Source organism: Lissotriton vulgaris, chromosome 6, assembly GCF_964263255.1.
Source record: "Lissotriton vulgaris chromosome 6, aLisVul1.2, whole genome shotgun sequence".
NCBI lineage: Eukaryota > Metazoa > Chordata > Amphibia > Caudata > Salamandridae > Lissotriton > Lissotriton vulgaris.
The window spans coordinates 165648838-165720926 of NC_141694.1; positions in this window are offsets into that span (position 1 = coordinate 165648838).

The following is a 72089-nucleotide window of genomic DNA, read 5'->3' on the forward strand; positions in this document are numbered from 1 at the left end:
AAAGAGTGGATTGCCTCCTACCCAGTGCCATATCGCAAAAGATTCAGTTTATTCACCACTCTGCTATGTGCTGGCCATGTCACGTCATAGAATTAAACTAAGAACTCTTAAAAAAATTGATGTTTGAGAAGAGAGTGCTTGCTTTTCCAGATTATGAACCCTACTCTCTACTAAAGACTCTACACAATATATGCAACTTCTAGTCTTTTTTAGATTGCCAGTTGTAACAGTGACTACTTCCTGTAGCCACGGGTCACCATATGATCTAACACATGAGTGGAAAAGATGACTCTGAAAAAAGATATGCAATGAAGGAAAAATCCTTTCGAGCCGAAAACCTCCTTGGAGACAAATGTTCCAGAATGGAAATAGATAGAGCGTAGACTGTCACTAGACAGTGAACTGCACGAAAAAGGGCACAAAAGCATCCAGAACCAGATTCAAAGAGTAGTTCCAGAAAGGCAAAAATCCTAAAGGAAAACTGTAGACAAGCATAGAAAGCAAGGGGCGATCAACGTGACAAAAATACTATTCCAGATGAGTTGTGACACATCCTTCCATGGTTCAGGATCCATTACATATGATTTGCCAAGGAAGTCACATCAACAGTAAGAGGAGCAGCCATTGTGGATTAGAAATATACTACGGAAAATCATAGTTTGTCCAATCTTGAGTTGGTTAAATACAAAGGGAGAAGACTCTGTCCTATATTCAACTTCCTGCGGAAGAAGAATTAAAACTTCCCAGATTTCAGGTAAGAACATTACTATGATCACCTAGAAAAGATTTCTAATATCATAAAAGACACGAAGATGGCGTGTGGCTCTATGATGCAAGAGTATGGCAGGGCCAACTTTTGCAGAGCAAGACTGCAACTCGCAAGGAAGCCGACTCTGGTTTTCTGGTGTAGACATGGAGTACAGGTCTGCAAGAAACATGTTCTCAACCGCACTGAGAAACAGCAGCACAAGCACCCATCTGAGTTAAAAACACTCTTGGAGCCCAGGGCGTTCTACTCACAATGTTGGCTTGCGAGGGAGATGGTACAACAGTATAGCCAATTTCTCAGGAAATCTTTTGAAAAGACAGGGAATCAGACTGGGAGCAAGAACAGACGCGTCATCCTTCCAAGAACACTCAGCAGGAGAATAGCCTTTCTAGTTAATGAGAAATTGGAATATAGTTTATATAAGCAGGAATTACATTTTTCTGTTATCTCATATTCTGGATGCCTTTTAACTATGATCGATGCCTGCCCTGGCAGAAATCAAACAAAAGTGTTCTTTATATATGGTGTCAGCTAAGAAATGTGGAAGATTGGATATATCATCCAAGTTGCAGATACTTGTAATGTTATGGCTACTGGTTTAAAGTATCAGCGAATCTGGAAAGGAGCATATAATTTGATAAACATGGACCATAATGGAAGAAAACATGATGATAACCAGATCTTAGCTACATGCTCATATAATGCAGTAGGTACATCATGATAATCTGTTATCCTTTCCATCTGTTCTTTGGATTGCTGCACACTCTCTGTGATCCCTTGTATTTGTTCTTGACGAAGATCTACGATCTCATTAGCTACTGGAACCAGTCAAGTGAGGAAAGGAGTAGAAGGAAAACTTCTAGGAGGAAATCTCTGCATGCAATAAAAGGATGAAACTCTGTGACAGCCATTGTCATAGTATAATTTGGCAATGACCATGTGAGCAACTCAATCACTCTGAGTGGCATTGACACATTCTGTCTTTCCATTAGTCTGGGCATGATGGCTAGAAAATAGAGCTTCATTTAAATTCAGCATTTTGCAAAGTGCTCTCCAAAAACTTGACATATAATGGGTATCACTATCATCAATAGCGCATTAAAATCTGTTATGTTTGACAAATGCCTCATTCTCTTCCATCCCACTTGTGATATGTATCACAGCAAATTAAATACACTTGCGATATTCAGCACTTTATTTATAAAATAATAAGTTGGGTTCTCAAAGTTATTCTGAAGGTTGGAGCAGCCGAATACCAAGCCTGCATAGTTTGGAAGCTACACAATGCTTCTTTCTCCCACCACCAGACAGTCCCTGCCCCTTTATTTGACTCTTGCAGGTTCTTTGTCAACCCTACTTTCCCATTTTATCACTGTTTGTCCACCTTTCCCTTCTTCTTTCTTTCTCCCTTTTGTCTTTTTCTCTCTCTTGCTCTGGGCCAAATCAGCATGAGGTACCCTAATAATGAGTGCCGGTGGGACCCACCTGCAACCACTGGTTCAAATTAAGCAGAGGTGATGTAGCAGACTATGAGTTACTTTAAAAACTCATTACTAACCTTAAAGGATGGTTATAGGGCATAATTAAAACAACATTCGAAGCAATACAATTTGAAGATCCTGTTCGAACAACTTAAAAATAGGATGCTCAGCTCAAGCCATTCTGACCAATTATGATTCAAATCAGAGTTTTCATCACCCATGAACCGTAGCACCACCATTGATTTAAACCACGCATGGGTTATCCGGATTCCAGCTGTCTCGCGCACCCCTTTAATTCGATTTTAATAGCAATATGTCCTCCCCTAAAGCACATTCCAGTAAAATAGAGCTATCCGCGAGGAAAGCCGAACCTATATTGTAGGGCATGTTAACGGGCATGCACAGCAGAGAAATCCTGATATCAAATAAATCCACCTCATATTTCCTTACATAGTGCGTGTCACGATGCACATTTAAAGCCGTAACGTTCATGCAAGAGCCTTGGAAGCTCAAATCCAATGTTTCATTGGCGTACCAGACATAAAGCCACCATCTGCCTTTTATGCACCGCGCACGGTGCTGGATTTTTTTTGTATTCATTCCAAGTACCTACAGTAGACATCATTACGTCAAAAGTGGTTTAGAACAGGTACTCCCCAGGAAGAATTCTGAAAATGCGGCACGTTGCACCTGTATAATTTAAGCTTACTGCCTAATTTTTGGTTTATTGCGGAGCCGTAGAGTTATTTGATTATTGCGCTGATAGCGGCCTCCTCTTCAGCTGCGCGTTGTTTATACCCCGGAGGAATTTGCTGTGTATAAATACTCGCCGTCTTCTGTATAAACACATTTGTTATTCAACAGACAGCTGTGGTTCTGCCGCTGATAAGTAGTGGGGGAGGGGGGCGGAGGAAGGAGGCGGGAGTCTGACTGGCATTATCAACAATAATTCGCAAATTTTCAAAAGCTTTCAAAATGTAACAGGCGGTTTCTTTCAGTGAAGCTCCCCGACGAGTTGTCTGCAAGGCGCTAAGGCTGACATGCTGCCCTCGCGGACATGCGAGCTGCAGCTAAGTTTCAAAATGTAAAGGGTGGCTTTGTACTCAATTCGATATTTGCTGTTTATAGAATGCTGAGGAATTCTTTGTTGATCTGTATTTATGTGAGTTGTGTTCTTACGTGTGTATGTATCCCACAAAATGGACGGGGCAGCCATATTAGGTGCATTGTGTTCTTGCAGGCAGGGTTTGGCGCAGAAAACAGTCCTATGCACCAAATAAAAGTGCCCCCCACAGATAGATAAAACAAAGTGCCACCCATTTGCAATTAGGGCAGTTTTGGAACCTGTAAAGACGCGCTGTGTCGGTGATTTGCAAGGCATACATGCTTGGCCGTCTTTAGCTTTGTGGCGCCCTGTGCGACAATCTTTTTTTGCGCCCCCATTGACTTCCTCTTTGGATTTTCTCGCTACCACGGGGATAAAGTGCCCCTCATCTCTCCAATCATAAGTTATTACTAAACACAGCAGACTCCCTGAAATCAGGCCCCCCCTCCGCAGGTTAGTGCCCAGTGCAGCCGCACCAGTCGCACTCCCCTAAAGCCGACCCTGCATACATGCTTTTGTGCTTACTACAGGCAATGTTTTTGATAATATCAGAGAAATCTGATGTAAAAAACAGCCCACTTGACCATAAAAAAGGCCCACAAAGCACAGGAAAAACTGGCCTACACACTGACTTTTACACGAGCCCCTTGGGCACTGCCTGGTTGCCCTATCTGACCCTACTTGTAGGGCACAGAACAGGCACTGTAAGGTCCACAGGCCTTTTACTTTCTCTTTGGGGGCACCTCTGTTGGACAACAAAATGGTAGGGTTTGATTATTTTTGTTTTGGCACACATGAGTCACATTTATGTGCTCGAAATTACCATCAACGAAAGCAAACTCACAGATACTAATTCGCAGGATCAAGATCTATCTGCCAGTTTTTTCATTCGCAAATGGTACGTACTGGTGCGAGAAAATAGTTAGGCAGCTTTATTTGTGGCGGGGTTTAGTATTTGAGAAAATAGGTTCTCCTATTAGAGTGCCATGGGACGTTCTATTGTGAGCACAGTAAACACACATGTAGGCGTAAATGAGTGGGTTTTCTCAAATATTTGAAATTACTTTTCTAATCCTCACTGGACTTTTAACCCTTTGCCTGCTTGGCTAATTCCACTGCCCGGTGCTCATGATGAGCTCAGCTCGTCATGAGCCACGGTGGCCGTGTGCTCATGACGAACTGAGCTCGTCACGGCCACACCTGTTTTTGTAGACAGCTCAGCACAGCGGAGGAATTAGCCCCACGTTCGAGCGTTGCGGCCGTTATGACGAACTCAGCTAGTCATGAGCACACGGCCACCGTGGCTCATGACAAGCTGGGCTCGTCATGAGCATGGGAAGGGTTAAACTTAAACCTACTTTAAGTAGGGCCAGTGACAGGTGGTGTAATTCAAGCAGGAATGGGCATCATGTACCCCAGTCCTTAATTTGTAAAATAATGTATGCAGGTGCTGTTAAATGTGTGTGCACCGAATACCAAGGCTGCTTAGTTTTGATTCCACCCCCTCCTGCCTCTTTAATTCACAACCAGACACTCTGTGCCACTTTACCAGTGGCATAAGGAAACTTGAAGGCCCCCTGCAAGGTACATGGAGGGGCCCCACTCCAGACTCAACCAGGAGCTCTCAGGCTAGGGTACTGTGCTGAGTGGCCCCTGCGCCGAGGGTCTGCGGGGAGGAGGGGAGAGGGGTCTATGTAATGCCACTGCCCTTTGCCCTACTCTTTCAGGATCCTGCTTTCTCCATTTGTTTTTTCCATCTTTCTTTAAGTCCTCTTTCCACTTAGTGTGATTTTCGCTGCTACGCGTGGTAATCTCTGATGACTGAAAAATGTGTGCTGGTCCCCAAAAATGAGAGCCAGTGGGCCCCACCAGCAGTGACTGGCTCCAATTAAGCACTGAAGGAGAAATATTTGTTCTCAGAAAGTGAAGGGGAAATCTTGTTTTAACTGTTAACAACATTTTCTGTGTGAATATAAAACAATGAAAAAGTAAAAATGAAATTACACATTTATACGAAAGCGGTGTCTGCATACTTTCCAATGTGGCCCTCATTACGAGAGAATAGAAAATTGCAAATACTGGTAGTACTGATAATGAGGTGGGAAAAATCCACCGAGACCACTAGAATGTTCCCTTTTCCCCTGTACTTTCACATGAAGAGCTCAGCTGTTTTAAGCATCTGATATCTGCATGAGAGTAAAAATCCTATCATTTTGATGACGCTGGGAATTAGGAGGCCACTCGTAATAAGGGCTTAAGTTTCCAATTTGCAGTTGTAGAGTTAGGGCAGATATGCACAAGGTAGGGAGCCACAAAAAGGGGTGTTTCGCATACACTACGTCTATACCTACATGAATAAACCTACACCAGCCTCACATGTATGCCCCTAGGATTGGAATTTGCATTTCTCTGACTTGGTTGCAGTTGCTATTCCAAATCCACCGTATATTGGGACGGCTTCAAACAATTGGTCCAGCTCTCGTAGTGATGCTCGCGAGGGTGGCTGCTGCCCAAAGGCAGATGCATTGATGTCCTCAACTCATTTCCCAAAGGCCACCAGCAGATGGTAATGACATTCCGCCACTTGCAGCTTCCGCTGAATTTCAGCGGGTAGCGTAGAGATGAAAGCGCCTTCGACCTTGTACCAGACGTTCAAACCATTGGTTGTTTCTAGCTTAAAATATATGTGATTTCATTGCAACGCAGCTTAGAATGTGGAAGGGTGTCATTTTTTCAAAATTACAGGAATAGTTCACGAGAACTGAAACAAAAGTACACCAACCTGATGGTGATTTTTGAAAACACCTTTAGAGGATGACCACTGTTAGTTGAAGGTAGCTGGATCCATGGGATCACTGACAGAACATTGGAATACCAGCATATTGTGTCAAAAATATAGAGGACCATAATACAGAGAAGGTAAGTGCAAATAGATAAGTATAGATTTACTATTCATAACTCCATGCCTAAGGTCCTTGCAGATATATCAATGATATATAGTCACATTTTACTAACCTATAGAAACGTATCTTCACAATTTTGTTGTCCTTGATATCATTTTGTCAACATTTTTTGTCCCACAATTTTTGTGTTTTCGATATTTTGTCTAAATACCAGACCAGTGTAAATTTAAGTACAACAAGGCATTTCATATGGGAATCATTTACATAGTGGCTGTGATGAAAAAGCGACATTGAACCAACCCTGATCGACCCGCATGGGGCATGCTTGTTTCAGACCATGAGTTGCAGCAATGTCAATGATACTCAAGGTCCACAGAGATACTTTTTACCCAGGTAGGATGTATCATTCCAGTAGCATGCCTATGATGAACTAATTCTGTGTGATCCTTCAGTTTATTCACCATACTGTCAGTCTACTGCTCAAGAGCTATTAAAATATATGGCTACTGTCAGCATTTATTATTGACTGTCTTGACATTTATCTTTACCATCATTACCGGGGGAGCGTCTGTACTGTTAAATCTACATTTTACTCACTGTGCGCAGCTATCTGTTTTTGGACTTGTAAACAGGAGATCTGTTATCATTCAATTGATATCAGAGTTAATGTTGACACCCAACTCTGAATCAAACCTATATCATATGTGCACACATATGCAGTTGCACGCAGTGACCAGGCCATTGTGTGTTGATAAAGTTAATCTCAATAGTTATCAGGTCTCAGTTTAGACAGCTTCTGCTATCTGTTGCATGCACTCTTCATCAATTCACCAAAAAGAAGAAAAATATGCGTAGACAGACCACGGCCTAGGGTCAGCCCTTTTCAGCCATTTGCTTTCATGTACTTTCATGGCTTTCCATTGCTAGGATAGGCTGTCAATAAAGGCCATTGCATTTATGAGGATGGGTACATCAAAAAGTCCTTTTCTTTAAACTGCAGATGCAATACACTCTGTAGGTTGAAAGAAAGCCCCATTGTGTGTTATCTGACGTATTTACTTTGCTGACACATTAACATTTTAATGACTGATTTGCAACTTTTTTGTAGTTTGCTGGATAGACGCCTAAATCTATCACAAAGTAAGGATACATTACTCTCCACTAATCATTCTTGGGTATTAATTACTTTGTTTTAATAATAACATGTTGAAGGATTTACTGATATTTGTTCACAAAATAAGATTGTGCATGCATGTAGCTTTTCTTAAAGATGCAACAAACATATTATCCCTTTGCCAAAAGCACAGCACTACATATCTGTCGTTCTGAGAAACAATGCTGTCATTTGTAAGCAAGATGCTTAGCTCAAATATTCAATTAACAGCCTAAAATGTTATTATCATCAGCCATACCTTATCTAACTTACCATACCTAGCTTGTCATGCCTACCTACTTACCATACCTACAATACATTCCTACCACACGTACCATAATTAACTTAACCATAATTAACCTACTATATGTTCCATACACACTTTTCATATCTAAGCTATCATACCTAACTTACCTACCGTATCGAAGCTAACATACCTCCCAAATGTACGTACTGTGCCAACTTAATAACTACAGCTACTTACCTGTCATACCTACTTACCATACACAGCATACCAACAGAGCTTTCAAGGCCATACCTACCACAGCTAACCTATCTTATTTACCTTAATGCTACACATGTCTATCTACCATAGCTAGGTACTTACCTGCCATACCTACATATCACTACTACTTCTTTACCTAATTATAACTAATCTACCATACTTTCCAGATCTACCCAACATACCTAAGCTATCATACCAGCCATACCTAACAAACCAACGTATCGTGGCTACATACCATACTTACCCATCACATTTATCATACAATACCGAATATGACTACCATACAAAGCTGCATATCCAACATATATACCTATCAGTCTACCACATCAACCTGCCATACTTAACTCCCTTAGCTACTATAACTTCATACCATTTCTAACATACTTTATATATCATACCTACCTACTATACCTAATATAAACTACCTAAATTATCTCCATACCTAACCAAACATATCTACAAATCACACCTACATACCATACCTCCTTCTACTTATCTTTTATATCTACTTACCTACAATATGCCTACATCCCATACCTAAAATACCTTACGTACTTACCCTATGTACCATACATATCTATCATCTTTACCATACTTTATATACCATAACTTACCACCTACACATAACATACCATACCTAAATTACCATATCTGCCTCCATATTTAACCTAACCATAACTCGTAGTAGTATTCTTTATTTGGTTTGTACAAAAACCATAAAAGCACAGATAAATACAATACCATATATAATAAAATCTATTCAAAGTTAATACCGTACGCAGCAACATTCTAGTTAAAAATATTTAAGAATATTCAGACCTAGGTGCAACAGTTCACATGCAATAAAATAGGAACTATCAAGTGCTCATATATCAAAATACACATGGATTACTCACCCTTTATTAATTAACAGCACCTAATTGCATCTTGCCAGCAGAAATAATTTGTATTGTTAATTATTTCCCATTCCATCATTTATAGATCAATATTACAATGTATTGAACTGAACTAAAATACATAATGTGATGGATTTCTAAAGTGCAAGTGCAAAAATTGAGTACAGATCATTGGCCAAATCAATAAAACAATCAAATACTGAAATACATATATACAGTAGATTCCTGTAGAGTTCTATAATGCAAGTGCAAGACTTAATTACAAAACAATGGCAATAAGAGTCCATTGGACATCCTCACACTTAACTACAACTTCTTACATTTTAAGCACCAGGCATTTAGTGTAAAAATTAGCCATTCTTAGGATTCGGACAGTAGTCTTACAGTGTCTCATGGAAAGAATACGGCAAATCGGGATAAGCCAAGTTCTCCTAATAAGTGTATCTAGGGCATAAAAAGAAAAAAAATGATCTTCTCTTTCACAGGTAGTCTCACATGATGGACATTTTGGTGAAATATTGTGACTATTCCATGTACAGCAAACACCATTTACTGGCAATCTAGCATACCTGAATTCCAGATACAAGGACTTTGCTTGAGGTTGTTCAATTTGCTTCAGAAATTCCTCACAGTGCATTTGGTCTTTGAAATCCAAGAACCTTCCTGTTAGCTCCCCATCAGTATTGTTATTCTACCAAAGACCATTAATATAAATTCAGTATCTAATATTGAGGTATTTCAATGTATTTCTTTGTGTACGACAAGGATTAGACCAAAAGTCACTCAATCCCAATCTGAATAACTATTGTTTAACATATTTGATCCAAGGTATACTCCCCTTAGTAGCAAGTGCAAGCACCTCAAAAAAGAATTGCGTTAGGGGGGAGCTGAGTTATTAAACCAAAGTAGGATCAAGTAGGCTAGTTGTCTAAATGCTACCACATGCACTATATTTTTAAGAGCAAGGTACAATCAGATGGAGATTAGTGGCGCAATCCTAGGTAGCCCAAGGACGAATCTCATAAAGATTTTCTCTGTTTTTTCGATAGTCCCTATATTGTTCAATTTCCAAATGTCGGTGCCATACAATGCAGCTCCAATATCTTTAGCCCAATAGATCTCATTAGCTGGAGTGGCTGGCCTGAATTTAGCTGACTTACATTTTTTCGCTAGGGCTGAGTTACCGTGTTGGAGTGACATAGACTCTTTAAGATTTGTGGACCTCAGGTTAGTGTGTTTGTACACCTAACCCCCATATAATCAAATTTCTTTGCTTGTTCTAAAAGGGTGTCACCTAATTTGACCTTGCCTTTAAATGACTTATGCAGATTGAATGCCATACATTTGGTCTTGGCGACATTCACTATTAATCCAAAATTCCCATATGATGCCAAAAATTGATCCAAAAGATTATGTAATCCCATTGGATCTTGGAAAAAAGTAAAGTATTGTCAGCAAATAGAAATGATGCACCTGGATAGCCAGCAGTCTTGTGGGGCAGGGGGAGAGGTGTCACCATTACAGTCAACTAGAGTCTCAATCAGGCTATTTACATAAAGGGTGAACAGAACAGAGTTGGAGCCAAAACACATCCTTGCCTCACCCCTATGCTTAACTTTACACAGTTAGTTCACCCTTACTTTCCTATCTTATCTGGGCATAGTTATCTGTGTGGAGCCTAGTTATGGTATCTAGTAAGTACTTCAGAACCTTTAACTGCTCAAAAGATGCCCACATTTTGTCTATGGGTATAAGAACAAATGCAGCACATAGGTCCAAAAACATTACATACATGTGTTCTCTTTGGGTGACCACATATTTCCACAGTATGATTAAAAACCTAAATATGTAGTCTATGGTGCTTGTGTTCGCCCTAAACCCAGCCTGGAGGGTGTGGGGACAACACAATGCCCAATAGGTGCCCAATCCTGTAGTCTCAACAACAGATGCCTATAGAATTATTTCTGTGAAGTATCAATCAAGCTAATTGGCCTATAATTATCTGGGTCATTTTTGTCACCCATCTTATATACTGGTACTACCTCAGCTCTCTGCCAGGAATCGGGTACCGCAGCACCCTTTAAGATGGCATTAAAACATTGATCAAAAATGACACTCCTTTTTTCAGGCTCGGAAAGAAAGCGGTCCCCTAGAACTGTATCTAGTCCCGGCGCTTTATCCCTTTGTAGAGAGGCAAGGGCTAGCTTAGTTTCCTCCAGACTAAAAGGAACCAGATCTGTATCCTGTGTCTTTCTATGTGTGTCTTGTAGGCTGCTCCACTTATCCGAGACTCATTACCCGACTGACTCATGTAGAATAAATTAAAATGATTTACCCAAATCTGGGTCTGAATATAGAAGTCACCCTCAGTGATTTAGCTTTACGACCCCTTTGCTAGTATGTGCCAAAACTGCTTACTATATTTAGTTTTGGCTACTTCCGCAAGATCACTCCAAAACCCCCCTTCCCATTCCCTTTTGGCCTCCATTTGAATAGCTTTGTATTGTTTTCCAAGTCACAGTAGACCTACATCAATTTTTCATAGCACCCATCAACTCTATTCTCAACCATATAAAATATTTTTTAACATTGCACATAAGTTCACAGAACATTTTTAGTATAGACTACCCCTCATTTGTATAGTTTTTAAGTTCTTCAAGTGATTGTGCAATTATAGAGTATATTTGTACAATAATAGCATGGTTTCTCTCAATCGCGAGCCACTTAACCCTCCTTCTGTTATTGCTAGGGATAGTTGGATGCATTATCTTACCCTCCACTTAGGGCTCTGAGGAGATGAGTGAGTGGTCCAACTATAATATCAAGAAGTTGTGATCACTATTTAGTCTGTAAGTTTCCTCATATCAATCAGGTAGCTCCAGATAGATAGATCGAATAAATGTAATCTATTCTGGTTATACATTTAGCTCTTTTAAAGGAGTGTCTTAGTTCCTTGTCTGATGCTGAGCACCCATTACCGGCTCACAAGCCATATCTAGGAGTAACTGAGGCTAATTGAAATGCTACTTTTATTTTCCTGGCAAATCCCCGTGACATAAACTAGGAACTCCCCATACCTCACCATCCTCCTCTGTGACATATGAGATTACTTCGAGGTGTTCATAAGTAGTGTTCAAATCTGCTGCACGTAATAGGAATTGACACCTTCGAGTACGAAGGTAATCGGGCGACACTGTGACGAGGAGCAGGGAGGCCGGACCTACTCCAAAAGAGAACACGGTGGCAAGAGAAAATCTGAACAGGAGAAAACTTTCAGAAAACTTCCTGGGCATATCCCGAAATAGGTGCAGCCTACTGCAGCGGTTTGCAACCATAACTATTGGAAACTCCACACCAAAGTACAGATCGGGGGCTCCCTCACACAGTGTATAAGGCCTGTCATCTTAAAGAAAAAAGATAAATCTTTCTGATATTCCATTGACTCGTGGCCAAACAGATCGTATAAGACTGTGGCAATACTTCCCACTTACATTTATAAGAGTGGATGATAAGAATGAATTTTAAGAATCGGTCCTGAAGAAGGTGTTACATAAAGAAAACTGAAACGCCGCGTCGACCCAAATCTTCGATTCTTGATGTTATGTACCCAATTTGTTTTCATTTATATGTATAATATTGTGTGTATTGATATTCATGTTTTTTATCATTGTTTTTAATACCACAACATGTTTTTTTTGCATTGAAAGAATACATTTGTAATTTTTCTACCAGAACGCAAATTGTTTTCACATTAATTTTTATTAGAGTCACCCTGTAGTACAAGCATTCTATGTCTTTTTAATTTGTCTTTTGAATATGTTTCCAAAGGGTTTAAGATTGTCTATTTACAAACAAGCATATGAAACAGCAACCGTATATTATTGCTAAATCCAAACTAAGACCACCCCAGACCCTCTCACACGCAGACCTGTCCTATTGGACAAATAGGACCTGTAGATCCACAAGCGTGGGACATCCTATATTTTCTGTACCTATTCCCCCTAGTCCTAGACAACTACCCAAGGGGGCCTCCTCATTAATAATTTCAAGACGTAGACAGCCTGAATTGGATCTATTGGCATGGACATGTATGCATACAGCAGTGCATTATTTAGTGGTACAAGTCTCCTGCTCTCAGCCATAGCAGCACCTCTACATTTTCATTCCAGAGCCTTAGAGTGGTGACCCTTCCTTACAGCAACCGGTTGAATGATTGTGAATCATAAGCATTTTTACCTATTCACAGTTTAAGAAGGTCTAAAATATTATACAATTATGAAGCATTTTATAATAAAGACATGCCCCAAGGAGCAACGAATATTGTGAAAATTCTAATAAGATAGTGCACAAAGTGATGAGTCCAGTGTACAGAGCAAATTCAAGGTCTATATTAGGAGTTCATCATGGAAGTGCAACAGATGGCAACAAGGTATCTGCACAGGAGGCATATTGTTTCAGCGAGATCATGGAACAATGCTATGCCAATTACCATAAACCCCTGTTAGACATAATCTTTAGTCACAGACAGCAGAACAACATTTTACCACCAAGGGGTGAGCAGTGTAGTTAAGGCATATTTCAGAGAGGCCTTGCGTGGCACCTGACATGACCCCCTCTCCTGTTAGGATGCCCACTGCCCCGTCCCTTGCCAACAACAGACTGCAAGGCTACACAGAATAAGAGCTTGATATGTCTAAATATGAAAGCTTGACAACACACATAATTCACCCAAGGGCTTGTGGAAAGTGAGCAATCAGACAGCAGCACCAAAATCCTACTGCTGATCCTGGCTGCATCTATTTTTACCTGCCTGCCAAGTAACGGTAACCTATACACATGAGCCTTCCAACGCTTTATTGCTTTTATTGTATTACCTGTATTTTCATTGTTGTCTGCTCCCGCTGGCTGTACGTGGTCCGTGCCCCTTTTTCTTCACTCTGTTGCCCTCGCTGTCCCTGTGCTCTCTCTGCCCGGTCTTTCCTTCTGTACCCCTCGCTGCCCCGTGTCTCTGCCCGGTTTTCCCTTCTGTTCCCCTCGCTGCCCCGTGCCTCTCTGCCCTTTCTGCCTTCTGTTCTTAGCTGCCCCTATATTTCTGTATTCTGTATTTTGCCTCTGTGCCACTCATTTTTTGTGCCCGTCTGCCCTCTGTGCCACTGGTTTTTCCCTCATTTTTGTGCCCCTTTTACCTTCTGTTCCACTCGTTTTCCCTTGTTTTTGTGCTTTTCTGGCCTCTGTTCCCCTCGTTTTTTGTGCCTTTCTGCCCTCTGTTCCACTCGTTTTTTGTGCCTTTCGGCCCTCTGTTCCACTCGTTCTTCCCTCTTTTTTTGTGCCTTTCTGCCCTATGTTCCACTTGTTTTTCCCTTATTTTTTGTGCCTTTCTACCCTCTGTTCCACTTGTTTTTCCCTTGTTTTTTGTGCCTTTCTGCCTTCTCTTCCACTCGTTTTCCTCTCGTTTTTTGTGCCCTTCTGCCCTCTGTTCCACTCGTTTTTGCCTTTCTGCCCTCTGTGTCACTCGTTTTTCCCTCATTTTTGTGCCCTTCTGCCCTCTGTTCCACTCGTTTTTTTGTGTCTTTCTGCCCTCTGGTCCACACGTTTTTCCCTCATTTTTTGTGCCTTTCTGCCCTCTGTGCCACTCGGTTTTCCCTCGTTTTTTGTGCCTTTCTGCCCTCTGTTCCTCTGGTTTTTCCCTCATTTTTTGTGCCTTTCTGCCCTCTGATCTACTCGTTTTTCCCTCGTTTTTGTGCCTTTCTGCCCTCTGTGCCACTCGTTTTTTGTGCCTATCTGCCCTCTGTTCCACTCATTTTCCCCTCATTTTTGTGCCCTTCTGCCCTCTGTTCCACTAATTTTTTGTGCTTTTCTACCCTCTGTTCCACTCGTTTTCCCATCGTTTTTTGTGCCCTTCTCCCTCTGTTCCACTCGTTTTTTTGTGCCCTTCTGTGCCACTCGTTTTTTCCTTGTTTTTGTGCTCCTTTTGCCTTCTGTTCCACTCATTTCCCCAGCCGCTGTGCCCCTTGCGGCCTCGCCCCCCTGACTTCCCACTGCCCATTCGCTGCCCTCGCCTCCCGATTGTATTGTTGTGGTCTCGCCACCCCTGCTCCAACATTCACAGCTCTTGTGTGCTGTGAGGACGCATGGGCGTTTAATTTTTCACTACGACAACAGGCACTCGAGTCCTGCGGACCCCCTGGGAATGTCTCATGGACCCCTGGGGGTCAGCGGACCACAGTTTGAGAAACACTGCTCTACAGGATCAGCCATCCAATGGTGTCTGTAAAAGTAACCCAATGGAATAATCATAATGGACTTAGGAAAAATGTGGGTACTAGAGCAGATATAAAAGCTCTTTTCAACAAGGGTGGGCTGGCAGAAGTTGATCACAATAGAATCTCTGTCCCATGACATGTCTCCTTTACCTACCTACTTGACCTGTCTGACAATGATCGTGTTTTGATACAAATCATTGGTCATGCCAACCCTGCACCACAAACCTTGTACAGATTTTTTTTTAAGCTAACTCCATGATTCAGATCAATTTCCTTGTCGGGCTGGGGGGCCCTACCATGACTACTACGTACTGGGCTGAGTCAGGAGGTAAGTCCAGGGTAACCATAGGTAATTTAGGGCCAGATGTAGGTAGCTAAATACCGGTCGGTTACGGACAAAAATCGGGGAATTTCCCGTTACCGATCGGTATTTAGCCCTTCCTAATGTAGGAGGATGGAAATAAGGATTCGGTAATTTACTGATTCCTTATTTTAAGGAATCGGTAAATTACCGATTCCTTAAAACCTATGTAAAAAGAACTAAAGTGAGTGCATTTTTGCTTTAAGGATTCGTTATTTACCACCAACTACAAGTTGGTGGTAAATACCGAATACCAATATGCTCCCACTATTACCGATTCGGTAAATACCGAATCGTTAATAGTGAATGGCTTCCCATTCATTCTTATGGGCATGAATGGGAAGGTATTCCTTATTACCGAATCGTTATTACCGAATCGGTAATAAGGAATATTAACAAATCGGTAAATTTTACCGAGTTTTTACCTACATCACATTTACAGATTCCTAAATACTGAATCGGTAAATTCGGTATTTAACACCTTGGCTACTAAGGGGTTTTCTCCTCCTGTGCTGGAAATTGCAGTAGCCCATGGATCATGACAAGGTCAACTCGTCATAAGCACAGCTCCACTGTGTCTCATGACGAGCTGACCTTGTCATGAGCATGGAAGAGGTTAAGAAGCAGTAAATTGAGATTAGCTACATCGGGCCCTTAATGTGATCATCTAACTGGAATCGTGAAGGTATTGACCCCTTGCTCAGAGATGTCTGTGATGCCTGAACCAAGCCCAACTCGGAATTGTTATCCAAACCTCTGTGAAGGGTATTATGGTCATGGCTAGTGTCCCCCTTAAACCCTAAACCGCTGACCCTTCCCTCTATTTGGGTTGTAGATGAAACTGATTTCTTGCAATATTTGCAAAATTTGCAAGACTGTGGTTGTGACTGGGACCTTGGCTGAACTAAAAGTTAAGAAGGGCCTGAGAGAATGTCTACTAAACCCCAAACCTCAGGCCCCAGTGATAACTAACAAGCGTATGGGATAGGGGGTAAGTCTGCCTGCTCTGAAGGAGGGTCTAGGGAAGGGGTACATGGTATTACTGTCTTTATCGCCCTCTGGACCTCAACATGGGAAAGGGACTTCATGGCACCCTTTAATATCAGCAACTTCAAAAATTTCCCTTCCTGGTTTATTACAACTTGTTTCAGGTTCCTAACCTCACCTCTCAGCCTCTCAATTGCCCCCATAAGTTTACCCATATTATTTAATTTGCCGGCCTGTGTAAAGTGGTCAGTAGAACCTGTTCTTGAATAGCATATCAAGGTTGATCATTCCCAGGACAATAGGGCTGTCACATTTAGCATTTGTACTGATATTGGTAGAAAAACCCTCCTAGCTTATGTGGGGTGGAGCGGGCACGTTTTTCTTCATTATAAACATGTCCGACACCCTCTTCTTTGATCTTTTTTTACTTATATGACTGGCGCTCAAATTTGGTGGGGCAATAACTTTGGGGGAACAGGGAGGCTTAAAATCTTCTCCACTTCCACCAGAAGGTCATCGATTTTTCCCATAACACAGTTCCCTCAACTGGTTTTGTGCCTTGCTTTGCTGCGGGGGGGGGGGGGTTGTGAGGGGACCAGGAGGGAATAAACAGGGGTGGAACACCTCCTAATGGTAAGACAGATGGCAAGATGCTAACAGTCCTTTGGGCTAGATGTAGATGGTGAAATGTCACAGTTGTCAGAATGGACCAAGCCCACCTTGCTGAGACCAGTTCAGCCCAGTTGAGTCATCTCTAAGGAAGGGGACCACTGGCACTTTTAACCCCCAACAAGTTGAGGCTAATAGCCACTCCCACCAGAAAACAAGACACAAGTTACAAGTCAGCCAGATAGGAAAGCTCAGAAGTACTGAATGGACTTTGAAAGTCTTTTAAAAGCACATTAAACAGTGCCTCAAAGATTAACTTCCTGCTCTTCACGAATTTGACAATACCACAGACAGTCAGAAGTGGCAGGTAATGGTACTATTAATGTTCATTTATAAATTAACCTTTGGACTCTGAGGAGCAGAGTGAGAGAGAAGCCTACTATCCTTGCTTAGAAGCAGTTTGAAATTCTGTGGTCCCCCTCAGGTAGACACAGCCCACCGGCGCACACCAGCCGCCATCCTGCAGGGCAACTCCAACTCATTCGGCTTCCCTGATGATTTGAGGTTAGTGATGGAGGTAATGGAAGCAAGGTGATGGGCTGAGGCTGATAAGGGGAGATAATGACCAAAACTACTGAGGTCAATGGCCCATATGCCACAGTCCGCAAGCACATAAAAAAGGCCACCTCAAAGTGCAAGAGCAAAGGGCAAAGTGTTGTAAACATATCTAGGGCTCTAGTGTAAGTTTCCTGATTCATTCCCTTATATAGGTATAACTTATCATATCCTTATATAGGCATAAGAATCATAACCATATTTAGACACAGCCAATGCAGTCCAAATATGGCATGGCTACTTCCACTAAGCTCCTAGAGTACAACAAGTTCTTGAAGACAACCAGCCTTCAGCAGTACGGGACTTTCCCCTGCTTCAGTATTGATTTGTCCCAGAACTCCTGGAGCGTGTAAAGTACTTTGAGTTCTTAGTGATGTTATTATGTCCACCCTTACGTCATACCGGGCACCTTCCAGGTATAAATATACCCACATCTGCTCTAGCAAACACACAGTGGTTTGGAGCAGATCGACTAACTACTTGCCCGACGCCCTGCTGTAGCGAGTGCCCAAGGAAGCCGACCCTTCAGCTGATGCACTGAGAAAGATGCTGTCTTTTCTCCTGCCGAGAAATCCAGGTCCAGTGTTTCCCTGCTACCCTTGCAGGTTACTGGGAGATCGAGTCCTGAGAGAGAGATACAAGACCTCCTTCATTTTATAACCAAGGTACGGAGCTGATTAGACCCTTAGAGAATTCTTGGATAGATTCTTGGCAGAAGCTATCTAACTCAAGCTACACCTCACTTAATTCTTCCCTTGTACTAGACTTAGGTTAGGTACACCAGGGTAGGCGTATTTTAGATGCACCAGTTGAGTACTTTTAGTAATTATTTATCGTTGTATGCATTTTATCTATTTTAAGTATTTTATGGCTAAGAAACCATATCATGCTTTTACAGTATTATTCATCATACTCTTTTTAATGTACGCACTTTACTTCATAGCAAGTATTACAATTGTTGCAATTGACTTCTCTTGCATGAGAAAGAAGACTGCTCAATAAATAACCTTTTTATTGAAAACGTCCGTCTCTCTATTTTCTCTGCAAAAATCCTGGTGAAACGAAGCATGCACGATTGACTGAATGAAATAGCCATCTATTGTTTCCGCGACTCTGAAGATATATTTCTTATTCTTGGGGAACAAAGTTGTCATGTTATATGGTTGTCAGAAACTAATCCCTTCTTGTTTATTCGAGAAAGTTTCTAGTGACCTCTGAGCTAGCTGGCATTTACAATTAAGTCTAACATATTCAATAGAGACCTAGTCAACCTAAGTCCTACGTCTAAACTATTGTTTATTTTATTCCAATGCCCAGAGCCTATTGGGAATATAGGAACTACACTACAATATAGGAATTACACTCCCATGCCTCACAACAGCCCCCCTGTGACTCAATGGGTTCGGCTTCAGCATCAGGCTTCGATGTCGATCCCCGCTGGTCCTGCAGGAGCTCCTTCATAGTGGTATGCGTCAGCGCATCGATGAGTCGACAATTGCCTGATTGACCTGGCCTGTGGGTTGGCACGAGCATGGCAGCCTAGGGCGAGGAGGACCATAACTAACCTACCATACCTTCCATACCTACCTGCCATACCTAACTGACCTGCTGAGCCTACCCTAACATTAAGCATGGGCGAATTTTGCAAATTCGCGATCCGCGAATTTGTGGATTTGCGAATTCGCAATCCGCAAAATTCGCGAATTTGCGCAAATTTGCGGATTTTATATTTTTGCGTGTTCGCGGGTGTTCGTGGGTGTTCGCGGGTGTTCGCGGGTGTTCGCGGGGAACTTTGCGTATTCGCGGGGCGCTTTGCGTGTTCACTTTTTTTTTTTTGCCTGGTTCATCACTGCCACCCTCTCGTTTTTTTTGCCCTTCTGCCCTCTGTACCACTTGTTTTTGTGCCTTTCTGCCCTCTGCCCCACTCTTGTTTGTGCCCTTTTGCCCTCCTCCCCACTGGTTTCTGTGCCCTTCTGCCCTCTGCCTAACTCATGCCCTCTGTCCCACTTTGTGCCCTTCTGCCCTCAGCCATAAGTCAGCTTCAACAGGAAGCACTAATAGATAAAGTATAGCAGGTGCTTGAGTTGAAGGTCAAACTAAGTTACACAGTCATTAATCACCCCAAGTTTGGGGTGATTAATGATTGTGTAACTGAATTTGAGATTCAACTCTAGCACCTGCTTTACTTTATCTATTAGTGCTTCCTGTTGAAGCTGACTTTTGTAACTATTTAGAGGCTCTGGCAGCTTGCCGGCACCATTCTAAAATAGTTACAAAAAGTCAGCTTGAACTTTTGACCCAATCCGTTCCACTCGCGGATTTTGCGGGATATTCGCGAATCTCGCGGATTGCGAATTTACCGAAAATCCACAAAATCCGCGAGCGGAACGGATTTTCCGCCCATGCTTGCCTAACATATCTAACCTAACATACCTATATACATAACAAGCCCACATTGCTTATCTTATCTAAGTATCTGATTACCTACCATGCATACCTTCCTTCTACAGCTATCTACCATACTTAATCTACTTTACCTACCATAACTAACCTACCATACCTTGTATACGTTATCTAATGTATCTCCCATAATTAACCTACCTACCATACTTACCAAAACCTATACACCATGCCTACCATATCCATGTACCTACAATACACCTACCTACTAGACCTAGCACACAATACCTATCTACCATAACTGCCATTCATACAGACCTCACATACCTGCAAAACCACAGCTAAAATTAGTTACCTACTGTTAGAAATGGAGGTCTCTAGTTGGCAGAGGTAGGTACCTTTGTCCAAATAGGGACACTTGCTTCTAGTCAGGGTATGGGGGGGATACACACTTTAGATAACCCCTGCTCACCCCCTTGGTAGCTTGGCACCAGCAGATAGGCTTATCCCAAAGGCAATGTGTAAACTATTTGTACCAACACTCACAGTAACGCAGCAAAAACACCACAAACGGACACCATACCAGTTTAGAAAAATAAGGTATCTTTATCTAAACTATGCAAGACCAAAACAACAAAAAATCGAACATACAGAGATTCAGTAAAATGTCTTTTTAGAAGGTTATTACAAAGAATGAACTTGTAGATTCTAAACTTCTTCAGGTAAATGCACTAGGGTAAAACAGTCCCTGATTGGAGGTAGGTTATTTGCATAGATCGTATTGACTTTAGTAATCGTATTGTTACCAACAACTGTCACTTGGCATCGGTGTGCAGTGCCCTGCTGTTCTGAAATCCACGTAGCCAACAACAATACTGATTCCGTGGTCAGCTGCTACAAAAGTATGCCCCCAGATTCCCTCCGAACAAGAAAGAGTGAATGACGCAGGCCTCTTGTACAGCAGATCCCTTCCGTGCAGGGACAGGCCGTTGGTGTCACAAGGAGAGGAAGCCCCACTATCGAGTCACCAGCGAGAGCAGGTCCCCGCAGGCCCACAACCCACCCAGGCAGCACCACATGCAGTGCTTCAGAACTTCAATCCGAACGTTACCTGGGGGGGTTGCTCTCTATCCCTTGCTGCTGACGTCCTCCTGGGTGGCTCCGTCAGCAGTGGCGGAGCAGTGCAGGGGAATCCCCGTTGCCAGGCAATGCCTCGCAGCCGATTTGGTCATAGCGCTGCTTTCTCTCCTGAGTTAGCGAACTTGGGCGGTCGACTTGGGCCGGCGGCGGTGTTGGATACGCCGTACTTTGAATAATCACAGCTTCTGGATCACTGCAGGCTTCACGAAAGTCACAGTGCAGGCAGAGCTGCGTGCAGACACACACACAGCGTAATGTCCATGGACTCGATAATTCTCGCTTCGGTGCCTGACCTAGTCATGGGTTCACACTCTGCAACTCTGGGCATTAAGCTTGCTTAATCTCCACAACGGCCCCCCCGCGACGGGTTGCCTGGCTTTCACCTTGGGGATGCCCTATAGGGGCTATCTCACAGGGAAAAGCCAGGACGGGTTCCCAAGGTAAGCGCGGAGATACCCCTTCGGGGGTCGATTCTGGCGCTATATAAGAAACATAATAATAATAATAATAATTGATGAGACAGTTTTGGAAACTTTGATGTTCCTGAGTTTCCACAACAGGAAGCCAGCTCACACAGGCCCTTGGAGACTCCTTTTCAAGCAGGGGGTGAACACAGGACACAGAAAAGTCCCTTGTCCCCTCCTCAGCAGCAACAGCAAACTGCAGGCCATCCCCAGACACACAGCAAGGGGAGTACTTGTCCTCAGTCTCTTCAGCTGTCCTCTTTGACAATTGTTCCTCTGGATCACTTAGTAAAAATCAGGGGTTTCAGGGCTAATATTAATACCCCAAAATGTCTTTGTTCTCTTTGTGCAAGGGGCTCTGAGCCTAGTTCAAACCAGTTCTGGGGGCACTCTGCAGATGCACAACAACTTTCTTTGTTAGTGTGGGCCTTGACTTCAGACACAGCAGGGGGGCAGAGCCAGCATTGTGGAAGGCAGGCACAGCCCTATTCAGGTACAGGTGCTACTCCTTCCACCACCCCAAATGCAGATCAGGCCTATTCAGCTTAGTGCTGACTTACCCAGACTCCTGGAGCCACCCCAGCTCCTGTCACTCCAAAGCCAGACAGCCAATCCACAACCAGGCAGAGGCGCACAGGACGGTTGAACAAGAAAATAGCCACTTTCTCAAACACACAATTTAAAAACCGTCTTTACTAAAAGAGGTGTTATTAAATTCTGAGTTCAGGGATACAAGACTCCATTTTATTATTTTACTCCTATTGGAAGATATGCTTGTAAAACTGTTACAAAGCATTCCCTATTCTGTCCTACGGGCAAGATAGCCTTTCAATAGTGAAAAACGAAATTGGCAATATTTCACTATTAGGACATGTTACACCCACCAGTACATGTCCTACCTTTAACATACACTGATGCACCCTGCCCAGGGGGGTACTTTGAGCCTACCACAGGGGCATCCTATGTTTAAGAAAAGGGAAGGGTAAGGCCTGGCAAGTGGGTACACTGGCCAGGTCAAAATGGCAGTTAACAAACTGCATGCAGGCACTACGGTGGCAGGCCTGAGACAACTTTTCAGGGCTAGTCATGTGGGTGGCACAATCAGTGCTGCAAGCCCACTAGGAGCATTTAATTTACCCGCCCTGGCACACTTAGTGCACTTTACTAGGGACCTACTGGTGAAACAAATATGCCAATCAGGGAGAACCAATCACAATATCAATTTACAGAGGGAGCATTTTCACTTTGACACTGATCAGCAGTAGCAAAGTGCCCAAAGCATCTAAGCCAGCAAAAACGAAATCCAGCACAGCATAAAAACACAGCAGGTAGAGGCTAAAAAGTCAGGGAAAACCATGCCAAGATGTCAGGTCTAACACCTACCATATGTAAACTACCTACCATACCTAGCCTAAAATAAGGAAACCTTTCACCTCCACTGCTGACTGTAGGTGGTGGTTTTGTGAAAATAGCAAGTTATGCCTTCGGGATTACTAGTAACATCATGAGATATTGCAATCTACTACAGACAACTGAGTTTGCCATGAGGGACATCTAATAAATGCCTATGGCAGTGGTTCTTATCCTATGGTCCGTGGACCCCTGGGTGGTCCTCAATTGCATTACAAAATTAAATAATACAAAAATTAATAAAGTATATACAATTATAGAAGCAAAATTGAAAAATTAGAACACTTTTTCTAAATTTGATTGTGAATTAAACAACATATTTTAATATTTGAGCATTTGACTGGTGTATTCTTGTTTCTGTTTGTCTGTGTATTGATTAGCCCCTTTGCCACGGTGCGAATTTTGCCTCGGTGCGGGGGGCTAAGGGGTGGACATGGCGCTGCGGTGCTCATGGCGGCTCCCGGTCATCATAAATCACCGTGGGCATGTGCTCATGACGGCCGGGAGCTGTCCGAACTCCGCCCTCTAATTAATTCTCCCGCACTGGCGGGGTATTAACACCGCCTGGGTGGGAAGCTGCAACGTTCGGATGGCTCCCGGCCATCATGAGCACACGCCTACCATGACTCATGGCGTCCGGGAGCCGTCATGAGCACCGTAGAGGTTAGAGGTTCAAATCATAGAAATTTCATGGGCTGGGGGTCCCAGGTTTCCAATAATGACTCATTGGATTACAGTAATGCTTCAGTGGGGGTTTACAGCCGGCAAAAGGTTAGGAGCCACTGGCCTATAGTACTGCATTGAGAGAGTGCTGATTCCAGCTTTTAAAGGGCATAAAATGTGAATTCCATTGTTTTTTTTATAGCACGTCTTTTTGGCTTTGCCAGTGATTGTTTTTCTACTACAATTCTTTTGAACTAAGGTAACAACATCCTCTTGATAGAAGGAGTTTAAAAAAGGTATCTTCCTTATGAACAAAGTCTGGTGCCAATGGCAGGTGTCCTTAAACAAGACACAACTCCTAGACCCATTAAAGGTAAACGTTAATAGGAGGTTGTCAGGTACAGCCCCACTTCACACTTAATTCAGCACTGCACAAAATGAAAGTTACAACTATTTGTCATGAGTCAAAACCAGAAGCTTGCAGGGAACCCAGCAGCAAACCTTTCTATCCTGAAAATACTAGTCGAGAAATATATTTGGATACCTAAATATATTGATCAAGGCAGGGTAACAGTAGTGATGTATTTTAATTGAAGTTATTCATGTTGCTTCTTATAAAACGATCATTTGCATAGATTTTGGATTATTGGTATTGGGATACATAGTTTTAGCTAAGGTTTTTCAGAGCTCCTCTTCACTTTCATTCTTTTCCTTCCTGGAAGGGACAGAATTGAAGGCAGGTTGAATAAACAGGATGAGTGAGCTAGAACAAAAGCCATGGGTCTATATTGTGGCCCATTATTTTGTTTTAATTTTTGTGTATAGAGATGCCCACAAAGTCCCTGTCTCATCTCCAGTTAAGACAGTGGGCAAACCACCAAACTTCTCACCATATTACTAATGCTGTTTACTAGGAATATAGCTGAAATCTAGCTTCTGCTTTTAAAAAAGCAGCAAAACAGATCATGCTTATTGACTTACCCCTGTAAGTGTCATTGTAAAAATCAATAAAGTCTGGTAGATAGCTCTTGTAGTTGTAGTTTATTCTTCAAGATACATCTTGGTAAATTCCAATGTAAGTCTTAATATAAACCCCACCAGGAGCAGCCTCCTGGCTGCTCAGCCCATCTACTCCAACAGCTCCACCTTCAAGTACAAACATCCATAACATTCCAAATGACATCATATAGCTAGAGCATCAGGCAGAGAACCAGGGCCATGGAGATGCATTACATGAGAAGCAGATTACTACACACATCATGGGCAGCACTGCACTGCAATGCAGTTCAACACCCGCTCAAACCTTAGTAAATGAAGGCCTAAAAAGCATAACTCCAGGATCTTATTTGTGAGAGAACACACCTTAACCGCATCACTGCTGCGGCGATTTTTGCGCTGTGCGGCTATTTTCTAATTACCGCGTTATATGACGAGCTCAGCTCGTCATCAGCACACGCCACCCGTGGGTGATGACGAGCTGAGCTCATCATCAGCATCGAAGGGGTTAAATTAAATCAGTAAGTCAAAGGGTTGTTCCTAAATAGATAGCTATTTGCAGCAAAAGACTTGAAGTCACCAAACTAACATTTATTTCTTGTTTATAGCACGTCTCTATCTTTCAACTATGCAATGCTCTGATTATTTATATCAAATATGATCGCCTTATGTTTGTTTAACTTCTTTTATGGTTAATATTTTACACCTTCACCAGCCAATCTTGTCTTATTATATGTACAGCTCTCTGATACCCTGTCGGGTCATTTTCACGCTTTATAAAACTTTTCAAACAAATAAATAAGGGGCAGATTAAAGCTCCTTGGGAATAGGAAAATATGGTCATATGGTCATATGTCCTCACTCATTAAGAAAACTCTAATATTTAGGTGTAGAAGGACACACTAGGGAATGGACTTCATCACACATTTGCCATCTATATGACCAAAACTGATGGTTTTCAGTAATCCAATAGGAAACCAAAAGATTCCACAGAGCTCAACTGCAAAGGAGCAATTTTATGTTTTCCAGGCATTGAAAGCTATGATTGAATATCTGGGCTGGCCTCACCACGAAAAATAAATATCTTCATTTTTGGGGGGGTTGTATTTGAGACAAAACCCCTTTAATCAAGGCATGGACCTCCATTTCAAGGGATGAATGGCAGCCTGGTCTCATTACATACATATGAACTGAGACACCATAGCTGACCGCCTAATATCCCAGTTACATCGGATTACAGCGATGGCCCCAGTAACAGTCCACTAGCCATAGGTATAGAAAGGGGCTGGAGCAGCTATCGGGAAGCATTGGGATTTCTCAGTGGAAAACAAATTAAACAAATTGTGAACTTTTCTATTCCTGTCATAAATACGTCTGCAAGAATGGTGCACATGCATGTCTGTCTTAGTAAATGATGCTGAATACCCAGATCTGACCACTATCGTCTTCAGAATAAAGCCATCCATCACCTGAGGAGTTGGTTGCCCCAGCAATAAATTATGCCACGACTTACTAAATTATTGTTCCTGTAAAAGGCAGACAAGTATTAGAGCTAAAACAGTCTAGATTTACCCTTTTGAAGGGATGATAAACTTATGGTAGGAAGGAAAGATTCCCTGATAGAGCAGAAGGCAGACATTCCTCCGGTCAAGCTTAAATGATGTCATCAGTACTTGAAGGTAGCTTCCATTCCTTGACTACAGCATTAATAGCAAGCTGTTAGATTGAGGGTCAAGCTGGACCAATGTGGAGCTAGATGCAGTGAAACAAAATGGTGCTGTGGTTTCAGGGATATAGGGCCTGATTCACAAAAGAAAACTTACACTGTGGTATTCACAAAGGTATTTTACTAGTAGCATCTTTGTGAGTGCGGAGACTCCACACATTCAAAGTAAGGACTGTCCTATCTTTTATGGCTGGGTACTCCACGATTGTAAAGATACTACTTGCATAATACCTTCAAACAATCGTTAACATACACAAAAGTGCAAGCTTACCTTTGTGGATCCTGCCCACAATTGTGATTTTTCTTCTGAATAAGAACTATTTTTTTAACCGGGGCAGCTGAGCAGGTGCTGCTGGGTATCTTTAACAGGCACACCTCTCTCATAACAGCAGTGCCACTTCCCTTTGATTTCTGGTGTTTTACAGCAGTTTTAAAATCTTCTAAGGGGTTCTGGTTGCTCAAATGGGTGTAATTTGTGATATTTAAATGTTTACCTACTGTTCATTGCTTGATTGAACTTGTGAGAAAGTGTCACTCATTAATTGTTGAATGTCATTCCTAAGAACACTGAAAATTAGAAAATGTCCCACTTAGCAATCTGAAACCTTGGCAGCTATGGCTAAAACCTGTCTACAAATGTTTTTAGATAGAGTTTTGCATCAAAACGCATCGGTGGTTGCATGGGAACACCTAAGTCCCATCCATGTAACGCCCCCTTGGCGCTAAGTAATGCAAAGCAATTCTTCATGCTGTTTAGCGTTACTTGTAGGGTACTTTCCAATGCAAAACAAGTTTTGTGCTGGAAAGAAAGTTGGTAAAAAAACATTTTGTGCTGGTTAGCGTCACTTTTGTGATGCTAACCCAGCGCAAAATGTTTGGCAATCTACCCTTAAAAAGTCCCAAATTAGCGGGGTGCTTTGTTCTGTGTAGTCAGCGCACCATGTAAAATAAACTGCAAACCGAAGAAGAGAAAGACAAGGCCGAATGACAGGCATTTTAAGCCATGTATAGCTAACCACAAAATACAACAGGTTTTGAATTACCAATCGGGTCAGGTTCGCGGGTATAAACTGAAAAGAGATGCCACAGTGGAATGCAGCATGCACTCTGAACAATTTCAAGGCAGGAGTTTATCACTGCTGAGAAGTAATATTTAAACAGCACTGCCAGTGTCACCTCTTTCATTAGACACATGGATTGCACGCCTCTAAAAGGGCTCTATCACTTACCTTATCAAAGAACATTTGCACGAGGAAAAACAATAGGGATATTCGGGGTACAGAAAATGAATACAAAAATCTCCCAATCTCAAAATGAAAAATATGAAAAGAAACGGCAGTTTCAGATTTTTGACTAACAGACGGGAAGAAGTGAAGGGGGTATAGGGAATGACGATTTATCTGAGACAGAAGGAAAATGTGATTGGATGAGCCTGCATTCAATCCATGCACCTTGGCCTTGAGGGGTAAAGGATACAAGTCAGATGGCCTTTTAAAGGAATTTGAGTTTATGAATTTGACCTGTAGCAGGTAATTTTTGTGATGAGTGTTATTCTTTGAAATACCCCTTTAAGCAACGGTTGTTACATTATACCATTCCTTTAGTGATAATTTCAAGCACTGTGCAGTTCGCTGCTGGTAAAGTCAAATATGGAGTTAACTCTGCAGGCACAATATTGTCTACATGATGGATCCCAGAATGCCACACGGACAAGGAAAACAAGACCAATCTAGAGAACTGAGGGCAGATTTACAAGCCACTTGCGACATGTTTACAACAACGTTGCGTCACTGCTGTGACGCAGCGTCGTCGTAAACTATGCGCCACCATACGACAGATTTACAACATGACGCATCTAGGGAGATGCGTCACATTGTAAAGCCCTGCCCTATATTATACCTGTGTCAGGTAAAATGTTTGCAGGTTGGGCGTTCCGTCGCAAGGAAGCCCCGTTAAAGTGACACAGTGAAATCAACAAGTTTTCACAGAGTCACTTTTACGTCCATGTGTGCAAAACCTTACGCCTGCTTGAAGCAGCCGTAAGGAGTGACTCAGCGTGTAGGATATAGGACGCCCCTGAGTATTGCTGGAGTTGCGTCGCACTTGCTACACAACTCCAGCAATGGGCTGCCCTAAAACCAGAAGATGCAACACACATCTGGCTATCCTTGCGCCACGGTGCATCGCATTGTAAATGCAACACATCAGTGGTGGTGCAAGGGTATTCCTGCCTGTCGCATCTTTACTGGCGCATCCCTGCTAATATGCAGGGTTGCGCCAGTCCTTGTAAATCTGGCCCTGAGTTTTGGCTTTATCTTTCCAGAGGCATGGTCTCCTACTTAGCCAATTCTAATGTTACCCCTCCTTTTTGTCACATGCTATTTTTTTTAAATATATTTACTTCCCTTAGATTTTACAGAAAGCCATGTTACTTTTATCTCCCTCTTGCATTTCTTTTGGAAGTCGTTTTACGCTTAGATTTACTGCTCCTAACATGAATAAATATTTTTATTATGTCTATACTCATCAGCACTCTTAACTTTATCATACGGTGAGCTCTACTTTTATGAATAATCTTTCAATTAAATATGTTTTAGAGATGATACATTTTAATGCTTCAGTCAAGCTGGCGTGGACATATTTTTTTTGGGCTCAGATAATTATAGAGTTGTCAATGACACATGCTCAGATCTGCAGATTCAGAGTTTGAATCTTGGCAATTCAAATTTAGCCTTCCATGTTTCTGAGAGGGACACATTGAGAACCAATATCCTGACTTTTACAGTATCCAGACACCACAGGATTGTATTCCAAGACAATTAGGTGGTACAATATGCAAATCTATGTTTTCTGTGTCCAGGCAGCATCAACGAGAGGTGACATAACAAATACAAAATAATGTAACTGGAGGTATTATATAAGCGGAGCATGAGTCACACACCCTCCCTTATTGATGCTACTGGTGACTAACCAGTCCTTCTCTTACCATCACTCTTACGCCTATTCGTCCACTGCCTTCATTTCCTCTCTTCTCTTTTCAGATACCCCATGAAATGCACATATCAATTCTTGTCTATATAAGAGCATTTCCCCCTTTTCTTCTAAAGCACTCTATTTTCCCAGAAAACCAGTCTTCCTGTAGTAGCATCATCATCTTCATTGCCCCACACTCAACACAACTTAATTGCTCTCGAGCCTCCAGCTCGCTCACCTTGGCACACTCCCCAGTAGCAGCGAAGACTTGGAGGCAAACCCCGCACCCCTCAGGACATCTCTGTTTTTCTTGCTCCTTCTTAGATTCACACTTTAACACCTGTCTGACACCACAGCTCCTTGGTCCTCCTCCTCCTCCAAGGCCTGGAACACCCTACTGCACACACTAGGATTGGACCCTGCCCAGTCACCATACTACTCAACATGTGACCCATGCTCTGGACTCAACTCGGCAACCATAGCAACCGATTTACAGATGGTTACTTTATTGACAGCACTTTCACTCAGAACAATATTTTCAACTTCAGGGACAGGCAAAGACACTTGGACTTTACTTTTCCTCCTTAATCTATCTACAAAATAAATAGGGAATTTGACATTACTTTGGCACTACCATAAGAAGAAAAAAGTGTGGTGCGGGGCCTCAGACTTTCTGTTCCTTTCCCCTTCTACCAACAGTAAGTGTCTCTTTTATTAACCTTTACTGAAAAAAAAGGAAAGGTAACTTTCAATCTTTCAATCTTGAAGCAAGATATAAAAAAAGAGACAGTATTAGCTTATATCTCAACAACTCCTTCCCTGATGTTATTGGTTCAGCAAGTAAGTCACACCTTGTGACATCAGCCTACTGTTTACTTACTTATGCTGACCTCTGAGGAAACTAATGATTACTCTTCTCCCTCCCCAACTTCAGGATTGGAGAGTGAACAGCAAAGACAAAATCATGACAGTAGATGAGGATATTCTGGAAAAAGAGCCATCCGATCAATCACTCTCAAGCAATGATGATCATGTGCCCGCTGATGGTGCTTTGCGTTTAGATATTTTAGATCCTATCTCTTCCCCCAAATCCTTCTCCAAATCCTCCATATCTGGATTTGTTGGCTATGTTTGACCAGATGGGGTTAAGTCACCCTAACTCAAGGTATTGGCCACCTTCCCCTCATATAGTGTAATCTGTACACTGCTGGTTCCCCGCTCCGTTAGATAAGCAGGTTTAAGTTATCTTGAGAGCCGAATGTCAGCACTTGCTCATTCCAGGCAAAGCCTTCTCTACCTCAAAGCTCGGTGTTTATCTTCTATCCTTTCTCCAACTCCCTAATATTTTTAGGGATGCTCATTGTTCCATCACAGATTAAATCTTTTTATGACTGTATCCTAAACTTATAGACTTATCTTTTGAGCCCATATTCAACCCGACAAAAGGGCACCTCTTTATAGATACATTTATCAAATCCTTGTCAAAATTTATGTCCAGTTTAACTTCCTTAAAAAAGCTTGTTTTCCACAATCCTCTCCTATTTGAGTAGGGCGATGACCACCAGGTGCAGCCTACCAGCTATTTCAGAGGTCACCAATCAAGGCTTTAAAGAACCATTTCCCCTCCCTATGGGCCTCATTTATGAGGCCTTGCATCAGTTTTGCGCTTCCAATGCTTCACTTTTTGTGTTGCATCGGTGGCGTAAAACATGCCTCCTGTTGCGCACTATTTACAAAGTGACGCATCTAAGCAGATGCGTCACTTTGTAAACCCCTGCGCTACATTATACCTATATTATACCTGTATGCAGAGGGGGCGTTCCCCTGCAAAAAGCCTCGTAGAAGTGATGCAGTGAAATCTATGAGATTTCACTGCGTCACTTCTGGGACGCCATTGTGTCAATATCTTGCGCCTGCCTCACAGCAGGCGTAAGACTGACGCAGGCCCGTTCACATGGGGCTTGCACCATGTGAAAGGACACATTGCTGGAGTTGCATCTCTTTTGTGACACACTCCAGCAATGCGTCACTTTTGCGCTTACAGATACGTCAGAAATACTGATGTAACTGTAACTCCTTGCGACATGATGCATCATACATTAAATATGACGCATCCAGTATGTCGCAAGGAGTGCATACTGAGAAGTGACGCATCGCTGCTTTTACACAGCGATGCGTCATTTCTCATAAATGAGGCCCTATGTTTTTAATAAAATCTTATATTTCCTCTTCATTGAAGTTTAGAAAATCCCCATTTGATTATGATGTTAATACTATTTACTGTAATAAAATGATAATTTTTTTACTGTAGCCTGACCTCTTTCTGCAATTTAATCTTAACCATTTAGAGCTGTTGTGTCCAGACCTGAATTTAGCCTCACTAGTGGTATGTACAACAACATTCAATGTATGATGTATAATTCAATTTATGTTGCTTATTCCAACCTTCATGTAACTCCCCATCCCGCTTTCTCTCCCAATAGCCTTGTTGAAATGTTCTGCCATATCGACTTTATAAAATTAAATATTATTAATTATTTTGATACAGCCTTTTGTTATATGTAAGACTTCACCCCATCCCGCAGTCTCCTGTCTTTTGAGCAAATGTACCTTTCCCCTTTACCTTTTAGACTAAACTGTAAAAATAGTACTTAATTTTCTCAATACTACGTATTGAACATACAACAGATCATCATCCTTTAAAAATGTGCACACCTTGTGCACCATCTCCTCTGCAATATTTCATTAAATTTTTTTGTTTGGGTACCCCCTCCTCACCTTCTATGCTCCACATTTAACCCCATTTATTAACTCTCACACAGCTCTTAGACCAATCTTCAAAACAAGCTCACAAATCACAGCCTTTAGAGTAGCTTGCAATTCATCTGCAATGCTTACTAGAAATGTCTCGGGCCTGAATTAGGATTGAGTAGAATGGAAAAACTCCAGTTCTTACGAAAGAAAAAAACTATAAGTGCTGAAGAATTTACAGAAGAAGTTTATTTCACGATACATCTCCAGGAAAGAGATAATTCCACTTTTCTTCGAATTATTGTCAACGAATTCTCCATTACCTCCCAACTTTATGTCAGGCACTTACAGCCCGATTCATCATTGAAAATTGCGCTCGCAAAGGGCCAGATTCTGAGAATCTGGCCCTTTGCGAGTGCAATTTTTGCATTTGGGATTCATCATCCCAAATGCAATAATCGCTAATAGCAAAATCGCGAAATAGCGAGGAATTGCATTTAAGGAATCTCTAATAGAGATTCCTTAAATGCAATTCATCAACCATTTTTTATTTGCGAATTCACAATTTTTGGCCGCTATTTACCGCAAAGTCTGACTTTGTGGTAAATAGCGAAAACTTAGAAAAATTTACTTTAGTGAATTTTTCTAAGTTGTATGTTACACACACACATGTCCTTTGGACATGTGTGTGCGCAACATCAGTCTACATTTTCATTTCAGGGGTGCTACAGGGTGTCCTTTGGACACCCCTGGCACCCTTGAAATCGCATCCTTATTTGCGATTAGCCTTTAGGCCCATAGGAATGAATGGGGAGTTATTCCTTATTTGCAATTAGCAATTTGCTAATCGCAAATAAGGAAGCTGTAGGAATCGCAATTTATTTTGCGATTCCAACATGAATCCCGTTTGCAAGTCCTTAATAGCGATTCCTTAATAATCGCTATTAAGGACTCGCAAAACGGGACAATGAAGAATCTGGCTGTTAGTAATTTAAAATATATGTTTTTCTTTAGAATGTACACTATTTATTTCAATTAGATGTTTTCTTGCATGACTTTTTCCCTTGTAAGACAATGGCAATGAAGGTTCTTTATTCTATTAATTTTAAAGTATTGAAGTGAGTCAGAATCCTTCAATCAGCGGAGAGCACCACTGAGAGGATATCGGTTCATGCCTAATGTGCACTAATCCCACAAAACAGTTTTGGGGATCTTCTATTTTTCACATTTGATTATGACAGGCAAAAGTTTCAACAAAAGAATCAACAAGCAAGCATTATCTGCACAATGGTGATAAAAGCGATATCACTGCAATTATATGGGTTATACTTGTTTTGGGTTTCTTCATGGGCAGTTGAGCCAGAGTTGTATACAACATCAAGCTGCTATGGTTCAGGAGGAAGAAAGCAGAATGAAGGAGGGTGGCAACGCTTTGAATTGTCAGATATGTGTATACATTGCAACTAAAGGGAGAGAGAGCGGCAGGCACCGGAAAAACACTTTTTATCACTAGTTAGTCTTTTTCATTAGTAAAAAGGCAGGGTGATTCTGCACCACCACAAACAACATTTAAGAGCTACCAGCAGTTGGGCAATAAAAGGGATGCAACAGGAAAGGCGCAGTGACTGCAGCTGTAGGTAGTAATGGAAGAAAGGCACTGACAATAGATGGGTTAGTGAAGTGGAGGAGTCCAGTGATCTGAGAAAGTGTGATGTGTAGTAAGTTATATGAAAGGTTAAGCGCTCTGTCCATTTCACTGATGCTAACCAATGGTAGAGTGCCCCTTTTAATATGATGACTTTGTCATACCCCTTTATTGGCCTATTTAACTTACTTGTAAGTCCCTAGTATATGAAACAAAAGGTGCCAAGGGCCTGTAAGTTCAGTGCCACTAATGAGTCAGAGCAGCCCTTGTGCCACCTGTTGCAGTGACAGTGCAAACATCACTGCAGGCCTATCACTAGTAGCCTGGCTATGCAGGCTTAAACAGCAGATTTGACCTCTCAGAATAACCCCTTTGGACAGGCCAAAGCATCCTTTTAAATATTGGTACGACACCTCTAAGCTTGACATATTTTCCATAAGGTACGGTGCATGGTATTTAAAAGAAGGACATATAAAATTTAAGATAACACATGTCATTACAAAGAAAAAGACCCAAATGTTATTTTCATTGTAGAAAGGCTGGTTGTTCCATAGAAAAGCATTGGGTATCCATATTACGTTTAATAATGTTATCTCCAGCTAGGAAACACCTACAAATGTAATTCCTGGACTTTTTGAAATATTTAATAAAAGCCCAATTCACTGATGGTCAGCTTTTTAAGATTTAAAAACCTCTTTCTGCCTAAAGCCTACGGAAGCCCATTCATATGAACACCAGCTGTCACCTGCCAGCTGAATAGCCCCTTTGATGAATAAGAGCTCTAAGAGCAGAACATAAGCCTTGCGTGTGGGCAGGTAAGTCTGTTCCTTTGACAGAATGACCATCTGGGCTAAACCCAGGAATTTGATTAACCTCAAAAGGGTATACACCATCAAAAGTTAAATGCTCGCTGAGACCTGAGCAGGGCCCTCCTCTATTCTTCAAGACAAGCAGGCACAAATCCCAATGGGTGAGGAGCTACCTACAGATCTAGTTTAGTGTGACCATAGAGGAGAGGTTTCACATTTCCCTGACCCTGCTTCTGGCATGAGCACACAATCTGAGTACAGGGGAAGATGGGTGCTGTCATTTTGGTTTAGGTAAAGAGGGGCCAGTGTGAGATTGTTTGCAGTAGGTCCCACAGGGACTGCTGCAAAAGGGGCAAGGGTCACTTATGGGATCTTTTAACCAATTGGTAAGGGAGTGGCTAGGAGATTCTCCCACCCACAGACTTGCACCAGCCATAACTGAGGTACCCTCAGTACCCTCCTTATAAAACTTTCTTGACCTGTAGAAGAAACAGAAGCAGTAGTTTAGACTTGCTATCATAACCTGAGAAGAGCCTAGAGAAATGGGCCTGCTTACTCTCTTGTACCCAGGACAAATATGTGGACATTAAGGGTCATAACACTGGCTCCATGTTCAAGCTACAGAAACATAACAAGAAGCATTTTTCTGCAAGTGTCCTGTTGACCATTTGCCACTGAACCTGCTGTGACCCCTGCTGCTAGCCTCTGCTGAAGTAAGGCATAACCTCCAAATTATGTCCCCAAGGTCACGAACCCTTGGCTGGTGTTAAAGTCTACTCCTCTTATCCTCTCCTATGTCTGGGACCTTGAAATGTCAAGAAACTTTGGAGGACTGAGACCAACTTGCAATGCTTATCCGATGAAGGTGCGTTGCCGCTGGACCAAACAGTCAGGTTGCTCTCACTCACAGCTTTTCGGTAGCAGCAAATCCCAGCTGGAAGAACCTGTGCTCCAAAAAAGTGACCATGGCTTTTCGGGTAGTCTGGCACTGCTAGGTGGACCAGCTTGAAGGGCCCAGTGTCTGGGCCTGTTTTCGTGATCCTTTTCTGCCCCATGGATCAAGACTAAAAGTCCCACATACTTGCCATTTCAAGCTGGCCCATCTGGCAGTGCCAAACTGCCCCAAAAGCAAGTCCAAAACTGAAAAGTATTTTTTAAAATGAGGAGCTTCTCAGGGCAATTGTTAACTGCATCACTCTGCAGCCATCCACTTAATTCCCTACTCTAAGTCTCTTACTCATCTATGCAGAGATTTCCAGTTTACAAGCCCATCCCACCTAATTGTTTCAAGGTCTGGACCATCTGCCTGGCTGCAGTGTTCCTGGCTCACCAACACTTTAATGACCCACCCCACCTTCTAGATCCTGTGTTACCCACCCAATACTGTTCAGACTACCATGGAAGGTATACATTAGAATTGGGCATTTTCTTATGTGCCACAGCTAGTCTAGTAACAGAAAATCAGAAAACTCTGGTTTCTACTTGTAGGACAGAATTCTTTCCAAAGTTGTTTCCGAGCCCCTTACAAGACCCTGAAGCTTTTTATGCTTTTTCAAGTAAATGTGTTCTCTTTTTGTAGTGACTGCTTGAGGAAGTGAGTGATTGACTTGCCAATCCTTAGAGTTCATCAGTGCCCCAAAGGTTGTACTAATTTTGAAGACCACTGCAAAAATGAATCCTACCAGAGACTGAAAAGGGCATTTAGCGATCTACAAAGTGTTCAATTGTTTCCTGAAGGAAAATGATTCTGCAGTAAATCTTATTGGGAGAGAGGCAGCGTACCACAGTTTACTGGTGGCCACATAAAAAGATAAGATCTTTAGCTCATTCAGGAACACCTAAAATAGGTATTTTTAAGAGCACCATTGCTGAGGACCTTAGGGTGTCATCAGAGGTGTAACAGTGAAGTATGTGCTATCGTTATCTTGACCAAATCCAGTAAGTGCACAGTGGCACACAAAGAGGTTTTTAAACAATCTAATTCCATTGCAGATTCCAATACAGGGGAATATTTTTAGAGGCTAGAATTAATCTTGTAGCCTGTTCTAAAGGAAGAATATGAAACATTTATAAAATTCTACCCTCATTCACTAAAACTGGTCAGGTAACTCTAGAAACGAGTCATCATTCTTGAGTACAAGAAGAAAATTGACCTTTCCCATATCATTACATCAATCTTGTTCTGATTGAGATTTTGTAAGATATTAAGCATTCTGCAGCCCCTACTGAAATTGAGGAAAAGAGTAGCATCGTAATTTACATTTTAGAAAACAATTAGATGTGCTTGTCATCACCATAACTAAAATATGCAAATCCAATCGGTGTATCAAGAGGACAAATGGAGCTATTTACAGGTTGAACAGTGCAACCTTGTAGTGGGCAAATTAAGATTAATAAAATGGTAAGGGGATCACCTCTAATCAGCCAGTATCAAAAGACATTGGCTATTACGTGGCAAGGTAACTGATATCTATATCCATCTTTGTAATCTGGTGGGCAAGATAGAATGCTCCATAACATTGAGGTGGCTGATGGATCAAGCAATATGACTTCCGTGTAGCAATGTATGTGTAATATAGAAAATACAAGCACCAAATGAAAAGTGACTTGAATTGCTTGGACTGATTTGTCAGTCAGTGCCAAAGTCATTAAGACTGCTAAAATGTGTTCTGAAGACAAAGGGATCCATTTAGAAAGACATTAGTGTATATGTAGAAGGATATGCTAAGCATACACCTGCGGTAATACAGTTTATCAAGGCATAGTCAGAAATGTACATGCAGAAGCTGAACCTCCATGTGCAAATGAATCCACTGCAAATGTGAAAACCTACACACATCAAAATGTACTACTCAGGAGTAAATGTGATTTTGGGTGGGGGACAGATCCAAAACTGGGGAATATCTCCTCAACGATGGGAGAGGCAAGGTGTAAATCAAAGAGAAATAAAAAGGTGCAAATTGACTCACAAACTGAAAACAAAGAGTATGGCAGGGCAAATTCCCAAACTTTAAACCCAAAACTACCGAAGCACCACTAGCCAACAAAGATCAAATATACTCAGCCTGCAAGTAAGTCACACACCTCGCTAGGGCACTTCTGGCAGTCCAGTTGATTCCCAGCGATGTCTATGGAGGCTGAGAATGGCACTACCCAGACAACGGAAAGAAAATAACAAATGTATGGAAGAAAAATTCAGACACATACAGCTATATTCATGAAGCCAAATTGCGATCGCAATAGCTGCGAATAAGCAATTGCGATCGCAATTTGATTAAAAGGAATTCATGAACGTGTAATCCCTAAAAATGCGAATTCGCTAAAGAAAAATTGCGATTTCGCAAATACATTCGCAGAATCCTGGAAGAAGCCCATTTGTGATTCTGAAATAGCGAGAAACCATGAAATCTGCGAATTAATCTGCAAAATCGCAAAACAATTGCAATCGCTATTCATGAAAAATCGCAGAATGCGAAAATCCAGAAAATCGCAATTTGCGACGCGCAATTTAAGGAGAACCCAAACCAGGTGGTAACCAGTAAGGAAAAAAAAAACTTTTCAAAAAAACGTTTACAAACCACCAACAGGTGCAGGCCTGACCAAACACACTTAAGGATATGCAGCTGGAGCATGAGGACTCTCACAATGCCAGGACTCTACATGGTGGTCAGGCGGCGAAGGCTACAGCGAGCAGCACGGAACAGACGTAGGATCCAGGAGCAGATATTCCGCCTGCGGGTCACCCTTCTGGGCCAAACCAGGGAGCAAATTTACGCTAAGTACCGCCTGAATGGGGCAATGATCATCAAGCTGATCCGGGACCTAGACCCCCTGATGCAGCACCCAACAAGGAGGACCAATGCCGTGCCCACACATGTCCAGGTATTGTGCAGCCTCGACCTTCTGGCCTCCGGAAGCTTCCAGGGGATAGTCGCTGTTGCAGGGGGATATCCCAGCCCACCATGTCCCGCTGCCTAAGGAGTTTCCTGGAGGCTATGCTGACCCGGCTACACCACTACATCTCATTCCCCACCAGCCAACAGGACTTGAATGACACCAAGCTACAATTTTACACCGTAGCACAATTTCCACATATAATAGGATGTATTGACTGTACCCACATCCACATCTGCCCACCAGCACAAATGGAATACATGTATCGCAACCGCAAGTCCTACCACTCTCTCAATATCCAGATGGTGTGCAATGCAAAGACAATCATCACGGACATAGTGGCACAGTACCCGGGGAGCACACATGACTCCTTCATATTCCGGCACAGCGGCATTCACACACGACTGGCCAGGGGAGACTTTGATGAAGGACACCTACTAGGTAAGTACACATGCCCCACAATAGTACACTGTGATAATGTAGCTGCGCAGAACAGGCACTCACCCTCTGCTCCTATCATTCAGGTGACAGCGGCTACGCTCTCCGTGAGTACCTCCTCACCCCATACCTCAACCCTGCAACACCACAGCAACAGCGTTACAATGCTGCACACATACGCACAAGAAATTGCATTGAGAGGACATTTGGCCTTTTGAAGAGCAAATTCTGCATACTGCACAAGACTGGTGGGGCCATCAAATACGAGCCAGAGGTCTACTGCCGCATCGTGGGTGTGTGTGCAATCCTCCACAACATTGCTACCAAGCGCAGGATACCTGTAGACATCTCTGGCAGTGAGTCGGAAGGGGACAACCGACCACCTGCACATGTGCGTCACGCACTCGGGGAGAATCCTGCAGAAGGACACAGGCGCCGTAACCAAATCAGCATAAACTATTTCTAGTGCACCCACTCCCCACACCCATTACTTCACTCATGCATCACAATAGTAATAATGACATGAGTCAGATTGTGTTAGACAGAATATTTGTTATTGTTACAGCACAATAAATTGGGAATTGGCCAAACTGTTACATGTTTGACATATTGCGTCATATGTCCCATGTTCTTGAGGAGGACATGCTTGTAGCAGCAGCATGGCCCCTCATGGTAATGTTCAAATGTTCAATGCCGCCTCCAGGCAGATGCTCCCAACCTCCTTTCCACATCCTCCTTCTGATTCGGCCGTGAGGCAGCAGAGGGCCTGCTGCTGCGGCGGGGTGCTACTACCGGTGGCACGGACTGGCTACTATGGCTGGAAGTAGCCTCACTAATGTCGTCACCCCCCCCGCCTGGCCATGGCCAGTTGCCTGCATGCCCTGTACCGCTGTTGTCTCCTGCTCCAGAGCTCTCGCGACGTCCTGACAGCGCTGAACCATTTGGACCTGCATGGCCAAGGAGCGTCGCGAGAGCTGGGAGGTTGCGTTGCCAATAATGTAATTGGACCGCGTGTATGCTGACAGGCGGGTCAGCAGCTGCCGGCGTCTGCGCCGGTTGAGGTTCCGCTGGCTGTACATGGCCTGGGTGTTGGCCTCCATAGCAGCTGTCATCCTCTCCATGCGGTCTGACATCTGACCGACATTCCTGGCGGTCTTGTTTAGCTGGAGGTGTATAGCCGCAAGATGACGGGCTTGTGTCTGATGGATATGGAGCATACGGCGCTCAATAGAGAACCCACCTGGCCGCACGCTTGGTCCCCTGCCAGCGCGGGAAGTGTTATCGCGCTGCTCCCTCACCAGTCCGCTTGACTGGATCCTCACAGCCGCAGGGCGGCAGGTTTGTCGGCATGATGCTGCTGGTGTTGTCAGCCCCACTGGTGGTTGAGTCACGCGCTGTGGTACTGCTGCGCCTGTTGGCGCAGAGGTGGCACTGGCCACAGGGTCAGGTGGTGGAATGACCACTGGTGCGGCAGCTTACCCTGATGGTCCTGGCTGTGGGGATAGATGTAAGTCTCCCTCAGTGTCCTCTGTGATATCCTCAATTTGCAGGGCATCGCTGTCTGTACTGGGGACTTCTGCGCCACCTGTGATGTAAAGTGGACGTTGATTAGTGACATGTTTCTTCCACATTTAAGCTTCCTACATGCATGCAGGCTACCATTCCCTGACTCGCTGCAGGATTGTCTCTCAGTAAACAGGTCTGGCTTCATGGGGCTAGATGGTAATTGTGGTCAGACTACATGTCCCACAATGTAATAGCACTTTTTTGGTGTGCTTTGGCAGCATGACTGGGGTTTGAAATGGGATGATCTGGAGTCATGGACATTGTTATGGGACAGGGGGTCACAGTCGCATGGCACTTACCTTGTGTATCTTGGGTGGGTCGGGAGGAGTCCAGCTGGATCACCCCCACGCATGCCTGCGGATTAATGGTGTCCTCGACTCAGTCCTCGAGTGGTGTGTTTGGTGGGACAGTGGGCTCCCCTCCACCTGTCGCAACACGCTCCCCCCTGCCTCTCTGCGATCTTCTCCTTTGCCCGCCCTCTGAGGTCGTACCAACGTTTTTTCAGCTCATCCACAGAGCGCTGGGTCACCCCCACAGAGTTCACTTTTGCGCGGATGCACACCCAAATCCTCCTCTTATCGGCCGCAGGCACCCTTCTGGAGTCTTTACCAAAGAGGCGATTGTGGTCCTTGCAGACTCCCTCTATCAAATATTCGAGCTCTTGCTCGGAAAATTTAATTTTCCTTTTTCTTCCAGTGGAATTTGCGATTTCGGTAATTGCGAGATCGCAATTTCAACACGGGTATCGGCCAATTCTGCAAATTTTTTCCGATTTTTGTGAACTCGCAACGGCGATTGCGGCCAATTGCGATTCGCTTTTTTTTCTCGCAAATTATAATGAATGCCATTCTGCGATTTCTAAATTGCGATTCGCTTTTTCTCGCAATTTAGAAATTGCAGAATTTGACATTGATGAATATGGCTGATAATGTTTGTACCACTCTACCACCTCCACACACAAGGAGGCAAAAATAATAACAAATATATCACATTTGGAAAACACTGTAACTGGAAACATTTCACGTGTCATCCCCGATCAGCTCAAGCCCCTCTCTCCCCGCGCTTAGTAGCTGTCGCTACTGCCACTTGGTCTACTTAAGCATTCTGCAAGACAGTTATAGATGGTGCAGAAAATGAGCCTTTGGTGTAGAAATTAAATATGTTGGCTACGTGTGTATTTGCATCAACCATACATAGCATACAAATATATGGCTGCCAGGAGCATCACTGTGCTCCGGCTGGGCTGCAGTTTAAATGCACTGCAGCAACACGGCAGGGAAAAATTCCATTACCATGCACAAAAAACTGCTTTCATATATTCATAAGTCACCCGTAAAGAGAACCTTGTAAGCTCAAAGAGCATGGTACTAATATATAAAAATATTGCACTCTATATTTTGGGGTTATTCTGCTCTCACAGCAAAATAAACCCCCACAGGTATTTTACTGTGTAGGCCTTGCTTTGCATTTCCATATATGCATATATCATGTCTGACATTTTGAAGGGTAAACGCCGTGTCTGCATGCCCTGTCACCCACATCAACCAAGGTGTGCCCGATCATGAGCCAATACAAATCAAGGGGTAAGAATTACCCCTAACAGAAATACAATTGTGCTTTTGTGTTTCAGAGACCATTACAGTAAAAGGTCCATTTTGGTCTGTATGTTTGCATGCTTCATGATGTTTGTATAAACTACTACTCAGAGTGTGTAGTTACCAACTATATATCATAGGGGTACTGCGTATGCTTTTGGTCCTGAAGAAAGCCTATTGACCCTTGGTGGCTCTAGATACAGGTTGAAACATGTTGACCTATTGATGTTAGGGAGTCATTTACTGACTAAATATCTCATTGTTTCTATTCTCGCCAAAGGATCCTGCTAGTAAACAGGATTTAGGATCCTGAAGGCGATTAGCTTCCAGTTGTTATCCCTTAAACAAAGAGCTCTTCTTACAAACTGCGTTGAGCCCAACCACTCACACTAGTTGCAGTGGGTGAGAATCCGATGATGCAGAATCCCACTGGTTGTAATTGTCGGTGAGGATCCTGGTAATATATCCATGAGATGCTATGGATGCACCAATTTACCTGGGTGCAGATCCGCCACCATCTCAAGATATACGGAGACCAGATAACTGACCTTTTAGACCTTAAGAGTTCTTTCTAGACAGGCTAACTATCTCTTGTGTAATTATTGGTTCTATCCAGTGAGGCTAAGGGTTACCCCTTTCAAGCTTCTCACTCCCTCATGGTTATGTACGTGCATTTTCATGAACATGCTTGGATGGGATTAAATCTTTTTTTCCGATCTCCACTTGGGGAAATGCTAGAAAATGCTTCAAAGTTATTTCCTAATTTTTAAAATCTGATTTAATGGTGATTTTTTGATAACTTAAGTGGAAAAGTTACTTTGTAAATTCATATTTAAGCATCCTGAACCAGAACTGGCTTAAAACACAGGGCTGGAACAGGGACATCTTCAGGATTTATGGCACCCTCGAACAAACATATTTTGGGGGTCCCTGTTCGGAACAGGTTTGAATTTATGATCCAGTTTCAGCTCTTTCATGCCCTCTTTGGCCAGATCACTGACGGTGCACAGGCACACTGGTCCGAATTCTCAATGTGTTTACATCTAATATTTGTAACACAGCGGCAGGTCAGTAACATTACTGCAAATAATCTTTGACATATGAATATGTGAGTTCCTTTTTTGATCTAAATGAAACTTTTTTGTAAATGTTGCATGAAAGATAAATGCCACATTTTGCTGTAAAATGTTTGTAATAGACTCTCACACTGTATTTGAAATAATCTGTTTAAGAATGATTCAAGGTCATCAGGGCCATGCCTAGGCATAAGTCGCAGAGTTTGGCTATGCGGAACTTTGCGAAGTTACAAAAAAACTCTGTGAAGTTCTGCGAGTGGCGGAGTGCAATGCGGGCTGCAGTTTGTGCTGGTATTCCTGCTGCTCGGTTAGAAATTCTACCCGAGCGGCAGCTCGCGCTCGCGAACTTAACGTCTCTAAACTGGAATGAACATTCTTTGCTATGAGTTTTAACAACTCTGGCTCGGAGGACAATTTTTTGACCCTGGTCCCCGGAAAAACAAATGGGTTTTAGCTACTTACCACTGAGTAGCAATTACATATCTGGCAGTGGACAAGAAAAGCTGGCAAAAAAGGGCATATAACTATCTGCTAATATTTATTTTACTTACACCATCGCAGAACACACAATTTAACAGGATTAGGTTGCCATGCCAAACTCAATAAACTTTGTGCTGAAATGAAGGCTTAGGTTCCATTAAATCTACTATAATATCCAAAAATAAGTATCATCTTAAAAAATGCATACCATTTTTAATTTATGAATGTATATCATAATTTCAAATAAATATACTTAAAAGATTTAATCCTGAAATATTTAATAAAGCCTCCTTACATACCAGTGGCATTAGGAGGTTAATTATCATCAATCTTGAATTGTTGCGGCTTGATGGCTCAGAATACTCAGCTTCTTAATTGTATTATATTATAGTTGTATATAAATAGTGCTTCATATCCCTGATAATGCACCAAAGGACATTATTAGACACGAAGCATGATACACTCCAGTCAGTACTGGATTTGAAGGATGCTGTTTGTAGCATGCCCTATGTTTGAAGTGTTTTTGTGTTGTTTTTATAATCCAGAGCAGTGTTTTATCATTTCATCTGTTTTGCTGCACTTCAGAGTATAGTTTGAGTAAAAAGCAATGATGGGTAAGACACAACACCTTTATATTAATGTTCCGCCTGGATTGAAGGTTGTAGGTTCCGCTCTAGTTGATGTGGGATAATTTTGTTTTTGCGCATATGGAGTCATTGCAATTGTATAGCTGGGATTATAGATAGAGTGGAATGAAGTACTATAAGGAATAGTTGGCCCATATGATCTGGCCTACCAAACTTCTCAGTGAAAAAGTTATATATCTCTGTTTTAAATCCTGAGTCATACGCTTTCTATATCCACCTTTTGTAAGGCACCTGCTCTCGTATTTGTCATAGTGATCTTGTATCATCTGTTTGGGAAGAGCCAGATTTCTGCTGCGTTCCAGAATCTCAAGTGACCTTGGATTCTATTTTGTTTGTCAGGAGGGAACTGCATAAATTAGCTGCCTGTAAGGGGAAAGAGCTTTGCCTGGCCTGTTTCCTCTGGTGGTGTTAGATGATCAGCCATGGGGACTTACTTCATCATAGAGTTCTCTTCTTGGGAACCATTGGAGCCATCCAAGTATGATGGATGAATCTTTGCAATTGTGCAATAAAGAGTAATTTCACAGAGTGTCCTTTCATAGGACTCCAGTAAAGTTCTTTAAATGCTGATGTGATGCTTTTCTGCAGGCAAAGGTTTAATAGTTGTCCTGCTGCTGCATGTTGTACCCTTGCTTCATTCAGATTTGTAAAATATGGTCCTTTAGATAGAATCAGTGTGTATGGTCTAGAGGAGACATGACAAGGTCTGTAGTTTCTCTGGCAAAGATGAGGATAATGGGTCAACAAGTTCACATTGAATAGAAAATGCCTTTGCGACTTTGCTTACTTGGGGGATCAGGAAAGGCTAGAATTCATTATCCCACCTAGTTTTCTTGCTTCATTTAATGTCACTAGAGTGAGAGGTCCTTTTAGGCTGGCAATTCTGCTATTCTTAACAAGTTACGATCCCTGTTTCATACAAGTTACATTGAAGGTGGTTAATAAGAATCCATTAGCCAATGACTCAACGGCATTGATAAAGTCATTTAATGTATTTATTAAAATCTGTTGAACGTGAATTGAAGCAATGTATCTAAAGGACTAAATACTAATTAGTGCTCTCGGAGGACCTGAATCTTTGTATTATGCTCATGGCTTACTAGAGCATAGGTTCGGGATGGTTTCAGTAGTTAACTCCCCATTAGGTAACCAACAAGATCCTGTGTTTGCAAAAATAGCTCATATGATACAACATATTGTGGTTGCAAAAACAGCACATATGATCACTAAAAAAACATTCAACTGTGTGAAAAATAGTAGCCACACCTTAAGAGACCAGGCTGCAGCATTTAGAATACCTTAAACCTCTTGAGGATGGCAAAATCAAGCAATATGCACATCAAGTGAACTTGAATGCAAATGGGGGTTATAAATAAAGTATATCTGACTGAGGCCCATCCTTCTAAAATTGGAGCCTAAATTCCCCTTCCTCAAATTTACAGCCATTAGCATAATTTCAATACTCTACAGTGACTGAAATATGGCATGCAGCACTCTATAAATACTCGAAGTAAATAACTAAATATTCCACATATAAATAGGGCCACACCCTTTTGCGTGTTCAGTGTGATTTCCGTTTTCAATGTCTACTATAACATACCACACCACTGCAGGTTGATTGTGGCTCTCTTTTTGTTTTTGTAAGAATTAGTTGAGGGGGGGTGAGTACTCACCTCTAATATTAACAAAATAGTAGTAAGGGTGATCCATTAAAGTCACTAAATTAACCTGAGATCAAACCCTCAGTAGATATGCCAGAGAGCAAACAGTCTTAATTTCGAGTATAAAGTGTTTATGCAGTGCCAAAACAGTAATAAATTCAAAACGCATAAAAAAAAAAAATTTTGTTAAAAAATCGAGTAAATTTTAATCAATAAAATGACGGCGGAACCACAAAAATCCAATAAGAGAAACAGAAATTATAGATTTTTAAAGTTTCAATGTGAACATCTGTTACTAGGGAGAAAGCTGGAAGGATTTCTATTGTGGAGGGATGCCCATGGCAATGATAAATAACTTGAATGTGAAAATAGGAACCCCATTGTAACAGTTCTCAGGGCAGGAAAAACACTAATGTATGGACACCCTGAGCAGCAATAAATACATGTACAGTAAATATTTACTATATATATGGGTCAGAGGACTAAGGCATAAAATGTCAATATATTTTACTATAGACTAAATATATTTTTTAAATCCTAATACACAAAATGCAATGGTTAATTTATAATGTAATATCAATTGAAAAGACAGTGGACAAATATCAATACAGTCATCCATTCATAAGAAGATACATCAACAGTGTAGAGAGATTGTAGGTATTTTCATATTCCTAATTGTTCCACATGGAGTTCAGTTCAATTCAATAACATAATTAATGATAAATCTGTCAACTACTACTAATGTCACACTAACATGATCATTATAGGACAGAGATAAGTGGCTGTAGATTATTGATGAATCTCCATGAGATCTATGCTGTTGGTGCACTAGTTTGAAATGAAATCATCAGGTGCAAAACATGCAAACTGAATCCCTAACTAACTAATCTTACTCAGATCGGTATCATCCAGAAGCTATTGAAGAAAGAACTGTGAAGCGCGTGTAAGTAATTACTGGGATCAGATACCTGGAGTCTGAAGAGCTGGACCTTGAATAGTTATTTTTAAGTTTATCCTGAAGTCTCATAGTCAAGCAGGGAAGTTGGGACTGAGAGTGCAATTTATACTGGGTGAATCAGGAAGTCCATGAAGCAGCGGTGGGTGCCACACTGAAGAGAGTTTGTTATCAGAAGTAACACAAAGCATTGAGGCTGTAGATCGGTGGGATATCAAAATATATAGCTATATATGTATCCCATCCTTGTAGCCAATATGTTGAGTTCGGGTCAACAAATAAGCAGAAGCAGGAAATGGATAAAATAGGAAGGTGGAGACTTTATTTTGTCTCAAGTACGAGAGAGCCCACGACCAACCTCCTACACTGCCCAACTCGCCAGCAGAATGGACCGTATTCTGATGGCAAATCAAATGAGCAGAAACTTAAAACGCAGTCAAAAACAAACAAAGACAATTTCAATAACTACAACATGGTGTGTGCATCTCGTGGCGCAGCTCGAGATGCATAGGTTTGATAACTAAACATAGGCGAGGTGACATTTATATGTATACAACAGATGACCAAGAGCTGGATAAACTACTAAGAACCAAAACCAGAGGAAGTCTCTAAAGCAAGCATAACATTCTAGCACAGTGTGGCTTTTCATACTGAGCCACACCATAGATCGGTACAGACAACTGCATGACAGGTAGGCAAGGCAGAGTACAATGAGTCAGAGTGACTTAAACAACTGTAATGCTGCAACAGATCAAACTTTGATGGCTTGAAGGACTAGGAGAGCCAAGAAATATAAGTGTAAAAAAAGAGAGAGAATATGGATAATGTAGAAGGCATCATTAGAGAGAGGTTAGTATCATTCCCACTTGTAAGCTGACTTTGTCATGAGAATGTATGATATTGTTTTGAATGGGCACTCTATGGTATTTTTCTAAAGCTTATGAGGGACAAAGAACCAACATCACCAATAACTGCTACTAAGACCAAAGATATTTTCGGCATAGTCGAGGAGCTTTCAACCCCAGACAGAGTAAAAATTAAGCCCCTTCCCTCTCAAACTCTCTGTGATGCCCTCAACTTATACTTTATGGATAAGATCGTTAAAATCAAAAGCAGCATCCCTCCCCCCACACCACCCACCACCTCTGTACCCATTATAAAAAATCTCTAAGTAGTGGACCAAATACCCCTGATATCTGAGGACGAGTTCTTGGTGCTATTAAAAAAGATTGGTTCAGGCTCCCCCACAGATTGCTGTTCACCTCGGGTCCTACAGGAAACCTTTGTCACCTGCTCCAAACCCCCCCTGTCACTTCTTAATTACTCTCTTAGACTAGGCTCAGTTCCCGACTCTTTTAAGATAGCTGAAGTTGTCCACATTTTGAAGAACCCCAATGCTGACCCTTCCCTTATGAGCAACTTTCGCCCCATCTCGCTGCTCCCTTATCTTAGTAAGGCGCTTGAGTCCCATGTCACCAACTTCCTTAGCTCCTTCATCGAACACTCTCAGTTCCTTGACCCCCGACAGGGGGGCTTTAGACCAGCTCATTCTACTGAGTTAGTTATTCTCTCAGTTATGGATGTACTCAGAAGGGGAGCGGACCACAGTGTGGAAAAGCAGTCAGAGTACAACCGATGCCCAGGCTGCTGGCGCAAGATGCCTCTTAGTTCCCATTTTGAACAGTTACCAAATAAAGAGACAGGCGCTGGAAGCAGGGACGCAAGAACAGAGTTTTATTTCTCATGAGGAGAGCCTGTCATTTCGGACACGCACACAGTGTCTTCAAGAGGTGCTCTGAAAGTCCTACTGAGGCTTCGTCTTTTATACACAGGTCTATGACGCACAAACATTCCTTATTGCAATAAAAGACACTTTGAAGTACGAAAAGACATGTCTGGAATCCCAGCTTCAGGCCTATTCCCATACCCTTCGCTCGGATGTCATTTCCCCTCCTATATGTAACAAGTGATTGTAATCTTGCAGCCGGACATTCCAACAGGACACGAGGGCAAGAGGGGATGATCAGATCAAAGGTTGGGTAGGTAATAGGGCACTTTGGCTGATGTATCACATTTTGCTGTGCAGGGCCATATGGGGGGGTGTACATCCACGAGGCTTGGTCTTATGACTTGGGACCGGGTCGAGAGGCCAAGCGTGGCCAGGGGGGATCATCAAAAGAGGGGAAGGGTGTTCCTGGGAGGAAGGCGGGGGGGGGTGTGTGGGTCAGGCGGGGAGTCGTTTTTAGAGCAGGGTAGCGCAGAGGGAGGGAGTGTTATGGCATGGGATTTAACAAATGGGGCAGGGAGGCCGTGGTATCTAAAATGGCTGTCATGTATGTGCGTGCATGGGCCTACGCCGTCGGGATGAGGCGGTCAATGCTTCGTGGTATTCATTCTGCTTACAGTGAGAGATATGGCGAACACAAATGAATGCCGCTTATGTACATTTACATTTGTCATTTTTCACAGTCGCCGCTTTTTAACATAAGTTAGTTCATTTCCGTGTTTATCCTAACTGGCGGGGTGTACATGTAGCCATGTGTGGTCAATGAAATAGCGTTTGTTAATACTAGCGGATCGCGTATAACCATGTGCAGTCGATGCGATAGGCGGAATGCAATACATATGAATTCACATTTGTCGGGTTATACATACAAGTCTAGAGATCGGTATACTACTCAGTCGGGGTCAATCAAGGAAATGTTCCGACATATTATAGAAGTTCTGACTCTCTCTTCGGTGGTATCAATGTACAGATAAAGGTGACCGATAAACATTTTGAAAGCAATACAAAGTGGTTGAGGGAGGAATTCAGTTCAATACAAGCAATTAGTCAAAAAGAGGGGGTCTTCGTCACAGTGTCTTTTTAGCAGTGAGCCATCACTGGTAGGCTCAAGCAGTCCGTCTTCTTCCGTTGGCGCTGTTGAGCACCGGCGGTGGAGCTATAGGTCCAGCTCAGATCCAACCTTACACGTTGCAGGGTGCGATCTGTCCTCTGCTGTTAGATCACAGTCCTGTTTCCTAACTAATCTTTTTAGGGGTGCCTCATGCTGGGCACCTGCATTTCTTTCTCCTTCCGTGGCAAACCCTATTCTACCTAAATGCTGTTCTTCTTTTCTGAGTCAAAATCCATGTGGAAAGAAGGGGTGTCGTTGGATAATCGTGGGAAGAGAGGGCGGAGTGGGATCAGATCTCTGAAACAAACCAAGGGAGCAAGGGATAACGAGCAGGCAGGCCCATTGATCGGGCTCGAAGGGCGGGGGACTTCTGGCACAAGTGGGTCAGCAAACAGAGGGCCTCAAGGCGGCCCTTCATCCTTTCAATTTCCGTGCTTGAGAGTGGTGCCTCATCCCGCGTCTCGTTACTCTGCGGCTCCACCTTTGGTCAAAGTTACAGATTCTTCATGATCTGCGGCCAGGCTGAGCGTCACGTCCGGCCCCTCTCCTCCGGTGATTGTGCATCTTTGAATGGGTACAAAACAAGCTTTAGAGAACTGGCAGGAGAAGACATTTATACATTTCAATTCAGTCCCAAATCCTAAGTAGTTGGGGGATATGTTCATCGGTCACAGTTTCGGTGTTCATTCATGACGTATATGGAGAGAAGTCAGACTCCTATCGACTGGGTGTTCTATCAAACTCGAAATCGGACCCTTCCGTAGAGACTCGTCTTTCTAACCCGAGTCCCAACAGTCTTACATTTTCCTTCAGGGTCGGCTAACTCTTGCAAGCAGGGGGGAGTGCTATCATCATGAGAGAGGGACAGGGGCTAAACATTCTTTTCTCGGGGAGTAACGGTTAATCAGGGTCAACAGTTATACTTCGGGGACAGCGGATATGGAGCTGGGGTCAATCGGGAGAAGCGAGGACGTTCTGGACATTCGTACTTGGATGCGGAGGGGTGGGGCAATCTGGGCATTGGGGATTGTTTTTTTTTCTAACGAACTGAAAAACGGAAGGCCACTGACATAAAGTCCCCCCTATAAAAAGGCCAGATCACGGGACATCAGTCGTCTTACCTGTCCTTTCCTTCTTAGCCAATTCAAGTTCCTCCATTTTGCAGAAAGGAGAGGTAGTAACATGGCAATTTACGATCGTTTTAGGTTCTGTCAATTTTTTTTTCCGAACAACTTTGTGTTCACAAACCAATTAGGCTTGCGCCGGCGGGGCACAACGTAACCACACAAAGGAAAAGGGAACGGGGGGGGGGTTGGACCCTCAGAGAGAGAGTCGTCCGCATTCTAAATGAACCATTCGGTACACGTACGACATGGAGAGAGAGAGAGAGAGAGAGAGAGAGAGAGAGAGGGAGAGAGAGAGAGAGAGAGAGACGTGTACGATAATAGGCCATTTAGTGCGCACACAACACAGGACAGCGGGGGTCAAGTTACATAGAAACACGAAATGAGGGACAAAGTAGATCCATACATTACGTGCACACGAATTTAGACGGGGGAGATAGTACATGTATTACATACAAAAACCCAAGACAAAACATAGAACAGTTTCTGGCCACCAAGATTTCTGCCTGCATGCTGCGCATTCTTAGTATCCTACTTAATTCATCTGGGTGCTGAGCTTTTTACCTTTTTCTTCTTTCTTATCGTCGGCTGCCTTGTCTGGTGGCGTTTTGGTTGCAAATACTTACACCTTTGTCAATTGGTCGGGAGTTAGCCTGGTCGGGCTAATGCTCACGGTGGGATCTCCGAATCGTTTTTAGTGAATGGGTTTCCAAGCTGAGACAACAGAGGGTATCAGTCGGGAGAACAATGGGGCAGCTTTGAGTTTTATGTCTATGAGGGTGCGAGAAGAAGGTGGTAAATCTTAAACATTGACTATATTCCTAGTCTTTCAGGCGGAGGGTACTTGGGTAGACCTCACCCCGGAACATTCCTTAACCTTTCCTTACTTAGTTAAAGTTTGAATTTACTCATTGGTGCACGTTATTCTTGGTTGCACTATTTGGGGTGCCGGTTGGAGTCATATTTCGTCATACTGTAATAACCCGTCAAGTTTCTGCTTCACCCTCCCAGTCGCAGTGTTCAGAGAGAGAGAGACAGTTATTTCCAAGTAAGGGAGCGCTATATCTTCGTTTGTTCATCGTGTATAGGCACCATGTTCAGACCCCCCTTTTCCCCATTCCATTGGTCGTTCAATCATTACTCAAGTCATACGCAAAACATTTCTTTTATCAATCCAACCATGTGCATTGTGTATTCAGTCGAGCTATACACATCAGAGCATGCACACGTGCATTCATATCTTGCAAATTCATCACGTTCTCAGGGGTAGTCTCCATAGGTAATATCTAACTTTCACAGTGCTAGCCTGACTTCCGCACGGGACCATGGCGTGCTGCTTTAGGTCTTCTCCATACTTTAGGCAACGTTCTGATGTGACCTGCAGAAAGAAGGGAAAAAGAAGGGGTGGGGGCAGCGTTTTTAAACCACATCCGCGCGCATAAACCCGAAAATGCCTTTACTTACCACATACTCGACCTATCTCCGCGGGATGCAGTCCCTACCATCTCGGCGTTTTAAGCCCAGAGGGATCGGCAGTGCGGGGGAGATAATTATTGATGGACTGTGTATTGCATAGATCGCCCAAGTGTGGTATTACGGGGCGTGTGCAGGTAAGGGTCAAGACAGAGGGCAGTCGATGCAAAGTGGGGGGGGTGAGCTCGTGTTCTCCTCCGAGGAAGAGGGATGGTCTAAAGTGGTACAGGGTCGTTTTGTGCATCAGGTGCGGAAACTAGAGGGGCTAGGTAGCATTCCCTCGGAGTGGCTTAGGGGCGTCTAAAACAATTTCCCTGATACATGTGGCATACAAATAGAGACTAAATACCGGGATCTTTATCGATTGCTTTACGTTGCATAAAAATGAAAAACACACACAACAAACCTAGACCATTCACGTTTGCAATATTTCTGCGTACTATACCTTTTAACCTTTAACTGTTTCATTTCACCTGCATTGTACTTGTATCGGAACAGTGTTCATTTATTCGAAACTTACCAATCCAAGTACTACAACTATTTTTGTTTTTCAAAAAACTTTAATTAAAAATGTTGGTGCACAAATACGGGCCTACAACCACGTGGGCCGGCCACGGAGCAGACTGGAACTGTACACGCGGGGATATTTATTTGTGGAAAGCATAACAGAGTCGGTGGTCGGGGATTTCATAATTAAAAAGTGCGACAAATACCATAAAATCATGTTGAAAATTCATTGTGAGCAAGTACCATAAGTTGTCGAAAAATTTTAAACTTTCAATAACATGATGCGCCAAAACTTAATATCAATTCATTGTCCGAACATATAATCGGTACCCATCCCATATCAATTCATTGTCCGAACATATAATCAATGCCCATCCCATCTCGCCATGTGCAAAAATTGCATACATATCTCATGATATCAAGGCTGAGCAACCGGGACACAACAAGGAGTTGCGAGTTTCATTTGTACCGGCGCCATTTTCGGTGAGGTCAGGCAGGTCCAAGTATAGTCAAAATGTCTCCATCAACTCGTGGTTGGACCAGAACCTCTTTCGGCAGTCCAAAAGTTTTCATTAAAGGGTAGCAAAAGGGACTGGCAAAATGAACCATCAGTCAAAAAAAGGGGGGGTGGCAACAATCATTCCTACCGGGTCATACTGGTGTCCCACCGGAACTTGATCAAATTGGTAGTCCGCAGGATTTTAGTCATTCATACTGAGGCTGGCGCCGGCATGAGAGCGCCATCGTCTCGTGGCTACATCCTGGTCGTTCCGTGGGTGACCATGGCAGTCATTCCCCATCGTGGGGTGCCCGCGGGGGGGGGTCAGGGGCCCCGCCCCCCCGCGGCTCTCATAGAATCTTCAAAGTCGAGGAGAACACTTCTGGTCGTGGGACTTATTTTCTAGCTGACAAGCGACCGGGCCATCTTTTCACGCCGGGCCTGCTCCTGCAGGGTCGACCGCCTATTTCATGAACTTGGCTGGTTTGGGTGAAGCGTCGCTGTATCGCAACAGTGGACGAGGCCCCGCTGGGTGAGAGGAGCGTCGCTGCACCGCAAGAGTGGACGAGCCCTTGTTGGGTGAGTGGAGCGCTGGGGGTGCAGCTGGGGCCTCCACCTGGGGAGGTGGGAGAGGCTCGTTCGCGCCGCCTCTCCCTCCCAGTGCACCCCACGCCGTTTCCCGGCTCCGACGTTCGTGATGGCCGGACCAGGCGATAAGAGGGGGGGAGGGGTTGGAGGCATAAGCAAGACATCCCCCCCCGGTGGCCTGCAGGGCGCCAGAAGAGGATGGGAGGACCAGTACATTCCGGGCCGACCATCCCACGACCTCTCCGGCTGATGGCGGTTAGTCGGGCCCCGCCCTGCACGTGTCGAGGCCTCATCTTCCGGATGGGCGTAACCGTGGACCTGTTGCACTTCGGGAGCTTCCGGAATGGGGGTAGGTATCTGCTGACTTGTATCTGTCTCATGTTACCGTTTATTGGGCGTGGCGGGCGGTGGGACGGACGGACATGTTTGGAGCAGTGAGGGGCTGCCGAGCCTAGCTACCTCGTGGCTGCCGTGATGTCAAGCTTGGCTTTCTCTTACCACTTTCATGTTTCTTATTGTGGGCTGTTTCTAACGTTTCTCATTTCTAGCGAAGTTACAAACTCATTAGTGGCCTACTGATTTTGCTCGATTTCTTTTTCCTTCCTTTTCTAGTGTGTTTCATGCTAAAGTTTCTGTTAACAGGATACGGTGATTACTTCGTATTTTACATATGTCCTTTTATTAGGGGCGCCCTCCGATTGAGCCAGATGATTTACCTCTAATAGATGGTCCGGGTGGAACTAGTTTACCAATCAGTGGGGAGCAGATAGGTATGACAGATTACAACGGGGGACAAAGGTCCGCATTACCTACCCTTCACTACTTGCAAAGACTAGACAGAATATTTCTATTCCACGTTATTAGCAAACAGAGAATACCTCAAGCGAACTATTCCTGGAACAATAAATGTCCAGGCAACCAATCAATCAGTGGGGAGAAAAACAGGCATGACGGATTACAATGGGGGACAAAAGTCTGCATTACCTATCCTTCGCTATCTGCAAAGGGAGACAGAATATTCCTATTCCTCTCTGTTTGTAGACAGGGAATATCTCAAAAGAGCGATAATCGATAAAAATCGATAACAAACAATCAGTGGGGAGGAAGATAGGCATGACGGATTACAATGGGGGACAAAAATCTGCATTTCCTATCCTTCACTATTTGCAAAGAGAGAGGAACGTTCCTATTCGTCGCTGTTTGCAAACAGAGAATGTCTCAAAGAGAACCAATACTTCAAGTAGCAACCAAAGCTAAATGAACCAATCAATGAACAATATCAGTATTTAAATACCGATTCCAATACGAACAATCAATCAATCAATCAGTCAATCAGATGGATAAAGCCATCCTATCAATCAGACGTAAAAGACGTCCTATTAAACCTTACCCGGACCGGACCGTGCGGACAGTTCTTCGCCTTCCCTCTTCCAGCGCCCGATCGTTCTCTTACTCCATGTTTTTACCGCAGCATTCCTGTGGGATTCCAGTCAGGACAGTAGGTCGCTTGAGAGAGGTCCGTTCGGAATCGGTGAAGTTCATTCAATCGGCAGCCGGACGCGGGCCCTCTCATGGCAGGTATACTCCAATCGTTTAGATGTTCACCCCATCGTCTGGACCTCTCTTACCGGACCTTATGTCGCTGATGGGCCCAACGTTGGGCGCCAATTGTGGAAAAGCAGTCAGAGTACAACCGATGCCCAGGCTGCCGGCGCAAGACGCCTCTTAGTTCCCATTTTGAACAGTTACCAAATAAAGAGACAGGCGCTGGCAGCAGGGACGCAAGAACAGAGTTTTATTTCTCATGAGGAGAGCCTGTCATTTCGGACACACACACAGTGTCTTCAAGAGGTGTTCTAAAAGCCCTACTGAGGCTTCGCCTTTTATACACAGGTCTATGACGCACAAACATTCCTTATTGCAATAAAAGACACTTTGAAGTACGAAAAGACATGTCTGGAATCCCAGCTTCAGGCCTATTCCCATACCCTTCGCTCGGATGTCATTTCCCCTCCCATATGTAACAAGTGATTGTAATCGTGCATTCCAACAGGACACGAGGGCAAGAGGGGATGATCAGATCAAAGGTTGGGTAGGTAATAGGGCACTTTGGCTGATATATCACATTTTGCTGTGCAGGGCCATATGGGGGGGTGTACATCCACGAGGCTTGGTCTTATGACTTGGGACCGGGTCGAGAGGCCAAGCGTGGCCAGGGGGGATCATCAGAAGAGGGGAAGGGTGTTCCTAAGAGGAAGGCGGGGGGGGTGTGTGGGTCAGGCGGGGAGTCGTTTTTCGAGCAGGGTGCGCAGAGGGAGGGAGTGTTATGGCCTGGGATTTAACAAATGGGGCAGGGAGGCCGTGGTATCTAAAATGGCTGTCATGTATGTGCGTGCATGGGCCTACGCCGTCAGGATGAGGCGGTCAATGCTTCGTGGTATTCATTCTGCTTACAGTGAGAGATATGGCGAACACAAATGAACGCCGCTTATGTACATTTACATTTGTCATTTTTCACAACAGTATCAGCCAGGCCTTAGTGCTCCTGGATCTGTCGGCTGCCTTTGACACAGTCGACCACAACATCTTGATCGACCATGTCAGCGATGCCGGCAGCCAGGGGCCAGCCCTTAGGTGGATTTCCTCCTTCCTTTGTAACCGACACCAGGCAGTCCGTCTCTCCAACTTCTCTGCGGAAAAACTTAAGTTGACCTGTGGTGTCCCCCAGGGATCCTCCCTCTCCCCCCTTCTTTTTAACCTGTCCCTGACCCCCCTTATTCGGTCCCTGCGCGGAAGCAAGGTCACTGCTTTTAACTACGCAGATGACATCCAGCTGGTGTTCGATATCGATCCTTGAGATCACTCAATCAACAATTTCCAGTCCACCATGTGCCTCATCAGTGACTGGATGGCGGCCAATCATTTAAAACTCAACCCCGACAAGACTGAGCTGATCTTGATCGGAGGTCCCTCCAACCCATGGAACTCTAACTTTTGGCCCCCCGCCTAGGCACTCCTCCCTGCCCTGCCGATTCAGCAAAACGCCTGGGGGTTATAATTGGCAAAGATCTATCCATGAAGTCCCAGATTAGCGCAGTGGTATCATCCTGCTTTTTCCACCTTTGTAGAATTAGAAAGATCTCCAGATTTTTAACCATGGAGGCCTTAACCCTGGCTCTCTGGCCCTAGTCATCTCCCCCATTGACTATGCCAACTCACTATACGTTGCCATTCTTGCCTATCAGCTCCGTCGTTTGCAGCTAGTACAGAACCAGGCCGCCAGACTCATCTTTCACCAACCTAGACATCATCATGTTCGCCCCTGCTTAAAAGCCTTCATTGGCTCCCGGTAGCCAAACGCTGTGACTTCAAACTAGGCTGCATCATCTTCAAAGCACTGGCCGGTCTCGGTCCAGCCTTTACTTCCTCTTTGCTCCACCGCTATCTTCCCTCCCGTAATCTTCGCTCCTCCCACCTGGCTTTACTCACAACTCTCACTTTTATTCGCAAGAAGCACGGTGGTCTCAGATTCTCTTTCCTTGCCCCCTCTTGTTGGAACTCGCTTCCCCTGGAACTCAGATGAACCACATCCTATCCCCACTTAAGATCCCGCCTGAAAACTCTTTTGTTCCGCCAGGCCTACGAGTAACACATTGTCCTCCCTTCACTCTTCACTGCTGATTCTGCTACCTCCCGTTCACAGCGCCATGAAACCGTCTGGTGTAAGTGCGCTCTAAAAGTAATTTTAACATAACATAACATAACCTCCCCCGCATAGGCCCCAGGACAGATGTCCTTGGTTTCTTTAGGAGTGTTGCACCACACCTTTCTGCGATGAACATGTCAGCACCCCTTCTTCACTATGGGAAGGCCTCCTGATATTGCTTGTGTGTGCCAGCAACTTATCATGTGGAGCAGGCAGATGTAATATTATTCTGATCTGTGAATTGGGAAGATGCTGGTCTTCCAAAGTCAAAGGTTTTCCAGCTGTAAGATAAATCATGGCTAGGTTCAGGAAGATTGTGGTATCTTCTCATTGACATCTCATTGATGTAACTTGTAAAGGTATCAGCAACCTACTTGTCTCTGTGTAGATTCTAATTGGTGGTTTCTACTGACATGTTGTGCCCCCCTGTGTGCATGCACCTCAGTTCCTGCAGAGCATGGACTGCACCAGTCCATGCCATGCAGGAACAGGCTTTGGCGCTCCCACAGAGCTGCCTTGCTAAGGCTCACAGTTGAGCCTTAGCACAGCACCGCTGTGGGACTGACAAAGTACTGCCTTCCAGACCAGGAGGAAACTACTAACCTGCTGGGCGGTGAGCAGATGACTTTGGTGGTGTGGGAGTGGGGCAGTGGCATGGAGGTCTGCTCCCACACTGCCAAAGTCGTAATCAGGCCCTTAGTTTCTTTGGCACATGAAAGTCATCCAGGAATCTCAAAAACAAAGGAAAGACTCAGACAAATGTATTGGTGGTCGTGAATGGACATTCAGGTTGAGCTATCTGTAAGAAAGTGTTTTGAGTGTGTGAATGCTGACAAAACTTTCACATACAGATTGCAACCAATGAAGATCTTGGAAATACCAAAGGAACCATGGCAAGATATTGCCATGGATATTCTGGACCACTCAGACAAATGTATTGGTGGTCGTAGATGGACATTCAGGTCAAGATGTGCGTACGAAAGTTTTCGAGTGTGTGAATGCTAACAATACTCTCAAATACATATTGCAGCCAATGAACATCCGAGAAATACAGAAGGAACCTTGGCAAGATGTCGCCATGGATATTCTGGGCCCGATAAGATACTCGAATACAGACAAATATGTAATTAGTTTGATTGACATGTATGTGCGGTGGCCAGAGGTGGGAATAACCAATTCAGTGGAAACATGTGATGTGATTAACTCTCTGGAACATATTTTTGAAAGGGAGGGGTTTCCCACCACTATTCTAACAGACAATGGTGTTTGACTTGTGTCTCTTGAAATGGAGAAGTTTTTCAGTGATAGAGGTGTTAAACACAAGAAGTCCACTCTGTACCATCCTGAGACAAACGGCATGGTGGAGAGGCAGAACAAACCGTTAAAGGAGACTATACAGAGAGCTATAGCATGTAATTGGGTTAGAAGCGAGAGCTACTATGAAAAATAAAGAGTTACAGGATGAAGCCATATACAACCACAGGGATCTCACCATTTGAGTTGTTCAAGAGGAGAAAAACGAATACACTTATTTGTCCTTCTTGGGTGAATGATATAGCAGTACTAGAATTGAGTGTGAATCGTAATGCTGAAATGAAGGAATTGAAAGAACGTAGGAAAATGTCTTAAAGGAAGGCCAGGTTTGACAGCCATAGAGATGTAAAGAACATGTTGATGAAGGTTGGGGATATAAACAAGATTTGGAATACCCGTTTAGGACTCTCAAAAACACAATCCAAATTGTCTGCTCCCATGAAGTGATTAAAGTGTTTAGGAGTTCTGCAAAGACAGAGGTATATAGGATGTGGAATCTGGGTAGAGTGGTAGTGGTAAAGGTTAATTGCGGGTTAGATATGTCTAAGGAAGATGAGCAAGTTGCAAACAAGGAAGGTGAAAATATTTAAATATTTCAAAAGTGTATCACATTTGAAGTATTCATTAATATTAACATTAAATTACAGTAATATACTCATTTTACCTCACTTTAAAGCTGTATATAGCAAGAGAAAGGAAAATGATGCACTTTGATATAGCTGTCTTGGGTCTAGCCTGTTACTGTGTATTAATTTAGGGAGCTCATTGGGTCAGGTGGAGAAGGGTAAAAACAGTAATGAGCTGGGTATATATGTCCGTATCTATTAAGTGTTATCCACAAATGCAGACAACAACTCATAGGACTGTTTCCTCCATGCCAGCCAGGATCCAACTGACTCAGCCTGGGACACCATTCAGAACACTTTTTAACATTCATGGTGACACATTGATACAGTGTTGGAATGCATGTCACAGCCCTTCACTGATACTACAACACTGTACCAATAAGAATCCTTCCAAGATATTCCATTCTTCGCATCTCTAACTAGCTTTCTGTCTGTTGGTTCACTCTGTTTTTTAACCTCAATGAGTTTCTGGGCATGAGGGTGGTCGGAAACAAGGAAAAAACCTCTGATAGATATGAGCAAGGTAATATTAAAGCATAGCCCAGCCTCTCTATGAGGGGTATGCTGAAAAGGCAAGATGGTTCACAAGCTCTACACGGCATAAGTGACAAGGAGGCTGAAGCAGATGCAAAAAGGAGGTGACTTTGAGATGTCTGGAGTAGTATCTCCAGCATATTTACAGAGGAAATACAGTTCCAGCCAATTCCGTGTAACTCACCATTCACACACCAGAAATTACTGGAGCGAGGATCTGATTTCACCAGGACCGGAAAGGCACCCAATAAAACCAGTGACCCCTGATAGCAGATTTAGATCTAGAGAGCAGGTCAGCCAAACCTCACATCATGGGAGAAGATAAAATGTTGCCCTGCCTGCCAACAAACTCCTGACCTCCCCACTTTCGTTAAAAATGGCCTGCTGTGGCCCACAACTCACATTTGTCACTTCCTCAGAGAATGTGGTAATTGTCAGCAGTAGTTTTTGACCAAGTAAATCATGGTCTCCATTCTGTCCACTAAGGGCCAGATTAAAGTTTTGCGGCCAGAGGAGTACTTTGCCCGCCAAACACTCAATTTGCTTGCCATCTTTAGAGTTGGGCAGAATGTAAGTATTCTGTTGACGGTGCCCCATTTAGCTCCATCAATAGAATACTTTCTCCAATGGGGCGACATAGTAGTGGAGTCAGGAAGGACTTTACACCATCCACCACATTGAGGATGGACCTGATCATAATGAATTGGAAAAACCATTAATGACTCCCCGACACCCTGCGAAAAAACTTCTTTTTTACTATTCGAAAACAAACTTTTGCTTTAGGAGTCTGTTTTTGACAAACAAAAAACTTTTGAGAAATTGTTATGGCTGGCACTTTTCCTACATTGACAGGTACTGCCATGATGGCGGTTTTTGTCAAAGTAAAGAGTTGGCCTCAGAGTGGTGGACATCTCTGAATTTATCAGGTAGAAGTCCCTTTGGAGGGCAGAGGTATTTTCCTGTGCCATCCTGATGAAGTAAATTCCTTTTACCAAACTCTAAATCAGGCCCTAAATATCATACTTTCTGGAAATGGGTGGGGCAATACTGGCTGAAGTTATTAATTCCAACATGAGCATCTCCCTACGAAATTTCGAGGCTACTTATGATCAGGGCCAACATTTTGAAAACCAGTATGGTTCAGCATAGGAGGGGACAATTATAAAACAGAAGCCAGGAGAATAGCTAAGAAAATTTAGAAAGAACGGAGTGTCATATTGAGATAAGTTTGGAGCATGAGAAAAGGGATTGGGTAAACTGATTACATCGATCAAAGAAGTTAAGAGAAAAGGGTATTAGGAAAAAAACATATAAACGGATAGGTAAACTAATCAAAAAATAAAAGAATTAAGGAAGACAGGAGCTCAAATGTTTATGTGTGATAACGACAAGGACCAGCTGCAATGGGTAACAGCAATGTAAAGACTGCCACTAGGAAGATGCTCTCCCATCTACCATAATGTAATGATCCCGTACATTTCTTATTTTCTCTTTATTGATGCTGGTAAAGAACAATAAAGGGTATTTGCATATTATAACACCTCCTTTTCTTGCTTTAAAATATTCTTTCACCGACGTCAGTATGCTGCCTCATCCTATACAGACATTCAATGTAACATTCACATATTATTGGAGATGTTTTAAGGGGTACATTTAAAAACTTTTTTAACTTCTCCTTATGCAAAACTCATGAAATTTGCTGGAACTTACGATATCATGTTCTTTTCATGCACTACAGACTGGTTGGTGCAGAAAATGTCTGTTTTGAGAGACTTTTCTGCTTGAACCATTGTCCTGCTGGCATCTGGTCTACCTTTTTAATGCAAGGTATACCTCCCACAAGCCCAGTTAAATTTTGACTCCAGGTACCAGCATTCCAAATCTTGATTACTTTTTCATAAACATGGTGAAAATGTTTTATCAGCTCCAAAACAAAAGGGAAGGCCCCTGAAGTCAAAAAAGGGAGGGGCAGGGAACAAGGGTAATCAGACCAACATCATAAACAAAAACAGCCTGACTCACATGGCTAGCTAACTACAGGATATCTCATTAAAGATCTAAGGTGCTAATAAGTCGCAATTGAGCTTTGTGATTCAAAGAGAGATAATACACTTTAGAAACTTTTATATCAAAAATGATTTCAATTTATTCCAAATACGCTTCACTTCTATAGACAAGCTGAAAAACAAAACAATAGAACACATTTTGGTAGTGTCCCTTAGGATTACAAAAGTATTATGAAAAGCTATAAAAAATAGACAATACAATACTTATACATAATAATAGACATGGAAAATTCCTCAGAAAAATGCCCGTACTCACACCCCAAGTGCACTCATGCGTTCTATCAGATTCATACACCACACTCAAACTGCTTTTATATCCCATCACATCAACTAACATACAACAAAACATAATTAAATCAACAATAGCTTTGGGAAAAGCAAGGAGCGACAATCAAATAACTTTTGAGATGTATACAAGCATCCAATTTTCATAACAATACTGACATTTGTATAGATATCCCATCAGTGGCTGCAGATCGCCTAAAATAAAGAGACAGTTAAAGTAGTCAAGATTCAACCTCACAAATAGTTCTCATATATATTCCGAACAGTAATCATTTGATATCAATATTGTAAAAAACAATTTTATGGGTGTTTGTGTTCAACAGTAAGAAAGCGTCAATGCACGTTTTGGTGAGGACCAAAGGAAGATCACACCTTCTTCAGGGTGAAAAGGGAATTAGCAGCCAACCAAAGAAGGGTGGAGGAGGGTGATACCATATCCCAGAGTGCAGCCAGATCCAGGATGTATATAACTGAATAACTGACTGTAGTAAAAGAGGGACCAGAAAAGTGGCCTGGATGGGTCCTGAGAAGTTTAGAGGAACCCCTTGATGGATCCACGTCACAAACGATCCATGGGGGTGTCCAACCTATTACTCCAAAAGGAGAAATGACACTCTTCAGAAAGCAATAATGAGGAAATAGCTCAAAGGTTGCCAACAATTCAGAATAATCAGAATACAGCTCCTGGTGGTTCAAATGGGGACCAAGTGATAATAGAATGGAAGGGTCAAAGTGCATCCAATACAGTGGTACAAGGTATCAGCTGCCTGCAAGGCAACCCGTAAATGCACATTTTAAAATTACTGTCTGATATTGAGACCATATTCTTGAACATTGATGCTTACATTTATGTTTTTAAATTTTTCACTAGAGTTAGCAGAAACATCCTAAACAGAAATGCTATTAGCATTTGCAATTCAATTACCCTAAATGTATTGACTTTGCCAGGAATTCAACCTGTGACTGGCAGTTTACACATTGATTTCTGCAGGGGAACTTCAAAATAGATAACTAAATTTTGAAACTTTTTAAGAAAGAAGAATTCAATGGTATTTGGTAATTTTTTGAAATCGTATGGGAAATAAAAAATATTTAAGGTCTCATTCTGAGACTGGTACTACTCCCAATCCCAAACATAGGGACGATTAGGATTGCGGTTTTTGCGCATCCTCCGGAGGATGCAGAAAAAATGCTGGGGAGCCTTCATAGACCCCCTGCCAGATTAGGGTGGCTGGGGGGGTCAGGAAGACCGTCTGCCACTTTTCCGCCGTGGTCACCTTACGACCGCGGACGAAAAGCTCTAATATGGAGTGTCAAACAGACACCGCCAGCCATATTAGGATGGGGCAGAACAAATGCCTTTCCGCGGCGGATTCTCAGCCGTGGAAAGGCATACAGTGTTTTCTTTGGGGGCCCGTTGCGGGCCCCCAGGGTGACAAGGGGGTGGAGGGTGCACATGGGGGGGACCTATGATACCACCCTGCATTTGCATGCACAAAGCGGAAGGCACCGCATGGTGCCTGCCGCTTTGTGCATGGAAATGCGAAGCATGCATATTTAACCTTGCGGCGGGTGCTGCTTCAAGCAGCACCCGCCGCATTGTTAAATATTGAGGATGTGACCGCCAGGGTGGCGGTCACATCCTAATTGCACTGGAGGGAACGCCGCAGCCCCTGCAGACGTTCCCTCCACCTCGGGGGTCGCGGACGGACGCAGGTCCGTCCGCGATCCTAATCGGCCCCATAGTTTGATAACGATTGGGATTACTACTGCTGTGAATATACTGTACTTGCTGTGATAATACTGCACTTTTGGACCCTCACAAACTATTGTAAGGTAGAATCTGCTGGATGTTTGCACCCAAGATACCTCACATTCTGAGTTTTGTGAAAGGCTCTGGTGAAAAACATGCAGAATTGCACCATTATCCTCAATTCCAAGGTGCAGATGTATGTGAATGATGCGGTAATATGGCAACTGTTAAGTACCACACCTGGCAGCGTCAACATTCAGTAGGTGATATTGCTTCGAAAAATATTGGGGACTTCTAATGAGGCTCTTATAAGGGACACAATATTGTCTGTGGATCACAGAAACATGCATTCACAGCCCTAACATGCTGTGGTGCAGTATTTATAATCTAGCCCTGAGAATTTGACCTAAAACATTCTAAATTGTGGAAACCGTGAGAAATAGTTTTCTTAAGAAGTCAAATATAATATAAGTGACCTACCCCAGTGTTAAATTTCTTTTTCTGCTCATATTTTGCATTCTTTACATTTGATCCTTAACAATCACTGTAACACAAGTGGGTGGATTGACTTCCTACTGTCAAGTACACATACGCTGTTTATTACAGCTGACATAATAGAATCATTGCAATGCAATCTGTAAATCAAACAAATCCTGTCCTGTCCTGTCAGACAGTAGCCAGGCTTTTTTCTAATTTGAAGAAAAGGGGAGCGGTTGTGGATTTATGGTGGTGTTTGTGATCTAGAAATGAGGCAAGATTTTCAATTTGTTCGAAAGCCACCAAGCTGACAGTGATATTGTAAGGAGGATGAAAAACTCTGCAACCCTGTTCACGAGTAAAAAAAAAATGTCCTTAAAGACCAATTATAAATTACAAAGCTGGAAAATTCATTACCGACTAACTCCTCCTTAATTACCATCGCATGAATTTTGCTGAGGAGTTATAGAATCTACAGTAGAGAAATTGATGCTAATTACGTTTGGTTAATTAAAGCTGCACTGTGATTTCTGCATGAAAACTTTCAAGCCCAGTACAGACATATTAATGCTGTTGCCCTTATGGAGTTATTTCACAAGGTTTTATACGGAAATAAATTGGTGCTTTAATTCAAATGCTTTATTAATCATAGCAAGGTATATTAGAAGCAAATGAAAGAAATGCTAATTAATGTCAAATGCACTTCCGGGTGGTTTATTTTAGCAAGACAATTTAAGCTCTCTGTCCCTCATTACAAGTTGCTTGGAAACATATAGCTGAATTCCAAAACTCTGAAAGTGCGCACTCAAAAATGTTCCCAGTCCAAATTTAGCCAGGTAATATCTGGCAAACGTTTTTGGGGATAAGTTGTTGGAAAGATGGTACATGTGCACAAATGGGTTGCACTGATTCTGCATGTCACCACTCATTTTGAGCAGGAAAACTAAACTCAAAAGTGGGTAAAATCTTTTATGGCACAAAGCAAAGAAAATTGCTTTATGCCATACCAGATTTTCTCCAGGTACAATTGCTACATGAAATGCTGAGTCAACTCTTTACGAGAGTTACATGCAGTCGTGGCCCATGCAGCTAAGAGCGGTGGGACCGGGTGGGGGATTTCGACCGACAATGACGAGGGGAAATTAAATAAATAAATAATTTCCCCTCATCATCGTCCAATAATATTGCCTTTTCTTGACACATAATATTGTTAGCTTTGCTGTATATTTTGTTACTCTGATGCCACACATTTCTAGTGGCCCTGGTTATATTTTTCTGCATTATACTAATTTTTCTTTGACTCTCAAGGCTCTTGAGAAAAGTGTTGCAGAAGAACCTCCGCACTTACATTATAATCAGTTACCAGTTAAATATTAGAACCGTGTATTTGAAAACAGGAATGTGAAAAATATAGATTTTCTGTTACTGTCAGACAGGGATACTGTTAATGTCAGACAGGGATACGTGTCCAATTGACATTTTTCATTATTACAATATTTCCTAGAATTTGTATTAAATACAGACAAGTTATGAAAATATATTCCATTTGCTCATCTCATACGATATGGTTGCCAGAGAATCTTCAAAACACAATTTGTTGAAACCTTAGGTACTACTCCTGTTCTGTGGTACTCTTACCTTACAAAAAATGTCATACTGAGACTGTTGCTTTTGAAAAAAGCAGGTGGCATATTACCAACAACTAGCGATAATTATCGCTATGTTGGTTTAGCGGCGATTTTTTTATCGCAAAGCTGCAGCGATTTTTATCGCTTAGGAACCTTGCTATTATCAAGGTATATCTCCTAAGCGATAAATATCGGCCGAAATGCATGAATATCGCTGAAAAGTCAGCAATATTCATGCATTACCGAGCTAATGCTCTTAGCCATGTTATCCACCTTCCATTGGATAACATGGCTAAGAACTGCTCAGGGCAGGTGTTAGCTTTTGGAGATATTCACGCTTAGCGCGAATATGTCCAAAAGTTGGTAAAAGGAGATAGCGATGTTAGCGACTGTTTCCAGTCGCTAACATCTTGGCACGCCCACTTTGCATGCCATTAGTGATAAATATCACTGACAAGCAAAGCGGGGCCTAAGATGGTCGCTATCTCCTACTAGCTGTCGCTAACTGGTGTTAGCGACAGCTAGGTAATAGGGAGAAAATGTTATCTCCGCTTTCTTGGCTTTTAAAGCCAAGAAAGCGGAGATAAACCCCCTTGATAATATGCCCCCAGGTTCTTACAGGATGATGCTCACTGGGAACATCCCTTTTTCCTCTAGCATCACCTTTCAAATTGGTAAGTTATTGACATATGTTTAGTAATATTGGAGCTGATTCACTGCATGAAACTTTTATTTACTATAGAAACATGTTCATTTTACATGAATATAAATGGATTGACAAATGCCCTTTGTTTAGTTAAATTTTCCCTGGATACATTTCCCACATTTCCCATCCCTCATCATAGAACATTGTAGGAAATACTTTTCCTGGACAGTATCCTAAAGAATGAGAAAATCATGTAAAGTATCAAAACAAGCTGTCTTCACTTCTCTTTAGGTGAAATGATTTACATTGTGTTGCCTTGTATTAATGCTTGTTTTAATGTGCAAATATATCTCAGGGGTCTAGTTTCTCCTCAGTTCAATTAATAAGGCACACATAATTGGTATCTGTAAAAAATCGGGTTATTGGGTGAGAAGGGTCAAGCAACTCAAGCAACAGCCACACTCCTTGTCAGAGTGAACCACAAAAGCCACTAAATTAACCTGTGCTTAATCTTTTGGTAGCTTGGCAGAAAAGAAATCAGGTTTAACGTAGAGTCAATGAGTACAGTATTTATGCAGCACCCAAACAGTAATAAAATCAAAACACAACACAAGAAAAATCCCAAACCAATTTGGAAAAATAGAGTACCTTTTGTTAAATAAGATGATACCAGAATCAGTAGAACCAAAGATTTTTTATACGTTTTAGGTAAAAATAATGCCAAGAAGCACAAGTTATCTGGTAGTGGTGAACCATGGGAAAGTCATAGGTTAAGACCAACTGCGATGGAGCATGATTCGGATGCAGGGGCCAAGTTAATCACACTGAAGTGTTACCTTCACAAGTCTAGTCCAAAGAGTTTGTGTTTGTTTTGGAGGGGGCTGGAGGCAGGATGCTTTCCATGATCTCAATAAGCCCAAACATCAGGATGTTCATCTTTTCTTCAGGAGGAGCTCTCACTCATACCAGCCAGGGTACAGGACCTACAGAGGCACCTTCTGGAGATCAGGACTGACTCCAGCAGTGTCCAGCCGCAGGGCTCAGGCAGGTACAGTGGGACTGGTCAACTGGGCAGTTTCAGGGAGACCCCTGGATGCTTGCCAACTGCCCCTTTGAACCACTCGGGTTAGCCTGGGAACAAAGCAAGCAAGTTGAATCTTCTTTCTTCATACAGCAAGACAATCCTTCCAGCTGCAGGCAGGTCCAGGGGCGTTCTTATAAGGGGTTCTAAAAGTCCAATGTTTATACCTTGTGCCAGCCTTTTTGTTGGGGAATTCCCTGACCTGCTCCAAAAACGTACATGTCCGTTTTTTTCCTTCCCCTGGTCCTGGCTTCCTCCCAGCGCCTTGAAACCCTCACGGGTGAGTAGTATGCTGTAAAAAACCCTGACTGATTGATCAATTATATCATTTGAAAAGTCATCAGTAATGTACTCAATTAAGTCATTTAACATACCATGGCACGAGTGATGTAATATGTGAAGTCAAATGCAGTGAATTGCAGTGATGCAATTAATAATTAGCTCCATAAACTGTAAGTGGTGAATTTCTGTTTTGTTTGCTTTAAGACAAAAACGTTTATATTATTATATGTCTTAAGTACAAGGTCAATTTAACCTTTGTTTTTTCAGTGAATATCTATCTATCTATCTATCTATCTATCTATCTATCTATCTATCTATCTATCTATCTATCTATCTATCTATCTATCTATCTATCTATCTATCTATCTATCTATCTATCTATCTATCTATCTATCTATCTATCTATCTATCTATCTATTTGGCTGTCTTTCTATCTATCTATCGAATATCTATATATATTAACTAGCAAAAAAAACCAAAGGTTAAAGTGACGTTATAGTTAGGTACGGTAATAATTACTTATTTTGATTTAAAACAACCTTAGAATTCACTGAAGAAAATGAAGGTTAAAGGTAGGCTAGGTGAAAATGTCAGTTAAAACATACCATTTTAAACAAAGATAGCCAGAAAAATGTACCAGTTACTATAACTCATGCCCTAAAGGAAGCTACTTTGGGTACCAGGGACCCATCCCCTGGGCACCTTGTTTTTCAATAAGGGTGTCAGGCTCCACCCTTCGAGCGGTTAAGGGCCCATGGGATCCCATCCCCCTAGGCCCTTTGTTGTAATGGGGGGCAGACAGCCAGGGGAACACATGGCCAATAGTGGCCCTGAGAACCCCTATTCACTGGGGCCAAAAGATATTTGTAAAGGGGAAAGGGACACATGCCCCCTCTCTGAGCTACAAGTGGCCCAAGGACCACATTTCACGGGGCTTTAAGGGGAGAGGAGCTCGGCCCGCCTCCCCGAGCCAATAGTGGCCCCAAGACCCATTTCCTTGGGTCAAAGCAGATATTTTTAGGGGAGGGGGAACATGGCCTCCATTAGAAGCCACTATCGGCCTCAAGGACCCCATCTCTGTGGTGTTATTTTTCTAATAAAGGGGTGGGGCACAAAACCTCCTTCCCTGGCCTATTGTGGGACCCCAGGCGTTCCTGGGTGGGTGCCCTCGTGCCCACCTGAGGCACCCACCAAAAATTATCTTGGGTACTGAGTGCTGTGGGAGCCAGCTTGGTCCCACCCGGAGGGAGAAGCTGTTTCTGCTTGCCGGGCAGGAACTATCTGAGCTACCCTGCCCACTAGAGCATGGGCAGGGAAACAAAAGTCTGCTCCCACCCTGGGGAGCATCCAGCGCTCCCGACTGCTGTTTTTCACTGCTGCCACCGGGCAGGAGCAATCTGAGTTTCACTTCCTGCATGATCGTGGGCAGAGAAACAAAAGTGTTCCTGGGAATTGGCTCTCTGGGACACCACAATATAGCCAGCCCAGGGGATGGGGTCCCTGGGGCATAAAAGACTCTAGGATGGAGGTTGCATCCCCCCTTCTTTTATATTCATGTTTCAGCCCTGGGGGATGGGGTTCTCGCTGCCTTTACAGGGTTGGGGATTGTAGCAGTGTGTCCCTACCCTGTACTTTTATGTTTCGGCATCGGAATGGGTTTATCAGGGCCTTTAGAGCCTCAGGGAGGGAGCCCTCTTATACAAACTGTGAAACCCTGGTGATGGGAGTCCCTGGGGCTAAAATAGACTTAGGGAGGGGGTCTCACGCATGCCCTGAAATAATTAATTGAAAGTTTGACACCCTGGTCCACCCCATGAGTCATTTTGATTTTTAAATGGCGGCTGCCATTTTATTTATATGTTTCTTCAGTCCCGCAGGAATACAGCAGGATTGAGGTATAAAAGTAGAACTCTTTTTTCATTTTTGCCTGGGGAGTTTCTTTAGGACACCACCACCTCTCCCACAAGGGCTATGGTGGCAGGGTATCCCTACTCTGCCACCTTATATCTTTTTAAAAAACATTCTCAGGAAAGGGGATTTTATCTCTGAGTACTATCATGGCTGTCACACATTTTTCTTCAATTTGCGGCCACCAATCGGAGCGCTGATTCCTGCGAGAGCTTTACTCCCACAGGAGCGAGTTGACCAAATGGAAAAAAAGCCCCTTGTTTTTAAGTTGAGCTAGCAGGACTCTTGTGAGAGTCCCTCGAACCCAAAAGTCCAACTATACAAATATTTTTTAACCTCTTTTTTTCTCTAATACTACCTAAAGGAATTAAACCAGATCGCAAGAGCTATAAAACCTAGCATTCATTAAAATGCTTTCCTGGTCTTGTAAACGCTGACGCTACCCGTGTTATGGCCAGCCAGTCAAGGTGGGGTCCACTTGGGTTGCCCCTACATTCCTATGAGGGCCAGGGCAAGCTTACCCTGCCCCCTTAAGTTGTTTAAAATCATTTTCAGGACTCAGGGATAAAGCCCCTCTTATATATATAGATTCATATTTAAAAAAATAGAATTACATGTAGGTATAAACTAAGGTGTGAAATTGTATATGAATAGCAAAAAAGTGAATATTTACAACTCGGTACAGTAGTAAATATACATATGAGTAAATATACATGTGTACATTTACCTTTGTCAATAGCCTCATAGTATGTTTTCAATGCACCCAGAATTACAACGCTAGGTTCCTCTTAACCTTTTCGATGCTGATGACGGAACCGCTCCGTCATCAGCCGCGGTAGCACTGTGCTGATGATGGAGCGGTTCCGTCATGGCCCACTCGCCGCGCCTGTGCAGCGCGGATTCCGCGCCTGCGCTGGGCGTTCCATTGAGCAGGCGGGGCCATGACGGAACCCCTAGTCATGAGCACAGCTCAACCGAGGCTGGTGACGGTGCAGTTCTGTCACCAGCATGGGCACGCCGCACGGCCGCCCCGCCCCCTTAGCGCTGCAGCGGAATAGCCGCCGCAGCGAAGGTGTTAAATATAAAAAAAACAGCCACGTCTCATGCGAGAGTAAACAGCCGCACTGGCTCTCAGTAGCCAAGAGAATCCAACCTAAATCAGCTTGCATACTCCAAAAACATTCTACAGAAAATGTCCCGGGGGTCTTTCGCAGAATTTTGAGAAATACTTCCCTGTCAGTTAAACTCATCTAACAAACCAGAGTTTGTGATAAAAAAAAACACAGGATGGCAAAACGGGGACGACGATCTTTTCAGATTCAGCACTTAAAATTGTGGACTTCTTTGTCTAATACTTTAAGAGCTGAACCTAGCCTTCTTAAAATCAGGAAATATCACAAAACAATCTTTTCACAATAGTCCTCTTCCTGTTTAGGATTTCTGTAAAGCGCCATTAGACTCCATAGCAGTATCAGTTTCAAACCTGCTATAAAAGACGATATAAATAAAAGAAAAATAAAGCTTGTTGATTTTTTTTTACATAATATACATTATTTGATATTTAGCAACTTTGTATGTGCATCGGCGTATACGAAACCACACATACCACCTTTTTGTCTGCTGAGAAGAGCTTCTTCCTTAAGCACCAAAAAGAACATTTCACCAGTGAAACATGATCAGAAATCTTTCACTCAACCCCCCTAATTCATTTGTGCCTTGTGGCAGTGAAATGTCTCAGGTCTTTTACACTTGTCAAAGC